This window comes from Anomaloglossus baeobatrachus, chromosome 6 (genome assembly GCF_048569485.1).
Source record: "Anomaloglossus baeobatrachus isolate aAnoBae1 chromosome 6, aAnoBae1.hap1, whole genome shotgun sequence".
Taxonomy (NCBI): domain Eukaryota; kingdom Metazoa; phylum Chordata; class Amphibia; order Anura; family Aromobatidae; genus Anomaloglossus; species Anomaloglossus baeobatrachus.
Window position 1 is genome coordinate 132,904,330 of NC_134358.1, and position 72,089 is coordinate 132,976,418.

The 72,089-nt window shown below is 47.4% G+C and overlaps 1 protein-coding gene and 1 long non-coding RNA gene across 2 annotated transcripts; one reads left to right on the top strand and one right to left on the bottom strand.

The window, feature by feature from the left end:
- Positions 1 to 7,205: 7,205 nt before the first annotated feature.
- On the bottom strand, positions 7,206 to 42,050 carry LOC142317186 (uncharacterized). The gene is made up of 3 exons (XR_012754677.1): positions 41,367 to 42,050; positions 20,038 to 20,299; positions 7,206 to 8,217 (listed from the first exon to the last, which is right to left on the bottom strand). It is a non-coding gene; the product is annotated as an uncharacterized LOC142317186 (long non-coding RNA).
- On the top strand, positions 41,530 to 59,552 carry BPNT2 (3'(2'), 5'-bisphosphate nucleotidase 2). The gene is given in 6 exon segments (XM_075353254.1): positions 41,530 to 42,062; positions 42,445 to 42,607; positions 49,743 to 49,790; positions 49,793 to 49,828; positions 53,315 to 53,485; positions 58,508 to 59,552. Coding segments are annotated over 6 exon segments (1,032 nt in total). The 5' UTR covers positions 41,530 to 41,714; the 3' UTR covers positions 58,774 to 59,552.
- The last annotated feature ends 12,537 nt before the right edge of the window (positions 59,553 to 72,089 follow it).

Consider the following 72,089-nt stretch of genomic DNA (forward strand, 5'->3'; position numbering starts at 1 on the left):
ACAGTTCTGCCAGCAAAAATAAAAAGCTATAGCTCTCAGAATACAGCAATGCAAAAACAATTTGTTTTCTATAAAATTGTTCTTATGGTGTAAAAGCAGCAAAACATGAAAAAAAAAAATCATGATTTTGTCTCACAAAAAGCAGAATAAAAAGCGATCAAAAAATATTGTGTGGCCCAAAATGGTACCAATAAAAATTCTAACTCATCCAGCAAAAAACAAGCCCTCACATAACTCTGTCGTCAGAAAAATAAAAACTATAGCTTTCAAAATTCGGTGATGCAAAAACTTTTATTTTGTAAAAAAAAACGTTTAGTGTGATACAGTCCCTGACAGAAGTTCTGTAGCTTATCCATGTTATGTAAATAAAAGCTTATAACCTGACTTTAAATTCATTCACTGGTTTCATAAATTACAGTCATATGTAAAAGTTTGGGGACCCCTATTAAATGTTAACCTTTTTTCTTGAGAACAATTTGGGTTTTTGCAACAGCTATTTCAGTTTCATATATCTAATAAATGATGGACTGAGTAATATTTCTGGATTGAAATGAGGTTTATTGTACGAACAGAAAGTGTACAATCTGCATTTAAACTAAATTTGACCGGTGCATAAGTATGGGCACCTCAATATAAAAGTGACATTAATATTTTGTAGATCCTCCTTTTGCAAAAATCACAGCCTCTAGGTCACTTCCTGTAGCTTTTAATGAGTTCCTGGATGAAGGTATATTTGACCATTCCTGATTACAAAACAATTCCAGTTCAGTTAAGTTTGATGGTCGCCGAGCATGGACAGCACACTTCAAATCATCCCACAGATGTTCAATGATATTCAGGTCTGGGGACTGGGATGGCCATTCCAGAACATTGTAATTGTTCCTCTGCATGAATGCCTGAGTAGATTTGGAGCAGTGTTTTGGATCATTGTCTTGCTGAAATATCCATCCCCTGCGTAACTTCAACTTCGTCACTGATTCTTGCACATTATTGTCAAGAATCTGCTGATACTGAGTTGAATCCATGCGACTCTGGACTTTAACAAGATTCCCGATGCCGGCATTGGCCACACAGCCCCAAAGCATGATGGAACCTCCACCAAATTTTACTGTGGGTAGCAAGTGCTTTTCTTGAAATGCCGTGTTTTTTTTCCTCCATGCTTAACGCCTTTTTGTATGACCAAACAACTCAATCTTTGTTTCATCAGTCCACAGGACCTTCGTCCAAAATGTAACTGGCTTGTCCAAATGTGCTTTTGCATACCTCAGGTGACTCTGTTTGTGGCTTGCTTGCAGAAACGGCTTCTTTCGCTTCACTCTCTCATACAGCTTCTCCTTGTGCAAAGTGCGCTGTATTGTTGACCGATGCACAGTGACACCATCTGCAGCAAGATGCTGCTGCAGGTCTTTGGAGGTGGTCTGTGGATTGTCCTTGACTGTTCTCACCATTCTTCTTCTCTGCCTTTCAGATATTTTTCTTGGCCTGCCACTTCTGGGCTTAACAAGAACTGTACCTGTGTTCTTCCATTTCCTTACCATGTTCCTCACAGTTGAAAGTTTAAATCTCTGAGCCAACTTTTTGTATCCTTCCCCTGAACAACTATGTTGAATAATCTTTGTTTTCAGATCATTTGAGAGTTGTTTTGAGGAGCCCATGATGCCACTCTTCATAGGAGATTCATATAGGAGAATTACTTGCAAGTGGCCACCTTAAATACCTTTTCTCATGATTGGATACACCTGCCTATGAAGTTCAAAGCTCAATGAGGAGTGTTTAAAAGAAGAAATTGATAAGGGTGCCTATACTTATGCACCTGTCCAATTTAGTCTAAATACAGATTGCACATTTTCTGTTAGTACAATAAACCTCATTTCAATCCAGAAATATTACTGAGTCCATCATTTATTAGATATATGAAACTGAAATAGCTGTTGCAAAAACCCAAATTGTTATAAAGAAAAAAGGTTAACATTAATAGCGGTGCCCAAACTTTTACATATGCCTGTACTCTTTTGAAAGCTGAAACCCTCCCAAATTTGGTTTAGGTTATGAAAATAAAGTTGCTGCAAAGCTGAAATATTGATCATTTAATGAATACAGAAAGGTCAGTGTATTGCTAAATTCTCCTTAAAAGAGGCTGAAAGCCCGTACTTACGAAGCGCTCACTGATATCCTAATCAGGCACGAATGCTAAGATTCTTTATAGCAAGATACTATTTATTTAATAGCACATAAATAATCAATGGTACATAGGCATTAGCACTACTTTATAGTCATAGAATCTTATACAATAACAGAAATATGCATCAACATTACCGTATGTTGTAGCACGTCCTTCCTCATCGGAGGGACTCGATTAGTGAGAAGGAAGACAACCCGGCCTCTGCATCACAGGCGCAGTGCGTCCACTTGAGTGTCCTGGAAATGTTCCTGTCTCACTGAGCGAGCCCTGTATTTTTATACCAAACTTTGTACATTGTGGTCATCGTGTGCACTCAGTATTGCAATTGGTGACCAGCATGTGATTGCTGAGTCATGGTCATGTAACCTGACCACACGCTGCTGTGGGCACCAGTAGCTTCCTACACATGTTGCTGGCTGACCACTGGCTTCCTGCATATGTTGCAATGAGCCGTTAATTTTACATTGTTAGTTTCCTACACGTTGCTAATTAACCACTGATTTCCTGCATATGTTGAACTGTAAGCGTGCCTTCCTCTTAATAGTGGTTTGTTCAAGACCTATTAACACGTACTCTTCATCATGGTGAAATCAGGTTAACCAGAGGACAACTCTCTGATACTGAGTTTGGATGGATCAATAAGACCTGTGATCACTATCTTTTGATTAGGATTCCTATCTAATCACACTCATTCTTCAGTCATATCACATTGGTATCACAGTCAGATTTTGGCAGGACAAAAGTTGTCGCCTTGTCATAAAATGCATCCAATCCTAGTTTACATCCTCACCTGTGCTCACTAAATGATCGGTTAATTAGTGGGTGTGTATAAAAAGAAACCCAGCACCCCAGACCTTTAGATGGACTGCAACTTGACCTCTGAGAACATGCCAAAAATCCACCCTACGACCAAAGCCTTGATTATCAAGAAGCTGAAGACCAGATCCACTGCAGAGGTGTCTGTCACCTTTTATGTGTCTCAGCGTCAAGTACAAAGAATTAAAAAAAGATGTGAAGAGACTGGAGATGTTTTTGACAAGCCCAGGTCTGGCAGACCCTGCAAGACAACTGCTCAGGAGGAATGTTTGTTGGTTAGAAGATCCAAAGCCAGGCCCTCTTCCACTGCAGAAGAGCTCCAACAGGCCTGGTCACCTCAAGTCCCTGTGTCAACTAGAACAGTTTGTAGGATTATGTATCGAAATGGCCTCCAAGGTTGAATCAGTGCCCAGAAGCCAGCACTAGACAAAAGGCAATTAAAAAAAGTGTGGCATTTGCCAAGTCCCACAGCCTGATAAACAGATGGACACTGGAAAAGTGGCAGAAGGTGGATTTCTCTGATGAATCGTCAGTTGAATTACACCACAGCCGCCGCAAATACTGCAGGAGACCTACTGGACCCCGTATGGATCCAGAATAGTTAAGTTTGGTGGTGGAAAGATCATGGTCTGGGGATACATTCAACATGGGGATGTGCGAAACATTTGCAAGGTGGAAGGCAATATCAATAGCCTAAGATATCAAGAAGTATTCGCTACCTCTCACATTCCCAGTCATAAAAGGGGTCAAATTCTGCAGCAGGATCGTGCTCCATCTCATACATCCATCTCTACAACAAAGTTCCTCCTGGCAAAGAAGATCAAAGTGCTCAAGGACTGGCCAGCCCAGTCACCAGACATGAACTTCATTGAGCATGTTTGGGGTAGGAAAGAGGAAGCTTGGAAGACAAACCAAATTATCTAGATGAACTCTGGGAGGCATGTAAGACTGCATGCTTTGCTACTCCTGATGACTTCATCAATAAATTGTATGAATCATTGTTGAACCGCATGGATGCAGTCCTTCAAGCTCATGGAAGTCACACAAAATATTAAATATGGCTCTAATAGCACCACAACTTCATTCACCAATGTTATGCAACATATCTTTGTATTAGAAGTTAATTATTTGTTTGAATTTCAAATTACGTACTGTGGGCGACAAAACGTTTGTCTTGCCAAAATATGACCTTTCTGTGTTCATTAAATGATCAATATTTCAGCTTTGCAGCAACTTTATTATCATAACCTAAACCAAATTTGGGAGGGTTTCAGCTTTCAAAAGAGTAATTTATAAAAACCAATGGATGAATTTAAAGTCAGATTATAAGCTTTTATTTATATAACATGGATAAGTGACAGAACTTTTGTCAGGGACTGTAGTAAGCCAAGCCTAAAAAAACTATATAAATCACTTATACTGCAAGGTTAACAGCAAAAAACTAAATAAAATCAATTCTTCAACTGGTGTTGATTTGTTTATTCTGCTTCCTAAAGATCACAGAATGGCGTGCCCCATATTTATCCTGCGCTATATGCTGAGCTCTTAAGGGCGCTTTACACGCTGCAACATCACTAGCGATGTCGCTAGCGATCGCAGCCGCCCTCGTCGTTTGTGTGTCACGGGCAAATCGCTGCCCGCGGCGGACAAAATCAGTAGTGCGCGTCACATGTACTTACCTGCTTAACAACGTCGCTGTGGCCGGTGAACAACCTCTTTTCTAAGGGGGCGGTTCGTAAGGCATCACAGCGACGTCACACAGCAGGCAACCAATAGAAGCGGAGAGCAGCCGCATGAAGGTCACTCCCACCTCGTTGCCGGAGGATGCAGGTACGCAGTTGTTAGTCGTTCCCGGGGGCCTCAGGAACGATGAACATCCTGCGTCCCACAAGATCAACGACATTTTGAAAATGAACGTCGTGTTAACGATCAACGACGTGGTATTTTCGATCGTTAGCGGTCACTCGTACATGTCACACACGACAACGTCGCTAACGAGGCCTGATGTGTGTCACGAATTCCGTGACCCCAGAGACATCTCGTTAGCGATGTCATTGCATGTAAAGCGGCCTTTACACTTGTGATTACATGTGAAAAATGTGATTCAGATAAAATTCCCACCAGAAAATTCGCAGTAATGAGGCAAAGGAAGTAATTTTGATCTCGCGTCTGGCCTGTGGTCCAGCGGCGTCCAATTTTTTAGTTTTTAGACGTGCACAAAAATGCGATCCTAAACAGTTTTGTTCACGTTTGAAAAGTCGGACACAGCTGAACAGAGGCCAAATGGAGTCCGGAGTAACGCTGCTGCCTCATTAGTGAATGGATCTGTTGGGGGTTTCACCTGAATTATGTATTTAGGAGATGTAGATGTAAACCCTGATGTAAGTGCTCAGCATAGAGCACAGGATAAATATGAAATGATCCAAAAAGGTCTGTACCCAAATCACCACCAAAAAGCATTCAACTCAACCCACAAAAAACAGAAGTCCCCATTCAGGTCCGTCACCTGCTAATGGAAATATAAAGTGCTTCCATATTAGCAGAAAGGCTCTGGAAAAACGTTATGGCCACTCTTAAAAAAGAAATCCAGGAAAATCTGTGCTCCCAAATCCAAATGCCTCCCTACCTTCTGAGCAACACATTGTGTCTAAACCACATGTTTGGTATTGTTCTAGTGAGGAGAGCCCGCTTAATTTATGGGGTAAAAAAAAGCACCTCTAGAAACTGAGCTGTAACAATTGTTCAGTAAACATGCAACATTACAAGCATGTGAACGGCAGCATCAAGACTGTTATTAAGCACTTGCAATTTATTCATTTATAGTCAGGGTATTTTTCATACAATTTTTCTCTTTGTTTTTTTTCTAGTCTTGAGGCTGCCATTTACATGCTTGTAATGTTGCATGTTTACTGAACAATTGTTACAGCTCAGTTTCTTTAGGCGTTTTTTGTTTGTTTTCCTGCCGCTTGCACCTCAAGAACATCTCTAGAATCCGCCCCTTTCTCACTATGGAAACGACAAAAACCCTCACTGTGGCCCTGATCCACTCTCGCCTTGACTACTGTAACTCTCTATTAATTGGTCTCCCCCTAACTAGACTCTCTCCTCTACAGTCCATCCTTAATGCAGCAGCCAGGGTCACATATCTGGCTAACAGCTACTCGGATGCCTCTGCTCTCTGCCAGTCATTGCACTGCCTGCCCATATATCACAGGATCCAATTCAAACTGCTTGTTCTCACCCACAAAGCTCTCCACAGTGCGGCACCCCCCTACATCTCCAACCTCCTCTCTGTCTATCACCCCACCCGTTCTCTACGCTCTGCAAGCGACTTTCGACTAACATCCACACTAATTCGAAACTCCCACTCCCGGATCCAAGACTTCTTCCAAGCTGCACCAACCCTCTGGAACGCTCTACCCCAAGAAGTTAGGACAAATCACAACTTACTCAGCTTCAGACGCACCCTAAAGACGCATCTTTTTAGGGCAGCCTATCACACTCCCTAATCAGATTCGATTCACATAGTCCCTCTACAACTTCTCACAACATAACTCCACATCAAACTCCATAGCACCCAAAGGCATCTCAAGGCTCGGGCCCACTGGTCGAGGAAACCACTATCTAGCCCCCATTTCCGTGAGATGGCTGGATTGTCATTGTAAATAAGCACTTGTACCTTGCCCCTCCCCCCATCTCAGTGTAGATTGTAAGCTCTCACGAGTAGGGTTGTGTTTTTTCTTTTTTTTTCCTCTAAATATTGTATTTCTATAACTGTTATTTGTTTGTATATGATCATCCTGAATTGTAAAGCGCTGCGGAATATGTTGGCGCTATAGAAATAAAGATTATTATATTATTATTTAGTGCAAGATGGGGGTGCATCCCTATTTATACTGAGACTGGGCAATCAATTTGCTTCCCACTTTGCTGTGTATTTAATCTGGGACCCAGCTGACCACTTGTTACCATTCACATTGGAGTTTTGACATGACACAAGTCAGGTATATAAAATGTTTTTAACTTTAGTTGGTTAGGGACTGTCCCAGATGGATACACCGTGACGAGGTGGGACAGCTTCTTACCTTTTTGCAAAAATGTATATACTAAGTACCCTGTTATTAAGCACTTGCAATTTATTTATTTATAGTCAGGGTATTTTTCATACAATTTTTCTCTTTGTTTTTTTTTTTTTAATTTATGGGGTGCAGATTTTCAGAAGCACAAGCTGGGCACAATGTACAGAATATACAATGTACTGGGCACAACAAAGGCTTATTTGCAGTTTTTAATTCTGCAACATGCCATCTGTTTGACTCCTTGGGTGTTTTCGAGAGACTAAATCGTCACTACATCCATAGGTGAATTTCCAGAGGGGTGTTATTTCCAAAATTTGGTCTCTTGAGGGGGTTTCTGTTGTTCTGGCACTTAGGGGCTCTGCAATTGGAGTCCGCAAACTATTGGAATATCTGTGCTTCAAAAATCAAAATGGCACTCGTTCCCTCCTGAGCATTGCAGTGCAGCCAAACAGTACTGTACAATCACATGTGGGGTATTGCCATGGACATGAGAAACTATAAAACACATTAAGGGGACATTTTTTTTTACATATTCCCCTTATGAAAATTGGAAATCTGGGGTTAAAACAACATTTTAGGGGTAAAACTGTAATTATTTTTTTTCACCGCCCAATATTATAAAATCTTGTGACACACCAGTAGTGTGAATATACTAATTGCCCCCCTGCATCAGTTCATTGTGAGGTGCAGTTTGTAAAATGGGGTCACTTGTAGGGAATTTCTGCTGTTCTGGCATCTCAGACCCGCTAATCATTCCAACAAAATCTGAACTCAAATGTGGCGCCTCTTCCCGTCTTCACTTTGCACTGTGCCTCAAAAGTAGTTTTCGACCAAATATGTGGTATTGGTGTACTCAGGAGAAAGTGCACAACAGATTTTATGGTCAATTATCTCCTGTTATCCTAGTGAAAATGAAAAATTTTGGGTTCACTCTATGACTAAGGGTATCTGCATACACCGGAATCGCATCAGATTATGTTTTTCTGACGATTTTATCATGTAATAAAGAAGATTTTATTTTATCCTATTATCCGGATTGGATGTGCTGTTTAGTCCTTCCATTTTTGTCTCTCCTGAAGGTTCCAGTGGACATTGTTGGGGGTCATAGTCCAGAAGTGGAGCACCACGACCAGGTGTTTCCTGCAAGATAAAAAAAATTATCAGTAGAATTATCCAAGGGCCAACGACCACCTGTGGAGTGCTAGAGAAAAAAGACCTGAAATCAGCAGGTACAATTGTTTCAAAGAAAACAATAAGTAATGCATTCAACCTCCATGGCCATATTGTATGTATGCTCAACACGCAAGACTCCTTTGATGAAAGAAAAAAAAAAAAGCATGTTTAAAGTTTGCTGAACAACATTTTAGACAAGCTTGTGAAATACTGGGAGAATAGTCAGGTCACATTAGACCAAAATTGAACTCTGCGAATGCCATAATAGACACTATTTTTGGCACTGCATATCACCCCCAAAACAGCATACCAACAGTAAAGTTTGGAAGTAGGAATATCATGGTGTTTTTCAGCATACTACACTGGCAAACTTCATATAATTGACGGAGGAAGAATGGACGAATGTATTTAGACATTCATGATAAAAACCTGCTGCCATCTACCAGCATAATGAAGATGAAACGAAGTAGAACATTTAAGCAAGAGAATTTTCACAACTCATAGGCTAGCTTTGAGGCTGAGTAGTCAAGAGGCCTAGGGTCAGATACCATGAGGGCTAGCAATAAGGAAAGGGGTGAGACAAAAGGCGTAGTCAGAACATGGTCCAAGGTCAAAATTTCAAAAAGATAGAGGATCAAGACAAAGGAGCAAGGCAAATGGATAGTCAGAAGCAAAGTCCAGGGTTAGCTAAGCAATAGACAGCTCACAGGAACAAGTGACACTCAGATACCACAAAGCTAAAACTATGACTGGCAGTAATTTAAGATATAGAAGCAGCTAAATAGCCGGGTAATTACTCCAATCGGCAGACACATGGAGGAAATCTCGAATGCTACAGCCCTGACTGGATGGCTGATCTGTCTATCACTATACTGACAGCTCACTATGCCCTGGCTTTGATTTGACAGCTAAACGGTCACTCACTGCATCCTGACACACCTGTAGGAGGAATTGTAACAGTACCCCCTATTCGAAGGGGGGCCCACCAGACCCCCAGGTTTTTCAGAAAACCTACAATGGAAGGAGCTGACCAGACGAACAGTCTTTATGGAACAAGTTGGCGCCCAGAATCCTCGGGTCAATAATCCTTTCTTTTCTTTTCAATATTCTTTTTATTATAGTGAAAAATAGCATATGAAACACAATGCACACCTTCCAAGTATTGTTCGGAGCAAAAAATTGATATATCGTAACATAAAACAATGAATAAATGTGAGAAAATATAAAGGCATTCGAATCCTGGAGGGAAGGATTTAGATCCAAAGTTCGGCCCACAGTTCTGGATAATTTTTCTTCCCTTGTCGGAAGTACCTCAGTTAGGTGTGTTTACCATTGCAGTCCATGTGAAATCAACAATAAACTTTTGTGAATAATTAACATTAGTGAAATGAACATATGTAAAACATGTCAATAGTAGGATGGGGGGTGTAAAGAAAGGTAAGGATGGTGGTAAGAAGATAGTGAGAGACAGGAGGTGTGAGTGGGGATTAATCTAGATGAGAAATATATCATGGCTGGCTCAGGGGAGGGGGGTGGGAGCAGGTCAAGACGCCACCAATTCAAAGTACTCGGAGGATTCTCGGAACTTCAACCAGGGGGCCCAGATGAGTCTAAATTTATCTTGAGAGTGATAAGCTAAAGCTGCCAGCTCTTCAATATGATATAACTGGTCGATTTTGAGCATCCAAGTTTGGATAGTAGGTATACTTGTCGAGCGCCAAAGGGGGGGGTGAGCAGTTTGGCCGCCGCTAGTAGAAATAGGAGGAGAGTTTTGTTCGGAGTGTTTTGTGGGTTACTGACAAAGTTCAGGAAGATTAGGCTGGGTTGGGGGTTAAAGGACAGTTTACAGATCCACTTGGTGTAGGTATTCACATTTTTCCAGAAGGGCTGCAACTGGTCGCACTGCCACCAAATGTGGAAGTATGTACCTCGCTCTCTATTGCACCTCCAACATGACTCTGAAGAGGAAGGGAACCATGTGCTAATTTGAGAAGGTGATACATACCATCTGGTAACTAATTTGTATGAGTTTTCCTGTACCTTCACGCAATATGATGGGCCTAAGTTATATATTTGGATCAAATCTCCTTCTGTAAAATTGCTGCCTAGATCTTTTTCCCATAATGATATGAATGCCCGTTTCTGCAGTAGCTTATTTAAGACCAGTATTTGATATAATTTAGACAGGACTTTCTGAGGGCATTTTGTTTGCGTAATCATAGATTCAAAAGTGGAAAGGTCCCTTCAGGGCAGCCCATTTGGTAAGTGATCCCGTACCGCTAACTTTAGTCTTTCATATTGAAGGAAGTTGAGTGAGTTTGGGGCTATGATCTTATTAAGCTGAGTCAGGAGTGTTAATGTTCCATCCTCTAACACTAGTTCCACTGGCGTAGTGAGTGTATGAAGCTGATCAGGAGTGCGTGATTGTGTGCTATCTGAGTACAGCCTCGGCAAATCCATTATTCGGATTATGGGGAAGGTGGGGGAATAAGATAATCTGCATGTTTTGTCCAAGTTTGAAGCGCGTTCTTAAAGATTAAATTACCCGTCGTCGGGTCTCGAAGAAAATGTTTTGCCGAGTGAAGGATGGGTCTGAAGTTCATCGGACTGAGGAGTCTGCGATCAAGGTCCAAAGTTTGTTTGGAGATTTGCGAGTCCAATCTATTATCATTGATAGTATTGCTGCTGTGTGATATTTTTGTGGGTCTGGTGCCCCCATTCCTCCTTTGGACCTAGGTAGTACTAGGGTATTATAATTCAACCTCGGGCACCTACCCTTCCAAATATAGTTGATAAAGAGGGTTCTAGCTTTATGGAAAAAGGTCTGTGGTACCTGAATTGGTAACATCTGTGATACATAAAAAGCTTTGTGTTACCAAAATTTAGTTAATAGATTTTTACGTCCCATCCATGAGACAAATGGGGCTGACCATGAGGCTATTACTTTTAAAGAAGATTTTAATAACGGGAAAAAGTTTAAAGAGACTAAAGAAGGCCAATGTGAGCATATCTTTATTCCCAGGTAGGTAATAAACTTGGAGGGCCACTTAAAGGGGTATTTATTTTTTAGGGTATCCATTGTTGCTTGAGGGAGCTGTATACCCAAAGCCTCCGATTTGTCCAAATTAATTTTGAAATTTGACAGTGAGCCAAAATGTTTGAAGATATCCAAGATAGCCGGAAATTCTTTGAGGGGTTCCGTCAACAGGAGAAGAAGGTCGTCGGCGAAGGCTGCCGCTTTATGTATAGTTCCAGCTATGGAAGCCCCTTTTATGTCCGGATGCTGTCTGATTCGTTGAATGAGGGTCTCCATCACTAAGATGAACAGAGATGGAGAAAGCAGGCAGCCCTGCCGAGTTCCATTGTTAATGTTGAATGGGCTAGAAAGATCCCCATTTATCCTAATACGCGCTGTCGGGTGTGTATACATCTGAAAAATTGCCTCTATGAATGGGGTAGGAAAGGCGAAGCGCCGTAGTGTTTCTCTCATGAATATCCAATCGATCCTGTCAAAAGCCTTTTCCGCATCAGTGCCTAATAGCACTAAGGGTCTGCGGTGAATAAGGGCATGCTGCATTAGATGGAGTATGTGTATGGAGTTATCTCGTCCCTCTCTTCCCTTCACAAAACCCACTTGTTCGGGCGAGATAAGTGTAGGTAGAATGGTACTTAAACGGTGTGCCACAAGGCTCACAAATAATTTCAAATCATTATTCAACAGTGAAATCGGTCTGTAGTTGCTACAGATTTCAGGGTCTTTTCCTTCCTTATGTATGAGGGTAATATGTGCTTCTAATGATTGTTTTGGAAAAGGGGAGCCCTGTAGCACAGCATTAAAGAGGTGAAGGAGATGAGGGAGTAGAGTTTCTTTAAAGGTCTTGTAATAAGAGATCGGGAGGCCATCTGGGCCAGGGCTTTTCCCTGTGGGGCACTTTGACAGGATCGACTGGAGCTCCTCAATAGAAAATGGCCTGTTCAGGTTTGTTATGTGGGTTGTGTTGAGCGTTGGAAGACGTAGTTCTGACAGAAAAGAGATTATGTCCCATTGTCTTTTATCTGCTTGTTCTGGTGTCTCATGCTCTCGAATGTGATACAAGGAGGAGAAATATTTGCTAAAGGCATCAGCAATAACTTCAGTGTCTGCAAGTTTTTTGTTATTTGAATCTTTTAAAGAATAAATGTACGTACGTGCTTTCCTTTTTTTGATCAGGGAAACCATAAGCTTAGATACTTTGTCTCCATGTACAAAGAGGCGATTCCTCCAGTTCATGTAGAACTTTGCAGACTGTTTGTTTAAGATATCTCTGAGCCTTTGTCTTAATTGTGTTAAGGGACTGAGGAAGTTTGGTGACTGAGAGGTTTTATGTTGCAGTTCCATTTTTTGTATCTCGGAATACAATGATGCCACCTCATCTTTTCTGGATTTATTTAAGAACGAGGATATGGAGATAAACTCTTCGCGTATTACTGCCTTGTGCGCTTCCCACACTGTAGGAAAAGGGACTGTATCTTGAGTGTTAATATCAAAGTAATTTTTCAGGGCTTTCGTAACACGTGTCTTATACTGAGATTGAGAAAAGAGAGATTCATTTAATCTCCATGTCCTGTTCCGGACCCTCTCCCCAAGTGTGATTCCCAGTGTTAAGATAGAATGGTCCGAGTGGACGCTAGTAATAAGTTTGGCATGTTGTATCATGGAAAGAGCTAAGAAAGGAACAAATATGTAGTCAATTCGGCCATATAAATTTTGTGCAGGTGCGTAATGAGAGTAATCTCTTTCTGTTGGGTGGAGGTGTCTCCAGGCATCGACCAGTTGGGCCGAATGCAAGGATTTATGTATACGCATCAGCGCCTTTTTAGGAATAGAGGATCTGCTTGTGGAGGAATCAAGTTCCTGATTAAGGGCCACATTTATATCACCTCCCAGAATGAACGTACCCTCAATAGAATGTTTAGCTTCCTTAAAAACCTTCGATATCCAGACATCCTGCTTAGTGTTCGGGGCGTAGATATTTCCTATTGTTACTAGTGTATGTGCTATTTTCCCTTTGATAAATACAAACTCGGCCCATATTATCTGAAAAGGTATCCAGCAATTGAAAGGGTGTGTGTTTTGAGAAGGCAATGGCTACTCCCCTGGCTTTTTTTGTAGTTGAGTATGAGTGGAACCATGTGTTGTAAAATGCTTTATCAAAGTTCGGTGACTTCTCTAGCATTAAGTGCGTTTCTTGTAGCAGAAGTATGTCTATCTTTTCTTTTTTAAGGTGGGCTAGAATTTGTGAGCGCTTGACGGGAGAGTTAAGGCCTCTTACATTGTAAGAGGCGAGTGTCAGCAGGTTGTGTTGTTTAGCCATAGTTAAACTGTGTGGATGCCCAGCTCAACCCACTCCCACCTTGGATCTCGAGCCAATGTAAAAGTGATACACAGAGAAAGGCAAAAGAGAGAGTATTAAGAGAAGGGGTATAGAGGGGGGAAGGTGTGACATAGAAGGAGAGGAGAATGGTGTGGATATCAGTCTTGTCCTTGTGAACCGTAACCATGGGGGATTTCTTGGGGTTCATTCAAATAGGCGGACGATTTTGGTCTGCCAGGGAGAACCCAATAATTAATTATAACAATATATGCAGAAGTTCAACCTAAATGAAAAACATTTTTAAATCTGTAGGATGATAAGAGGGAGAGAACAAGAGACAACAGGTCAAATATTCAAATGTGTCAGAGGTATACTCATCACATATGCAGTCCTTATTCTGATGGAACAGGCGTCTTCTATCAAACACCCTCGTGTCTGGTTTCGGATAGAGGTGGCCTGGTAGGTCTTCGTCTGGGGCGTTGACTTTTCGGATATTCCACGATTTCCCATGGCTGCTGCGTGGGGAGTGGTGGAAGATGTAGAGCAGGTTGGAGGAGATTCAGATCTGGAGTAGATCCTGGTGGGATGTCCAGTTCCGCACAAAGGTTGGAGAAGTCCTTGGGAGATCTTGCAGTGAACTTCTTCCCCTTGGCTGAGACCAAAATACCGAAGGGGAATAGCCAACGGAATTGTTGTTTCCTCAGTTCGTCCATGAGAGGTTTAAGGAGGCGCCTCTTGGCTAATGTAGAAGGGGCTATGTCTTGGAAGATTGCAATGTTAGATCCTTCATGTTGGATGTTAGGGTCTGATCTGGCTTTTTGGAAGATTTTGTCCTTAAGGCGGAAATCTAGAATTCGGCAGAAAACATCTCTGGGAGGGTCGTTGGGTTTGGGTTTTGGGCGTAGTGCTCTGTGTGCCCTCTCTATGATTAACTGGTGTTTTTCTTCAGCATCCAAATAGTTTGAGAAGAGGGCAGTTAGTGTTTTAGAGATGTCCTCCGCGATTACCATTTCCGGAAGACCCCTGTATCCGGAGATTGTTGCGTCTGTTCCAGTTTTCCAGGTCTTCCATTGCGGCATATATTTTATAAATGTGATCATCATGTACATGAAGGTTGGCTTCCAGCTCTTGGGCATGGGATATGATGTCCGTCTGAGACTGCTCCAGCTCCTCCACTCTGTGACCCAGTTGGTGAATGTCTCTTTTAATGTCAGATAGATCTTTTGCCAGAGGTGCTAAGGCTGTTTTGAGTATTCTGGTAATAAATGCCCTGGAGATTGGCTTGTCTGGGCTATCAAGCAGTTCTGCTTCTGTGTCAGAGACATCTGAATTGTGGTTAGGTGTATGTTATCCTCCTTTACTCTGCTCTGTTTGTTGTTTATTTTTCTGTTGCTTGTTAACGAATTTGTCCATCTCTTTCTTGTGGGGTTTGGATGCGTGATATACCTCTGTTGATGCAGATTTCTGGCCAAACTTAACCATGTTTTATCCTGTTCCTCTGTAGGTTGAGCTGGGGTTCTCCCAGGTAGCAGAGAGATTGATTTATTGCATTCCTCTAAGACCCAGTACCTGCTAGTCCGTTTAAGTTAGGTGCTTGGTTCTGGTGTATGTATGAACCTGGTGTCCCAGGGGGTATGTTCAGTGACCAGGCTTCCTGAGACAAGCAGTAAAGAGATCTATGTAAGGGGATATCTTCTTCTTATGATCTACTTGCTAGGATGTAGGTCGTTTCCCCTTCACAATATAATCAGGTGTGTCCCCTTTAAGGGGTACTTCACACACAGCGAGATCGCTGCTGAGTCATGTTTTTTGTGACCTCATTAGCGATCTCGCTGTGTGTGACACTGAGCAGCGATCTGGCCCCTGCTGTGAGATCGCTGCTCGTTACACACAGCCCTGGTTCGTTTTTTTGTTGCTCTCCCGCTGATAAGCACACATCGCTGTGTGTGACAGCGAGAGAGCAACAAACCTGAATGCGTAGGGAGCAGGAGCCGGCGTCTGACAGCCTGCGGTAAGCTGTAACTAAGGTAAACATCGGGTAACCAAGGTGGTTACCCGATATTTACCTTCGTTACCAGCCTCCGCAGCTCTCACGCTGCCAGTGCCGGCTCCTGCTCCCTGCACACGCTAAGTTAAGCGGTGTGAGCTGGTAACTAAGGTAAACATCGGGTAACCATACCCGATGTTTACCTTAGTTACCAGTGTCCGCAGCTTCCAGACGCCGGCTCCGTGCAAGCGCAGCGTCGCTTGCACGTCGCTGCTGGCTGGGGGCTGGTCACTGGTGAGATCTGCCTGTTTGACAGCTCACCAGCGACCATGTAGCGATGCAGCAGCGATCCTGACCAGGTCAGATCGCTGGTCGGATCGCTGCTGCATCGCTAAAGTGTGAAGGTACCCTAAAGGTCCAGTCACACTAAGCAACTTACCAGCGATCCCAACAACGATAGGGATCGCTGGTAAGTTGCTAGGAGGTTGCTGGTGAGATGTCACACTGCGACGCTCCAGCGATCCCACCAGCAACCTGACCTGGCAGGGATCGCTGGAGCGTGGCTACACGAGTTGCTGGTGAGCTCACCAGCAACCAGTGACCAGCCACATGTGCAGAGAGCAGGGAGCAGCGCACACTGTGCGCTGCTCCCTGCTCTCCTAGTACAGCACACATTGGGTTAATTACCTGATGTGTGCTGCAGCTACATGTGCACAGAGCAGGGAGCAGCGCACAATGCTTAGCGCTGGCTCCCTGCTCTCCTGGCTACAGCACACATCGGGTTAATTAACCCGATGTGTCCTGCAGCTACACGTGCACAGAGCAGGAGCCGGCACTGACAGTGAGAGCGGCTGAGGCTGGTATCAAAGGTAAATATCGGGTAACCAAGGACAGGGCTTCTTGGTTACCCGATGTTTACATTGGTTACCAGCCTCCGCAGAAGCCGGCTCCTGCTGCCTGCAATTAGTTGTTGCTGTCTCGCTGTCACACACAGCGATCTGTGCTTCACAGCAGGACAGCAACAACTAAAAAATGGCCCAGGACATTCAGCAACAACCAACGACCTCACAGCAGGGGCCAGGTTGTTGCTGGATGTCACACACAGCAACATCGCTAGCAACGTCACAAAAGTTGTTCGTTACCAGCGATGTTGCTAGCGATGTTGCTTAGTGTGACGGGGCCTTTAGAGTCACTGAGTACTGGACCTTATCTGGTTAATATTTGTTTAAGCTGCTGCCAGGAGGAGAAGGGGGGGAGGTGTATTCCTGTATATCTGCTCCTCAGTGTCCCAAACAAGCTGTTCAGGACAGCGTTTCCCTGCCTCTAGTCACCAGGTGATAAGGCCCTGTGTGCTATGGCCTCAGCAGCCGCTCTCATTAGCAGAAATCCCTGAGACAATGACTCCTGGGCAGTTCAGGGAGATGAGAGGGGTCAGGAGAGTGCTCTGTTTACCTCTGAGGGAGGGAGGAGGTTTGCTGGGAGCTATTCTGTGTCTGGGCAAAGCTTTCCTCCAGGCCGAGGCTTCCTCATGTGGACTAGGCCACAACTTCTCCTCCCCACAGATAACCCCAGGGCTTGCTGCACAGAGGGTCCCTCAATGCTGGGGTCACCAGACGACAGGTCCCACCGCTGGGTAAGCTTTAAAAGACTCGATGCCTTCGGATTTTTTCACTTTTTAGCAGAGCTCTCCAGCCTCACGTCTGCTCCTTGCTCCAGTCAGGCCACGCCCCCCTCAATAATCCTTTCAATGAATGAGATATTGGAAAGAATTCTGGACCCTATGAGAATTCACGATCCTCGTACTCAAACCTCCATCGACAGAAAGGGGAGGCAGAAAAGAGATAGCCAACACTGATGGGATAAACGTTTTCAACAGGTATTTATGGAATACATTTGGGATGCAAAGAGTTCGAGGCAATCTTAATCTAAAGGCTATACAACCTCCAGAATTTCATATGGACCAAATACATTTAGGACCCAACTTCGCTGATGGAATTTTTAGCTTAATATTTTTGGATGATAAACATACCATATTACCTACATTGAAGATAGAACCCGCCGAACATTTCCTATTGGCCTTCCATTTTTGGTGGCACTGAGCTATTCCAATATTCTTCTGGACCTCCCACCAGACATCCAAGTTTCTGTATGGCAACCTCTACTCAAGGACACCTAGAACTCATCCTTGAGAAGTCACCAAAATGAGAATGAAAACCATAATTGCAAAAAAAGGTTCCAGTGGACTGATTGACCTGTTTACTGCAAACTCCACAACACCTAAATATGAGAATCAGTAATCCTGCAGTCACACAGTGATTACCGGGGTACCGGTAGCGCCACAACACACAGGGTATACCCAGAACACGATACAATTTTGGGCCCTGGTGCTAGGGAAAGGGGAGTCGGGTCACCTCCTCAATGAGGCTGATCCCTGCATTCCTTAATGACTCTATACATTTAATTCCATCTTATCCCCTACATATTTTACAGACAGTTCATCTAACCAAACTAAACTAAGACTTGGCTAAAAGTGAAGGGCTTTTATAAATGCGGAGCTGCAGGTTGCAAATCGTGTCATTTTTCCCAAGTAAATAGCACTTTCAGTTCAACACATAATAGACGGGAATTTACTATCAATAATTCCATTAATTGTAACTGCATTATACCTGATAGAATACACTCTTTGTCACATCCAATATGTAGGCTGCACAAGTAGAACACTGAAAACTCGCATAAGGAGACATCTTTTTGATTCGGTAAATCCTCAATCCACCTCTCCATCGGCAGTTTGAAAACACTTTGCCAAGGAACATAAAGGTAATCTGACCGGCTTTAAATTTATTGGCATTGAGAAAGTGTCCCAGCCAGTCCGTGGAAGAACTCATAGATGAAAACTGCTTAACAGGGAATCCAATTGGATTTTCACCTTGGAAAGCAGTTTCCCTAGTGGCTTAAATATCAGACAAGATTTGATTCTGCAATATTAAATTATATGTCCACTTATATGTATTACATTGTTGTATTTGAATAACTACTTATATAACATTTATTGAGACGGAATATTTTAGTTTCTATATAATTACATTTAATTAAGAAATCAGGGCACTTAGTATGGATGGGTTACTCCCTGTTTTAACAATTAGATCAATGATGATGTCATGTCCTGTGCTACATATGTGGCATCATACAAACTGGATATTCAGACCATGCTGAAGGCTTTTTAGCTGAAACGAGTAGTCTGCTAACCAATTGACAATATGTTTTGCCCGACACTGCTTGTCCTTACATATTCTGGATAATCAACAAACGTTATATTTTAATTTTGGAATCTTGTTTAATTCATGGAAATTGAGGCAAGGACAGAAGCCACCATCTTGCTTTTTAATAAAGAAAAACCCATTAGCTACAGGTGAAGAGGAAGGTCGAATATGATCCTTCTATAAGCTTTAACAGATTATTTTATGGCAGTACATTCAAGACCTGATAAATTATACAGGCAAGCTTTAGATAATTTGGCATTAGAGATAAGACTAATAGCGTAGTTATAAGAACGAAAGAAAGGTAATATTCTCTGCCTCTTTCTCAAAGAACACATCTCCAAAGTCTTTCAGGTACCCGCCAGATCCTACAGAGTAGCGGAGAAAACCTGTACAGAACTAAGACATCTCTTAAGACAGCTTGGTCACCACTTAAAGGGAATTTGTGAGCAGGTTTTTGCTATGTAATCTGAGGACAGCATGCTGTAGGGTTTAAAAACAAAAGTCAACTATGGCTCTCTTATCAGACTTCGTGCTGTTGTTTAAACTAAAGCATTTATCAGTTGGTGATTATTATTGCTATGACTAGTTGGCTTGTGCCATGTTGTCTGACACCCCCCCTCCTATGATTAACACCTCACTGTCAATGTGCAATCTGTATAGAAAGCCTGTTGTAGGCGGGAACAGCCCCTGGGCTCAGCTACATGACTAAACCTAAAAATGCACATTATGTGAGAACAGCTGCACTCAGTAATCCAAGTGATAGATCGTTGGATTGAGAATTTCCTTGCTTACATCATGCTGCTCTGAGATGAGGTAGCAAAAACCTGCTGACAGATTCCGTTTAACAATATCCTTCAGACACCAATCAATGACAGGATTGTGAATATGCAACCATTGAATTCCCAATACCAATCCCATGTGTAAGTTATCAAAAACATAGGAAGAGATGTACTCAAAGTAAAGTGTTCCCATTTTAAGAGTGAATTCTACCGTTAACAGCTAGACAAGATTCTAGTGCAATGGCATCCTGTCAATGGCAACCATTTGTATGGGTCCTTCCAATCTAACTGTCCCTTATCCTAATCTCAGAACCAGTCTTGAATCAATGAAAGTGAATGCTGATATTTGCTGATCTTGTAAAAATAGCTCCAGTCACCAGTACTTAATCTTAAGAGTAAAATATTACCTGGAAGTTTGTGTAACCTTGACAATCACACAGATGTAGGAATTTCCCGACTGCTTGCTTGATTGAGGGGTGTATCAGATGGTCCTTGAGAACATGCCCAGAGCAACCACAGTTAAGGCACAGTCCGAGATCACATTGACGTCGCCTTTCAACAGTTCGAATGGTGGCAGCTGGAACTTCCATTGGTTGTGCCTCAGGTAAGTAGACCAATTTGGGAAAAAAAGCTGAAATTCCCTGACGATCATCGTGCCTTTCCCGAATCCTGCAATCCAACCAAATGGCTTCAGTCATGGCCTCCTCCAAGGAACAGAGTGGAGTATGCAAAGCCAGAGGTCATCTTTGCCTCGGCAATTTAGATTGTCAGTTTAGTCAGAGATTAAAGGTGGCTTTACATGCTACGACATCGCTAAAGCAATCTCGTTGGGGGTCACGGAATTTGTGGCGCACATCCGGCCGCTTTAGCGATGTCGTTGCGTGTGACACCTATTAGCGATTTTGAATTGTTGCAAAAACGTTCAAAATCGCTAATCGGTGACATGCCCCCCTCTTCCCAAATATCGTTGTAGCTGCAGTAACGATGTTGTTCCTCGTTTCTGCGGCAGCACACATCGCTACGTGTGGCACCGCAGGAATGAGGAACCTCACCTTACCTGCATCCCGCCAGCAATGAGGAAGGAAGGAGGTGGGCGGGATGTTCGTCCCGCTCATCTCCGCCCCTCCACTTTCATTGGGCGGCCGCTTAGTGACGTCGCTGTGACGCTGAACGAACCGCCCCCTTAGAAAGGAAGCGGTTCGCCGGTCACTGCGACGTCGCAGAGCAGGTATGTGCGTATGACGCTGCCGTAGCGATAATGTTCGCTACGGCAGCGATTACCCCATATCGGCAGTACGATGGGGGCGGGAGCTATCATGCTCGACATCGCTAGCATCGTCTGGCAATGTCGCAGCATGTAAATCGGCCTTAACTCTAAAGCGTCAAAAAAGCGTCAGCAGATAGTCGTTCTGGGGCTTGTGGGGGCAAAGAAAATCCCTAAGGGGTACTTTACACGCTGCGACATCACTACCGAAATATCGTGGGGTCACGTCGTTAGTGACGCACATCCGGCGCCGGTAGCGACATCGCAGCATGTAACACTAATGAGCGACGATCAACGATCGCAAAATCGTTCCAAAACGGTAATTGTTGACACGTCGTTCATTTCCTTTATATCGCTGCAGCCACCGGTACGATGTTGTTAGTTGTTCCTGCGGCAACACACATCGCTATGTGTGACACCGCAGGAACAACGAACATATCATTACCTGCGTCCACCGGCAATGCGGAAGGAAGGAGGTGGGCGGGATGTTACGTCCCGCTCATCTCTGCCCCTCCGCTTCTATTGGCCGGCTGCTTAGTGTCGTCGCAGTGACGTCGCTATGATGCCGAACGCACCTCCCCCTTGAGGGAGGGATTGTTCGGCGGTCACAGCGACGTCGCTGACCAGGTATGTGCGTGTCACGCTGCCGTAGCAATAATGTTAAGGCAGCGAGCACCAGATGTCGCACGAGCGACGGGGCGGGAGCTATCTCGCTCGACATCGCTAGCAATCGCTAGCGATGTCGCAGCATGTAAAGTACCCCTTAGTCTGAGGACCCCCTCGCAGTAGGGACATGATTATTTCCACTCGCTTATGCTATGTGTTAGAACAGCGACTAAATGAGACACACCTAATGAATATGTATTATACACAACACAAGTCTTCTGTTATTATTTTACTCACTACAAAAACACAGTAACAATACAATACTCGCATAATTACAGCCCACCTAATAGTCACTATCCCTATAAGGACTTAGGGGAGGTTAAGGTTTGCTTCATATGGGTTAATAACTTAGTTCAGTATGCAGTGTTCTCATAGGTAATGAAAGGATCTCAGTATAAAGGAGGTTAGGATTAATAAAGAGGTCTAGGGTTTGGTATAGCAGGAGGATGCAGGGGGAAAGAGTGAATACACTTAGCCCATTGTGCTCATTGCCCTCACCTGGTGGCTCGCTGATAAAAAAAAAAAAGTGTGTATGTGGGCTCTTGGCTTATAGGTCCACAGAAACGGGGGCATGTGTTAAGATTCATTCCCCCTATCCCTGCTGAGGGCTATGATGTATCTTTGTATTTTTCCCCACTCACTGACCAAGATTATATGAATAGGATCTATACTGGTGGAAGGGAAAAAATGTTGGGCTAATCAAAATGTAATGCTAGTCACTACTCATGGCCTAACTGGATAACCATGAGGTTGGATAGTCAACAGTACTGTGGTCAGATACCGTGAGGGTTAGCAATGAACAAAGGAATGACACAAAGAAGTAATCAGGTCACGATCCAAGATCAAAATTCCAGGAACGTAGCGAATCAAGATAAAGGGGCTAGGCAAATGGATTGCCAGAAGCAATGTCCGAAGTCTGGTAAACAAAAGATGAGACTGAGCACAGGAACACAGACACCAGTGAGCTAACGCTATGACTGGCAGTAATGGAAGGCAAAGAGGCAAATAAATAGCAATATAATTACTCTAAACAGGAGACACATGGAGGAAACCTCATATGCCATGGCTCAAGGTTGGTCAGCTGAACTGTGCATTGAGATACATTGGTAAGAGGAATCATGACAACAATGATCCCAAACACACAGCCAGGGAAAATCCCAATTGGTTTCAGAGAAAGAAAATAAAGTTGTTAGCATGGTCCAGTGTAACTCCCGGCGATGTTGAGGTGAGCAATAGTATGAGTGGACCCACTGAACCACAGGGGAATCCAGGCTTACCCTAAAGTGGGAGAGGCTTAACTAAGCTCTCACCGAGGCAGATGTCTAGGACTGTGGTAGCTGACCCCAGGGCAGGGAACGCAGAGATAGACACAGGTGCATGCGGGTGCAGACTCTAGTGCCGGTGGGTGCATCTGGGATGGCTGAGGCAGACAGGACGGCAGGAGCAGACTGGTACAGTGGGCATGATAGGATCAGACAGGTATGGGAAGGTGGACACAGGTATAGGTAACGGGACAAGAGCACGGGACCTGCCAACTAGCTGGCAGACTGGTGAACTGACTAACTATAGACTCAGAAAAACGTCAGGGAAATGGTGTGCTGACCCTTTAAGAGCAGGGCAGGTGCATGCCCTGAGCACATTCCCGGGGGACCTGTGTTGCTTGCACAGGTCCCGGGTGGAGGAGTCAGCATAGGTGCAGATGGATAGTCGTGGGAGTGCGGGTGAGGAGGGAGCCAGCTGTGATGGTGAGTCTGCGTCCCTGCTGTGAAGATGCAGGGCGCTACAGGGATACCGGCTCTACACCCAGCTAATTACCTAACCTAACTCCAATAGAAATAGAAGGAGCCAACAGAACCTTCAGGATTTGAAGTGTTTGTGTGGAAGATTCGGACAAAATCACACCTGAGCAATGTCTGTGACTAGTTTCTCAATACAGAAGGCGTCCTGAAGCTATCATGACTAACAAAGAAGTATTAAATAAATTGCACTAATTGTGTTCAATACTTTTTCCTGTTTCATTTCTCATTAATACACATCACTAAATTTATTTATAGCTATGGTTTGATATCTTTGCCTGTGTGGATTGTATGAGTTGTTACTGACATCTGGTGAGAAATTCATATTAATAGCACCTTTTGAAACATATTTACTTAGAAAATAGTGACGTGTTCAATACATATTTTATCTGTTAAAAAGGAGCCAGCACGATCTGAAATTGGCATGCATCATATAAAAAGTGAAAATTCACAGATTTATTCCAACTGTACTATAATAAAAAAAAATGATATTTTTAGCAAATAATTGATCAATTTTTTGAGCCACCCCTGCCAACGTCACGGCAAATCTCAATAGGGGGGTCCTACTCTATATTCTTTATTTCATGTGCCATGGGGCCTCCTAGATAAAGTTAAAAGCAGAACCATAATGGAGCACACATACCTGTAACCTGTATATAGCCGCTTCCATGTTGCAAAAAAGGCAATTGTGGATAGAGACCAGCCCAGGTCCCAGCATGTGGAGCAAGCTCTACACATACCAGGACTATATCAGAACTGACCCTCCCAGTGCCAGACAGCAACCATTGATAAAGGCGGACCAGATCCAAGAATGGTGCTTAATTAGCATTGCCTGTGGAAAGGGGTGAGGTAACTGAATCTGAACAGCTACCAACAGGAGGAATACATTGCAAACCAAAATCAGGCGTGCATGGTATGGTGATGGTCAGTCACCAGAATTGTAGCATAACTACAGTCATAACAGAGAAAAAAAGGAGCCAGCACGATCTGAAATTGGCATGCATCATATAAAAAGTGAAAATTCACAGATTTATTCCAACTGTACTATTATAAAAAAAAGAGATTTTTTAGCAAATAATTGATCAATTTTTTGAGCCACCCCTGCCAACGTCAGTGGTTGCTGTCTGGCACTGGGAGGGTCAGTTCTGATATAGTCCTGGTATGTGTAGAGCTTGCTCCACATGCTGGGACCTGGGCTGGCCTCTATCCACAATTGCCTCTTTTGCAACATAGAAGCGGTTATATATACAGGTTACAGGTATGTGTGCTCCATTATGGTTCTGCTTGAAACTTTATCTAGGAGGCCGCATGGCACATGAAATACAGAATATAGAGTAGGACCCCCCCTATTGAGATTTGCCGTGACGTTGGCAGGGGTGGCTCAAAGAATTGATCAATTATTTGCTAAAAATCTCATTTATATTACAGTACAGTTGGAATAAATCTGTGAATTTGCACTTTTTATATGATGCATGCCATTTTCAGATCATGCTGGCTCCCCTCTCTCTCTGTTTGGTTGTAGTTATGCTACAAATGTCTGGTGGCTGGTCACCACCATGCTATGCACGCCTGATCTTGGTTTGCAATATATTCCTCCTGTTGGTAGCTGTACACATTCAGTTGCCTCGCCCTTTCCACAGGCATTGCTAATTAAGCACCATACTTGGATCTGGTCCGCCTTTATCAGTGGTTGCTGTCTGGCACTGGGTGGGTCAGTTCTGATATAGTCCTGGTATGTGTAGAGCTTGCTCCACATGCTGGGACCTGGGCTGGCCTCTATCCACAATTGCCTCTTTTGCAACATAGAAGCGGTTATATATACAGGTTACAGGTATGTGTGCTCCATTATGGTTCTGCTTGAAACTTTATCTAGGAGGCCGCATGGCACATGAAATACAGAATATAGAGTAGGACCCCCCTATTGAGATTTGCCGTGACGTTGGCAGGGGTGGCTCAAAGAATTGATCAATTATTTGCTAAAAATCTCATTTATATTACAGTACAGTTGGAATAAATCTGTGAATTTGCACTTTTTATATGATGCATGCCATTTTCAGATCATGCTGGCTCCCCTCTCTCTATATTTTATCCGTTGTATCGGATACATAATATAGCACACACATGGCTCACTTATCAAACACATCTCCACAAGATTTTCAAGCCCCACCCCCAATGTCATTCATTTGAACCCCCTTATAGAAGGTGAGGAGGGGGCAAATATAACGATCAAATATGATGAAAAGCACACTATAGAAGTAGGGGAGGAACATCCATCCTTCTCTACACTGATCCATCCTGACTCTACACTGGGCACTCCTTCCCTGCAGAAGCTCCCATTACAGTGCAACTGTGTGACAGGAGCCTCTCAGTAACCAATCAGCACTTTGTGTTACTACCAGGGAGAGTGTTCATTGATTAATGCAGACTCCTGTCACTGGTAGGAGCTTCTAATAACCAAGGTAGTGATGGGCAGTACTGATAGGTTACCGAGTAGCTCAGTAATTTTCGGACCCGGTGTTTTTCAGGCAATCACTAAGGTAGCAGGTCAGAAACGCGATGCCATTTTTTATCCACTAGTATGCTCTGTACCTTGTGCTGAAGTGCCTTGTATTTTAATTTGGAACAGAATAAAAATTTATTTTAATCTTTATGGATGGTCTGTGCTGGTCTCATCGATTTTGGTCTCTCCCAATCCACGATAATCATACAATCTAAATAAGCAGTCAGGTCATCACTCATTCATCGGGTGAAATGTTCTTTAGGTTTGTATAAAAGATCATCGTTCTCAGCAGTGCATTGTCCTGTGTAAGCAATATCTGAGAATGATGGCCACCTACAAAACGATTTATTACTGATTTTTTAGTGCATATCTGTAGCCGAATCAGCCTGTATAAAAAGGCTAATGAGTGACCACTGATCAGCAAACATTGTCAGACATGGACTGGTGCTGAGTCACAGAGACGTGTTATGTGGTAGTTCATTAAGGCCCCGTCACACACAACGAGATCGCTAACGATCTCGTTATGTATGACACCTACCAGCGATCAGGCCCCTGCTGTGTGATCGCTAGTCATTGCTGAAGGGTAGGGACCATTTTCTTCAAAGGTGATGTCCGGCTGGGCAGGACGCATCGCTATGTTTGACACTGTGTGACAGGGTCCCAATGACAGCCGAGATCGTTATACAGGTCGCTAATGCGTTGTTGGTAAGGCCTGACTGTGTGACATCTCACCAGCAACCTCCCAGCGACTTACCAGCAATCCTTATCAGGTCGCATTGTTTTCGGGATCGCTGGTAAGTCGCTAAATGTGACGGGGGCTTTAGATGCCAAAGAGAAAGCATTTTTATAAACCGGTTTTATAATAAGGCGGAAACATATTCCACATTTAGATCTGCTTATCTGTAGATTAAGCCCTGTGCAAGCCTTGTGTACTTACATATGGTATTGTGTACCTTTTGTAAGTGCAAACATGAATATGGTATTAAAGGGTGGAGCAGATTTATTCTGTCTTCATAGCAGATCGCACTCACAACAACATGGCATTTCTAAGCCAGTCCATTCTATGGGTGTTTATTGGATGTGTGGTCCCATCTGCAGTAAAGGGGGCTTTACAAGCTACGATATTGTTAATGTTTTATAGCCGGGGTCATGTTGCTAGTGACGCACATCCGGCGTCATTAACGATATCGCAGCGTGTGACACTGACCAGCGACCTTAAGCGACCTCAAAAATGGTGAAAATCGTTCACCATGGAGAGGTCGTTCCAAAACCAAAAATCGGTAATGGTTGATTATCGATGTTGTTCGTCGCTCCTGCGGCAGCACACATCGCTGTGTGTGACACCGCAGGAGCGTCTCCTTACCTGCCGCAATGCGGAAGAAAGGATGTTATTTCTCGCTCATCTCCGCCCCTCCGCTTTGATTGGCCTGCATCATCCGAGTTGTAGAGCCACTTTACTGCAGCAAAGACCCATATAGGAGATCAATTCTAGCAGTGGAGATCAAGGCTCAACAAATGCTCTCAGATACTGTATATCTAGTGCAAATAGCACATTGGGATTTTCTATAAATGACTGCCCATCTATATTGTCAGACGTAAAGGGAAGTCGTGTCCATAGTATGTCCAACAGCTTCAGCAATGAATGGAGAAGATGGCTCGAACCCAAGAAGGAGATTCCGAATGCTAGGATGGGGGAACAGTCAGGGACGTGTTGGGACAGAAATCACGTCTCTTTGGGGTGATTACTGCAGATGCTTCACGCTCGTAATACACATATGCCATGTGGCAATATTAAATTCTGCTTTTGTCAAACCTGTTGGGACACTTATGTACTAAGGGCATGATGGGATGCCTAAATAAAATCATACAGTGGTGAAATAGTGCAGCATTTCAAATCCATGCAGTACACAAAGTTATTGAACTCACAAAACGTTGCAGCCCGGAACCTGCCTGAAAAAAAGTGGTAAAAAAAGCACCAGAGACATGAGGGGAGCAACTGTAGGCATGCTGGTACGATAAATCCTGACCACAGTGAGAGATCCAGTATATGACCCTCAATACACTGTGCGCAGAATGATTAGGCAAATGAGTATTTTGATCACATGATACTTTTTATACATGGTGTCCTACTCTAAGCTGTATAAGCTTGAGAGCCAACTACCAATTAAGTAAATCAGGTGATGTGCATCTGTAATGAGGAGGGGTGTGGTGTAATGACATCAACACCGTACATAAGGTGTGCTTAATTATTAGGCAACTTCCTTTCCTTTGGCAAAATGGGTCAGAAGAGAGATTTGACGGGCTCTGAAAAGTCCAAAATTGTGAGATGTCTTGCAGAGGGATGCAGCAGTCTTGAAATTGCCAAACTTTTGAAGCGTAATCACCGAACAATCAAGCGTTTCATGGCAAATAGCAAATAGGGTTGCAAGAAGCGTGTTGGGCAAAAAAGGCGCGAAATAAAGTCATATGAAAAAGTTTGGGCACCCCTATTAATGTTAACCTTTTTTCTTTATAACAATTTGGGTTTTTGCAACAGCTATTTCAGTTTCATATATCTAATAACTGATGGACTGAGTAATATTTCTGGATTGAAATGAGGTTTATTGTACTAACAGAAAATGTGCAATCCGCATTTAAACAAAATTTGACTGGTGCAAAAGTATGGGCACCTCAACATAAAAGTGACATTAATATTTTGTAGATCCTCCTTTTGCAAAAATATCAGCCTCTACTCGCTTCCTGTAGCTTTTAATGAATTCCTGGATCCTGGATGAAGGTATATTTGACCATTCCTGTTTTTAACATAAATTCCAGTTCAGTTAAGTTTAATCGTCGCCGAGCATGGACAGCACGCTTCAAATCATCCCACAGATTTTCAATGATATTCAGGTCTGGGGAATTGGATGGCAATTCCAGAACATTGTAATTGTTCCTCTGCATGAATGCCTGAGTAGATTTGGAGCGGTGTTTTGGATCATTGTCTTGCTGAAATGTCCATCCCCTGCGTAACTTCAACTTCGTCACTGATTCTTGCACATTATTGTCAAGAATCTGCTGATACTGAGTTGAATCCATGCGACCCTCAACTTTAACAAGATTCCCGGTGCCGGCATTGGCCACAAAGCCCCAAAGCATGATGGAACCTCCACCAAATATTACTGTGGGTAGCAAGTGCTTTTCTTGAAATGCCGTGTTTTTTTGCCTCCATGCATAACGCCTTTTTGTATGACCAAACAACTCAATCTTTGTTTCATCAGTCCACAGGACCTTCTTCCAAAATGTAACTGGCTTCTCCAAATGTGCTTTTGCATACCTCAGGCGACTTTGTTTGTGGCTTGCTTGCAGAAATGGCTTCTTTCGCATCACTCTCCCATACAGCTTCTCCTTGTGCAACGTGCGCTGTATTGTTGACCGATGCACATTGACACCATCTGCAGCAAGATGAAGCTGCAGGTCTTTGGAGGTGGTCTGTGGATTGTCCTTGACTGTTCTCACCATTTGTTACGGTTGCTGCGAGCACTGGAGACTATGTCCAGATTTCTTGCTACTGCACATGTGCGAGCGCTGGAGACTAAGTCCAGATTTCTTGCTACTGCACATGTGCGAGCGCTGGAGACTAAGTCCAGATTTCTTGCTACTGCACATGTGCGAGCGCTGGAGACTAAGTCCAGATTTCTTGCTACTGCACATGTGCGAGCGCCGGAGACTAAATCCAATCTTGGAGCCATTGCACATGTGCGGGTGACATCATCGCTGACACGAGGTCACATGTCTCTGACACCTTCTATGCCGATTGGTCGCTGGTCATGTGCTTGTGACGTCTTGCTCGGTGATAGGCCAGCATGACGTCACTCCTGTCGTTCTGGCAGCGGATTGGCTCTGGTGTCCTCCATCTTGGATGAGGCACAGAGTCTATATAAGACCCTGACACACGCCGCATGGTGCTCAGTCCTCTTGGTTCATGCATATGAGTAGACGCTCTGTGCGCGTTCCTCTAGGCATTCCTCTGTCTATGCTAGGTGAGCGCTACCGGCAGGGTAGCGTTCTTATACCTTACAGCTTCGGCTGCTGTCCGTATCCTTTTCTCTTAGGGGAGCGGACATAGGCAGGTGCCTGAGGCACATAGTCTGGCTGGGCCTTGTGATTCTACTCGTAGGTGGACGTTGCCGCTAGGGTAACGTTCCTTATACTGCGTCTGGCAGTTGTTCGTATCCTCGCACACTAGGGGAGCGAACAGAGGTAGGAGCTTTGTGCGGCTTACGCTGCTGTTCGTCTCTTTTGCACCACTAGAAGAGCGGACCTAGGCAGGTGCCATATCTAGTGGTTCGTGTCCTCGCACACTAGTGGAGCGAACGCTGGTAGGAGCTTTGTGCGGCTTACGCTGCTGTTCGTCTCTTTTGCACCACTAGAAGAGCGGACCTAGGTAGGTGCCATTTCGCACACATTGCCTTTGTCTCTGTGATTATTAACAGAGATCATTCCACACACCCTCCAAGTAAGGGAGGAATTGCTTTACTTACTTATTATATCCTGTGAGTTAACAGAGGTATTGCACTCTGCCATAGTCTGCAGCAAAGTCTTTGCACGGTGGACCCTGACTGTCTGATACTCCTTTCAGTTATTATCAGACAGCCCCCCGTAACACCATTCTTCTTCTCTGCCTTTCTGATATTTTTCTTGGCCTGCCACTTCTGGGCTTAACAAGAACTGTACCTGTGCTCTTCCATTTCCTTACTATGTTCCTCACAGTGGAAACTGACAGTTTAAATATCTGAGACAATTTTTTGTATCCTTCCCCTGAACAACTATGTTGAATAATCTTTGTTTTCAGATCATTTGAGAGTTGTTTTGAGGAGCCCATGATGCCACTCTTCATAGGAGATTTAAATAGGAGAACAACTTGCAAGTGGCCACCTTAAATACCTTTTCTCATGATTGGATACACCTGTCTATGAAGTTCAAAGCTCAATGATGTTACAAAACTAATTTAGTGCTTTAGTCAGTCAGTAAAAAGTAGTTAGGATTGTTCAAATCAAGAAATTGATAAGGGTGCCCATACTTTTGCATCAGTCAAATTTTGTTTAAATGCGGATTGCACATTTTCTGTTCAATAAACCTCATTTCAATCCAGAAATATTACTCAGTCCATCAGTTATTAGATATATGAAACTGAAATAGCTGTTGCAAAAACCCAAATTGTTATAAAGAAAAAAGGTTAACATTAATAGGGGTGCCCAAACTTTTTCATATGACTGTAACTGCCCATGAATTGAGGAAAATCAAGCTTCAAGCTTCCAAGATGCCATTTGCCACCAGTTTGGCCAATTTTCAGAGATGCAATGTTACTGGGGTATCAAAAAGCATAAGGTGTGCCATACTCAAGGACATGGCCAAGGTAAGGAAGGCTGAAAAACGACCACCTTTGAACAAGAAACATAAGATAAAACGTCAAGCCTGGGCCAAGAAATATCTTAAGACTGATTTTTCAAAGGTTTTATAGACTGATGAAATGAGAGTGACTCTTGATGGGCCAGATGGATGGGCCAGAGGCTGGATCAGTAAAGGGCAGAGAGCTCCACTCCGACTCATACGCCAGCAAGGTGGAGGTGGGATACTGGTATGGGCTCGTATCATCAAAGATGAACTTATGGGACCTTTTCCGGTTGAGGATGGAGTGAAGCTTTAGGCTATGTGTCCACACTGCGGAAAATGCGCGGATTTTGCCGCGGATTTCTCGCGGAAAAGCCGCGGATTTTCCGAAAATCTGCAGCAGCGGCACTTTCTATGGCATTTTGGAAAGGCTGTGCCCATGCTGCGGATTTTTCCGCGGCGGATTTGCCGCGGATTTTGATCCGAAAAATCTGCAACATGTCAATTATTGTTGCGGATTTTGATCCGGATTTTGGCTATAGAATTGGGGAAAAAAAAAAAATCCGCACCAAAATCCGCGGCAATTCCGCACCTTTGAAAAGGTGCGGATTTGCAGGGAAAGTCGTGGATTTTCATGCAGAAAAATCCGCAGCAACATTCTACCGTGGACACATAGCCTAACTCACCGACCTACTGCCAGTTTCTGGAAGACAACTTCTTCAAGCAGTGGTACAGGAAGAAGTCGGTATCGTTCAAGAAAAACATGATTTTCATACAGGACAATGCTCCATCACATGCATCCAACTACTACACAGCGTGGCTGGCCAGGAAAGGTCTAAAAGATGAAAAAACAATTACATGGCACCCTTGTTCACCTGATCTGAACCCTATAGAGAACCTGTAGTCCCTCATAAAATGTAAGATCTACAGGGAGGGAAAACAGTACACCTCTCGGAGCAGTGTCTGGAGGCTGTGGTGGCTGCTGCATGCAATGTTGATCGTAAACAGATCAAGCAATGACAGAATCTATGAATGGTAGGCTGTTGAGTGTCATCAGAAAGAAAGGTGGCTATATTTGTCACTAATTTTTTGAGGTTTTGTTTTTGCATGTCAGAAATGTTTATTTCTAAATTGTGTGCAGTTATATTGGTTTACCTGGTGAAAATAAACAAGTGAGATGGGAATATATTTGGTTTTCATTAAGTTGTCTAATAATTCTGCACAGTAATAGTTATCTGCACAAACAGATATCCTCCTAAGATAGCCAAATCTAAAAAAAAAAAAACACTCCAACTTCCAAAAATATTAAGCTTTGATATTTACAAGTCTTTTAGGTTGATTGAGAACATAGTTGTTGATCAATAATAAAGAAATCCACTAAAATACAACTTGCCTAATAATTCTGCACATGGTGTAAAGTGATTTAAAGATCCCAGTATAGGACCCCAATCAAGTAATCTGCAGGGAACACCATATAGGTTCTCCCACAGGAGAAATTCCACAGTTTTGGGAAATCTCCTTAACAGTGAATGTCTGCTGAAATCTCAAATTGAAGGTCACTGAACATCGGCAGAGAAATTCAGACCACACAAATACTGCTGGTATAAATTCCTTTCTCAGTGAAAGGCAGGTGCACATGTGACATGCTTTATTATTACAAGACTTTTTATAGAACAATAGTTGGTTAGTCTTTTAGCAAAATTCCTAAGTATGCCATTGGTAATATTAAAAGCATATGTAGAAAGCCTGTAATATTTGTCCATATTTGGAATTTCCTCTCCAGCCATAGGTCACAAAGTCCTTATCAGGTAGTCCACTATGGACAGATCCAAACTTAAGGCGCCGTCACACAAGCCGATATGTCGTGCGATCGCACCCGCCCCCGTCGTTTGTGCGTCACGGGCAATTTGTTGTCCGTGGCGCACAAAGTCGTTTACCCCCGTCACACATACCTCCTTAACGACGTCGCTGTGGGCGGCGAACATTTTCTTCCGGAATGGGGAGGGACGTTCGAAGTCACAGTGACGTCACACAGCGGCCGCCCAATAGAAGCCGAAGGGCAGAGATGAGTGGGACGTAACATCCCGCCCAACTCCTTCCTTCCACATTGCCGGCGGCCGCAGGTAAGCTGCAGTTCGTCGTTCCTGTGGTGTCACACGTAGCGACGTGTGCTGCCGCGGGAACGATGAACAACCGACGCACAGAAGGAGGAACGACATTTTGAAAATGAACGATGTGTCAACGAGCAACGATAAGGTGAGTATTTTTGCTCGTTCACAATCGTTCAGAGATGTCACACGCTATGACATCTCTAACAATGCCGGATGTGCGTCACAAATTCCGTGACCCCGCCGACATATTGTTAGATATATCGTAGCGTGTGACGGGGCCTTTACTCAGATGCAGGCAGTCATCATTAGCAACATTTTCATTCTGTTCACTTGTATTAGACATCATCCGCAGAATCCATCTTGTTACTCATATACAAAAGAAAGCTTGCTTATAAAAAGCATATAAAAAATATATTGTATTCTCACAGTAGAAAAGCATATAGAAAAATATATCCTCTCGTATCACAAGCTATACGCAAGTGGAACCGTACCCTAAGGCTAAGGACACACGGCGAGTAAAACAGAGTGTGTGGCAAGCGATTTAAAAAAAAAAAATAAAAAATAATAATAATCTTATTCCACCCTAAACCATGTTACTCTATGGGGTCACTCCCATGAGCAATTTTTTCCCCAGTCATAATAGGACTGAGAAAACAATTACAGCATGCTGTGGGTGGAATCCGATTTGATTTCACTCGCACCCATACAAGTCTGTGGGTGTTAAAGAAACATTGCCCTGTACTCGCATGACACCGGAGTGCAGTGCGATATACGGATCAACTGACAATGGAGGAGATAGATGAACCCCTCCCTCTCCTCTGCAGCGCCCGCCCTGTCCTCAGCGGCTGTGCTGCAATCGCATCACAGTAGCATGACACATGGCTTACACTCCAGCAGAGTGGGAGCCAAGGGTCATGTGATGCACTCGCAGTAGTGCATGTACGGTTTCACTTACGATTTTAACGGACAAGTGCAATCCAATAAATCATCGGATTGCACTCACACCAGTATTAATCAATCAGGCAGTATTAGTCTGCTACTTTTTTTTCAGCTCAAATTGTGCTGACGATCGAATCGCAGCATGTTACGTAGATTGCACCAGACTTGCTAATGCATGTCTATGGGTGCGGGAAAAATATTGCACAGCATTACATATGCATATCATACAGATGCTAGGTGAGAAAAACCTACACACTCGCACAGTACTTGCATGTACAGATGCTAGGCGAGAAAAAAAATGCGCACTCACATTACATACGAAAGATCATAGGCATGATACTCATCCCACTTTACAGGACGTGTATCAGGGTTCGGTTCCACTTGCTTTTTGCATGGACGAGTGCAATCCGATAAAACATTGGACTGCACTCGCACCAGTGCAAAACTATGGGGCAGTGTCCATCTGCGATTGATTTCTCATGTCACAGAGGCATGAATCGCAGCATGCTGTGTTTGGCAGCGAATCTCGGCCCCAGCACTCCAATACAAGTCTACGGGAGCGTGTGAAATATCGCACTGCACTCGCATGTAATCTGAGTACAGTGCGATACACACAGAGACAGGCAGCGGAGGAGATGGGGAGAAAGTTCTCCTTCCCTCTTCTCCACAGCTGTGATACAATTGCAAGATCGCATCACAGTCGCATGACCCTCGGCTGGCGCCCGCAGCAGAGGGTCATTGGCATATCGCTTCCGATGCTCTCGCATCAGAAGCTCTTCGCAAATGGAACCGTACCCTAAGGCTGAGGCCACACGGGGATTACTGCGAGTGACACTCGGATCATGCTCGCAGCACAGCGGGAGCAGAGCGTCATGCGACTGTGGTCCGATCCTGCGATCAGACCACAGTTGCGGAGGGGAGGGTCTGCGCTGCAGAGGAGAGAGATCTATCTCCCTAGCTCCTCCATTGCCGGCTATTGCGATTCTCGCACTGCACTCGCGTTACACCGGTGTAACGTGAGTGTAGTGAGATGTTTCTCTTTCCCCATAGACTTGTATGGGTGCGAGTGGAACAGGATCACGTTTCACTTGCAGCATGCTGCAACTGTTTTCTCGGTCCGATTAGGGTTGAGAAAATAATCGCTGATGGGAGCGGCCCCAGAGTAATATTGGTACTCGCTCCGTATTACTCTCCGTGTGTGCTAATGTGGCGCCCCTGACCTGGTCAGGCACCACTGAGTACTGCACCCATGCTGGGGACAGTACAATACAGGTAATCCAGAAGGCTGACCGAGGTGTGACTACACAGGCGCATAGTGATCAGGTCTCACACATGTACCTTTGAGAGGACCCCTGGGGATCCCAGGAGGGGGAAAAGCCTTCACCTCCACTGGAATAGTGGAGGGGGCCAAAAGCCTCCATCTCCTCTCAAGGGGTGTGGTAAGAGAGTCTGGTTGCTAGGTGGCGTAGGCAGGCACAAAAGGGAAAAGAGAAGGAGGAGTAAACAGTCTGCAGCAGAGTGTGGAGGAGTGAGGAGCAGGAAAGTGGAGCTCAGACAGGAGCAGCAGTGAAGGTCCCAGATGTGAGCCGGTTCAGAGCAGAGTCCAGGGAGCTCCGAGGAGAGCTGACCCCTTCCCCTGGGCTGCTGTAGTCTGACAGCGTCCGCGCAGTGGCTACCGACGGGGGAGAACGGTCAACTAGGAGTGCTACCCGAAACCCATCTCAGCTAGAGAGAGAGCACGGAGTGGGAAGTAAGGAGACTGCTAGGGAGTACCAGGCCCAAACGGGCGGCAGATCCCGAAGCGGAGATAGATCCAGCTTTCTTTTGCTAAACCTGCCGGTGTGGGGCTCTCAAAGCCCACACCACAACAACCAAAAGCCGCAGCCACGTAGCCACAGTTAGGGCCCATAGTTCACAGGAGGCAAGCAGCTGGAGTGATCTGGCCCAGGCAACAAGCAAACGGCAAACGAAGGGGAGAGAGGCTTCAGCAACTTCCCTGGGTGACCCCCATAGGGACTAAAAGTCGGGGTTACCCCAAACCACCAAGGGCTAAGGAAGGCGAGTTGGTAGTCACCATCAGAAGTCAGCCTGAAGGATACCTGGTTCCAGCCTGGTTCATCCCAGCTACGCCCGGGTTACTCACCCTGCCATCTGAAGTGAGTAAAACCCCTGAAAGACATTCTGCGTGTGTGGAGTTATTCTGCGCCTTGTGGTACTACGCACCTACACAGGGCCCTGGGGCTTGCCTCACTCTCAGGAGGCTATTCCAACTAACTGCACTCACCATCAGCCCCAGGCGTCCCTCAACCTGCAGTGGCGGTCCCCACTGACCGCAATACTGAGAGTGGCGTCACGACAAATAGAAGATTCTCCTACCGGTGACAAGATCCAGCCGAGTGGAGTCCCTGAAGGTAATGCACCGACACAACACCTGTGGGGCTTCACATCTGGCGTCACGAACAGGATAAGGACTAGACCTGTCCAGACAGGTGACCATGTGCCTGGGCGGTCCGCTTGAAAAATTGGAAGCGCCGCCATATTGCCACCATGAAAAGCGCGCTGAAAAACAACAGCAGCCCGCGCTGGAAGAAGTTACCGCCCACGAAGAGGTGTGGCTACCCAGAGATCCCCTGCAGAGTTCTGACCTCGCTAGTGAAGAGAGCGGAAGCGTCCAGAGACGTCGGGACAGAAAGGGGGCCAGAAGCCTGCTGCTGGGAGAGGAGCTGCTGAAAGAGGCAGAGCGGAAACTGAACAGCTTGCTACTAGAGGCAACGACGAGTCCACTGCTGGGAAATCGTGCAGAAGAGGGCGCAGAAGAAATGGCGTCTGACCGCAGAAACCCAGAACCGGGCTCCGCTGCCTGGTGGTATCGGGAGCTGGCCCAGTTCTGCGACCGACTGGAGACCCGGGTCGTGGAGCAGATCAGAGAAGAACGCATGGAACTTCTGGAGATGGCTGCCGCGGTTCAGGCCTATGAGGGGAGAGCCGCGCGCCGAGTGCCAGACCGGGCGGTGACGACTCAGACCCCGATGCTGCCACCGATGGGTGAGTCCAGTGATACCCCTGCCAGCGCGAGTGCCCCGACCCCTGCTGTCACGTCCGCGGTCCCTGAAGAGGCGTCCGGCGCGGCGACGCTGAGCCAGGCCGCAGCCACGCCAGGTGCGGCCCGCCAAGCCCCGGCCGCCGCAGCGATGCCCTGCTCGGCCCACCAAGACCCGGTCCCTGCAGCGACGCCCAGTCCAGCCCGCAAAGAACCGGCTGCCACCGCGACCCTCATCCACGCCGCAGGTGTGACGCTGACCCAGGCCGCCGCCATGCTAGGCCCGGCCCGCCGAGACCCCACCGCAGCAGCAACGCTCGTCCGCGCCGCAAGTGAGGTGCTGAACCAGGCCGCAGCCCCGCCAGGTGCGGCCCGCCAAGCTCCGATCGCTGCAGCGACGCCCAGCCCAGCCTGCAAAGATCCCATCGCAGCTGCGACGCCGATCCAAGCCACGACAGCGACGCCAATCCAGGCCGCCGCAGCGATGCCCTGCCCGGCCCGCCAAGACCAGGCCGCCGCCATGACAGGCGCGGCCCGCCAAGAGATTGCATCACCATTTACCCCGGCCTGCAAGGCCAGAGCAGACACCGCTCCCCAGTCCAAAGAGGTCCCTGCTGGAAAGCCCACGCTGGGGGAGGACCCCGCATACTGGCAGCTGAAGGCTGACATGGAGGCCAAGTTTCCACAATGGTTGGTGGACCAGTACATACTCCCTCCGCATACCCCCAAGACGACTCCTGCAGCAATCATGCCAAAGAGATCCCTGCCTGGGCCTGCTGAAGAAAGTCCATCCCCAGCACTGCCACCAAAGGAGTGCTCAGAAGAACTAAGGGGGAGAGGAGGCCAGGAGGCTGAGGAGCTGACCCCGGAGATACCAGCAGTGGATCCATGCCCAGAGCCGGAGATGTTGCCATATTCTCGCTGGGATGAAGAGGAAGATTTATCCAGCAACCTCACCTGGGAGCCTGCCAGCAGTGAAGCAGCCACCCAGCAGAATCAAGCCCGCAAGACACGGCGCCGTAGCAGAAACCAGTTGTCACCTGCTCCGCCATCCCCAGAGCAGAGAGAAGTCACGGCCAGAGACCTACAAGAAAAACGGTTCCTGAGAAGAGCCAAAGCACAGGTCAGAGGACCCCTTTGTAGAGGAATTGTGGAAGACTTTAGCCTGAAGTCAGGATACGGATTCATCGTTGCACCTGGTATAAAGGAAGGTATCTTCGTCAATAGAAGAGACGTGAGAGCTCATTTGCCCAGAGGACATCCTGGAAGAAACTTAAAGATGGGAGACTCCGTACAATTTACCATGCATCAAGGAGAAAGAGGGTGGTACGCGCTAGATGTAGCACCATGTCCTAAAGAAGAAAGGAAAGACAGCGATAAAGAAAGAAAAGACAAAGGACCTACTGACGAGACTACCACAGATGAAGAAAAAGGTCAAGGAAGCAACAGGTGCCGCAGCCCTACAGGCCCAAGCCCTGGTGAGGAGGAATCCATGTAAATAACATAAGAAGTAAAGCAAGTTACCAGTTTTGAAGTTTTTGCAACGTTTTAAAGTTTAAGTATGTGCCCACATAAACTAATGTGAGAAATGAACCTTAAGGCTATGAACTGGCTATAGCCACAAACTCTCGCAGTGTAAATAGTTACACCAGAGGGCACCACCACCACCAGAGTCAGCCTGTTTAGGGGCTTGGCTCGTCTGCAACCAGGGAGCACGTCCGTATATAGGGCCTTGGCTTACCTGCAACCAGAGAGCATGCCTGTTTATGGGGCCTGGCTCTCCACCACAAAGAGGGTACCTGGTCAGCACCAACTGTGGAGGCCGCCTCTACATCCTGCCAGAAGAGGCTGAAGGCGCGGATCCACCAGGCCAGGTATACCCTGAAAACCACCAGCCCATGTAAGCCGCCTCTACATCCTGCCAGAAGTGACTGAAGGCGCGGCCAACGTGAGAGGGTTTTGGGTGGGTTAACGGACTTGTGGGTGGAGGGTGGTGATGTATGGTACCTGGTGCTTTCAAATGTTTTACATGTTTTAATGTTTTATGCATTTTAAAATGTTGTCTTGCAGCCCGAGGACGTGCTGGTGATAACTAAGGGGGAATGTGGCGCCCCTGACCTGGTCAGGCACCACTGAGTACTGCACCCATGCTGGGGACAGTACAATACAGGTAATCCAGAAGGCTGACCGAGGTGTGACTACACAGGCGCATAGTGATCAGGTCTCACACATGTACCTTTGAGAGGACCCCTGGGGATCCCAGGAGGGGGAAAAGCCTTCACCTCCACTGGAATAGTGGAGGGGGCCAAAAGCCTCCATCTCCTCTCAAGGGGTGTGGTAAGAGAGTCTGGTTGCTAGGTGGCGTAGGCAGGCACAAAAGGGAAAAGAGAAGGAGGAGTAAACAGTCTGCAGCAGAGTGTGGAGGAGTGAGGAGCAGGAAAGTGGAGCTCAGACAGGAGCAGCAGTGAAGGTCCCAGATGTGAGCCGGTTCAGAGCAGAGTCCAGGGAGCTCCGAGGAGAGCTGACCCCTTCCCCTGGGCTGCTGTAGTCTGACAGCGTCCGCGCAGTGGCTACCGACGGGGGAGAACGGTCAACTAGGAGTGCTACCCGAAACCCATCTCAGCTAGAGAGAGAGCACGGAGTGGGAAGTAAGGAGACTGCTAGGGAGTACCAGGCCCAAACGGGCGGCAGATCCCGAAGCGGAGATAGATCCAGCTTTCTTTTGCTAAACCTGCCGGTGTGGGGCTCTCAAAGCCCACACCACAACAACCAAAAGCCGCAGCCACGTAGCCACAGTTAGGGCCCATAGTTCACAGGAGGCAAGCAGCTGGAGTGATCTGGCCCAGGCAACAAGCAAACGGCAAACGAAGGGGAGAGAGGCTTCAGTAACTTCCCTGGGTGACCCCCATAGGGACTAAAAGTCGGGGTTACCCCAAACCACCAAGGGCTAAGGAAGGCGAGTTGGTAGTCACCATCAGAAGTCAGCCTGAAGGATACCTGGTTCCAGCCTGGTTCATCCCAGCTACGCCCGGGTTACTCACCCTGCCATCTGAAGTGAGTAAAAACCCTGAAAGACATTCTGCCTGTGTGGAGTTATTCTGCGCCTTGTGGTTCTACGCACCTACACAGGGCCCTGGGGCTTGCCTCACTCTCAGGAGGCTATTCCAACTAACTGCACTCACCATCAGCCCCAGGCGTCCCTCAACCTGCAGTGGCGGTCCCCACTGACCGCAATACTGAGAGTGGCGTCACGACAAATAGAAGATTCTCCTACCGGTGACAAGATCCAGCCGAGTGGAGTCCCTGAAGGTAATGCACCGACACAACACCTGTGGGGCTTCACACTGACCCTAAGGCTGGGGATAATTACTGCGATCCTCGCATGACACTTGGCTCACGCTGGCAGCACAGCTGAGCCGAGTGTCATGCGAGTATCCCTGCGACTGAGGTCCATTTTTGCAAGCAGACCTCAGCTGCGGGGGGGGTGGGGGCGCAACACTGAGGAGGGGCGGGAGGGATTTATCTCCCTCTCTCCTCTGTAGCCGGCTATTGCCATTCTCGCTCTGTACTCGCAGTACACCGGTGTACCGCGAGTGCAGTGCGATCTTTCTGTCGCCCCATAGACTTGAATGGGTGCGAGAGAAACAGGATCGCATTACACCCACAGCACGCTGTGATTGTTTTCTCGGTCCGATAAGGGCTGAGAAAATAATCGCTCATGTGCGCTGACACAGACTCATATTGGTCCGAGTGGAATGTGTCTTTTTTATCGCACTCCACTCGCACTGTTTTTCTCGCCGTGTGATTTAGGCCTAAAATTGTCAATTTCATTGTACTCTTAGAGTATTACTCAATGAGGCAGTGTCCATCTGTGAGGTTTCCTCATTTGTATTCGGGCTGAGGAAAATAAAATGTCAGCCTGCTGGTTATCGTATATCGGCAGAGACTCGCCAATTCAAGATTACAGATGTTTACAGATGTGAGAAAAAAAAGCGGACGTCACACGGACCATCCGTATGCTATGCATTTTTAACATTAGCTGTTACATACTATATGTACAATAAACACGCATTGTATACGGGTCCTAGGAGAGAACAACTCGCCAGCCCTTCATTCTTCCCTATGCGCAGATGTGAGCGCGCCCCGTACAGCGGTTGCTATGGTAACTGCCGGCTGTCGCCACGTGTCCTCCCGTCACTGCCGGCGCCTCCTGCTGACCCGGATGTAGTGCGCGCTGCGGGCACCAGGCGGCGCTGTGCACACCTTCCCTATCACACAGGCCGTAACCGGCTCGGAGGCTGCGGGGCCGCCCGTAGAATGAGCGGCTGAGCTCGTGACGTCATACTCCAACTGCCACCTGCACCCCCGGCCGCGACCCTTCCGCTCCTCCGCACAGTCATGGCGCCGATGGGCATCCGCCTGTCCCCCCTGGGCATCGGGGTGTTCTGCCTGCTCGGCCTGGGGGTGCTGTACCACGTGTACTCGGGCTTCCTCACCTGGCGCTTCTCCTTCCTAATGGGGGAGCGGGCGGGGGAGACGGTGGACCTGCGGGAGCTGCTGGCGGTGGCGGTGCAGGCAGCGGAGTTGGGCGGGGTGGAGGTGAAGGCTGTGCGGGAGAGCAATAAGCTGAACGAGAACCTGAAGGGCAAAACCCGGGAGGGCGCGGACGAGAAGATGACGCGCGGGGACCTGCTGTCCAACAAGAAGATGGCCAACCTCATGAAGAACTCCTTCCCGGGGCTGCAGGTGAGTGTCACCGGCGTGACGTCACGGCCTCCAGTGACGTGTCACTTCACCGCCAATCACATCACCGGTTTTATTTCTAAGCGGAGCTCGATCTCTGTGAGCAGTGATCTGATTGGATGGCAGTGCTGTGAGCTGGCAGCAGGGTCCTGCAGCGCTGGTCTGTGCCTAGCCAGGAGGGGGAAGTATATTGTGCCCCCATAGAACACGTAGCCCCCCTGAGTCTTCCTCTAAAAAGTAACATCTCTCTGCACCCGCTCAAGAGATATAGTTTATATCCGTCTATACCGGTGTCTAAAATGGCTGCCACACTGCAGATGATCCGCTCTCACACCCGGCACGGCCGCTCTTACCATCTGGTGACCTCCATGTTGTTATTCCTCAGGTGAATACCGAAGAGCATCTCGGTGAAGATGACAAGGAGGCGATCTCCTGGGATCACATCATCCCCAGTGAGATAAAAGACATTGTGAAGAATCCAAAACTGGTCCCTTCAGAAAGTATCACCATATGGATAGACCCTCTGGACGCGACACATGAGTACACAGGTATGGAGGGGAGGGGGAGTACACTGGTATGGAGGGGAGGGGGAGTACACTGGTATGGACTGGGGGGAGTACACTGGCATGGACTGGGGGAGTACACTGGCATGGACTGGGGGGAGTACACTGGCATGGACTGGGGGGAGTACACAGGTATGGACTGGGGGGAGTACACAGGTATGGACTGGGGGGAGTACACAGGTATGGACTGGGGGGAGTACACAGGTATGGACTGGGGGGAGTACACAGGTATGGACTGGGGGGAGTACACGGGTATGGACTGGGGGGAGTACACGGGTATGGACTGGGGGGAGTACACAGGTATGGACTGGGGGGAGTACACGGGTATGGACTGGGGGGAGTACACGGGTATGGACTGGGGGGAGTACACGGGTATGGACTGGGGGGAGTACACGGGTATGGACTGGGGGGAGTACACGGGTATGGACTGGGGGGAGTACACGGGTATGGACTGGGGGGAGTACACGGGTATGGACTGGGGGGAGTACACGGGTATGGACTGGGGGGAGTACACGGGTATGGACTGGGGGGAGTACACGGGTATGGACTGGGGGGAGTACACGGGTATGGACTGGGGGGGAGTACACGGGTATGGACTGGGGGGAGTACACGGGTATGGACTGGGGGGAGTACACGGGTATGGACTGGGGGGAGTACACGGGTATGGACTGGGGGGAGTACACGGGTATGGACTGGGGGGAGTACACGGGTATGGACTGGGGGGAGTACACGGGTATGGACTGGGGGGAGTACACGGGTATGGACTGGGGGGAGTACACGGGTATGGACTGGGGGGAGTACACGGGTATGGACTGGGGGGAGTACACGGGTATGGACTGGGGGGAGTACACGGGTATGGACTGGGGGGAGTACACGGGTATGGACTGGGGGGAGTACACGGGTATGGACTGGGGGGAGTACACGGGTATGGACTGGGGGGAGTACACGGGTATGGACTGGGGGGAGTACACGGGTATGGACTGGGGGAGTACACGGGTATGGACTGGGGGGAGTACACGGGTATGGACTGGGGGGAGTACACGGGTATGGACTGGGGGGAGTACACGGGTATGGACTGGGGGGAGTACACGGGTATGGACTGGGGGGAGTACACGGGTATGGACTGGGGGGAGTACACGGGTATGGACTGGGGGGAGTACACGGGTATGGACTGGGGGGAGTACACGGGTATGGACTGGGGGGAGTACACGGGTATGGACTGGGGGGAGTACACGGGTATGGACTGGGGGGAGTACACGGGTATGGACTGGGGGGAGTACACGGGTATGGACTGGGGGGAGTACACGGGTATGGACTGGGGGGAGTACACGGGTATGGACTGGGGGGAGTACACGGGTATGGACTGGGGGGAGTACACGGGTATGGACTGGGGGGAGTACACGGGTATGGACTGGGGGGAGTACACGGGTATGGACTGGGGGGAGTACACGGGTATGGACTGGGGGAGTACACGGGTATGGACTGGGGGGAGTACACGGGTATGGACTGGGGGGAGTACACGGGTATGGACTGGGGGGAGTACACGGGTATGGACTGGGGGGAGTACACGGGTATGGACTGGGGGAGTACACGGGTATGGACTGGACTGGGGGAGTACACGGGTATGGACTGGGGGGAGTACACGGGTATGGACTGGGGGGAGTACACGGGTATGGACTGGGGGGAGTACACGGGTATGGACTGGGGGGAGTACACGGGTATGGACTGGGGGGAGTACACGGGTATGGACTGGGGGGAGTACACGGGTATGGACTGGGGGGAGTACACGGGTATGGACTGGGGGGAGTACACGGGTATGGACTGGGGGGAGTACACGGGTATGGACTGGGGGGAGTACACGGGTATGGACTGGGGGGAGTACACGGGTATGGACTGGGGGGAGTACACGGGTATGGACTGGGGGGAGTACACGGGTATGGACTGGGGGGAGTACACGGGTATGGACTGGGGGGAGTACACGGGTATGGACTGGGGGGAGTACACGGGTATGGACTGGGGGGAGTACACGGGTATGGACTGGGGGGAGTACACGGGTATGGACTGGGGGGAGTACACGGGTATGGACTGGGGGGAGTACACGGGTATGGACTGGGGGGAGTACACGGGTATGGACTGGGGGGAGTACACGGGTATGGACTGGGGGGAGTACACGGGTATGGACTGGGGGGAGTACACGGGTATGGACTGGGGGGAGTACACGGGTATGGACTGGGGGGAGTACACGGGTATGGACTGGGGGGAGTACACGGGTATGGACTGGGGGGAGTACACGGGTATGGACTGGGGGGAGTACACGGGTATGGACTGGGGGGAGTACACGGGTATGGACGGGAGGGGGAGTACACGGGTATGGACGGGAGGGGGAGTACACGGGTATGGAGGGTGAGGGGGAGTACACGGGTATGGAGGGGAGGGGGAGTACACGGGTATGGGACGGTGGAGGGGGGGAGTACACGGGTATGGAGGGGAGGGGGAGTACACGGGTATGGAGGGGAGGGGGAGTACACGGGTATGGAGGGGAGGGGAGTACACGGGTATGGACGGGGAGGGTGGAGTACACGGGTATGGAGGGGAGGGGGAGTACACGGGTATGGAGGGGAGGGGGAGTACACGGGTATGGAGGGAGGGGAGTACACGGGTATGGAGGGGAGGGGGAGTACACGGGTATGGAGGGGAGGGGGGGAGTACACGGGTATGGAGGGGAGGGGGAGTACACGGGTATGGAGGGGAGGGGGAGTACACGGGTATGGAGGGGAGGGGAGTACACGGGTATGGAGGGGAGGGGGAGTACACGGGTATGGAGGGGAGGGGGAGTACACGGGTATGGAGGGAGGGGGAGTACACGGGTATGGAGGGGAGGGGGAGTACACGGGTATGGAGGGGAGGGGGAGTACACGGGTATGGAGGGGAGGGGGAGTACACGGGGTATGGAGGGGGAGGGGGAGTACACGGGTATGGAGGGGAGGGGGAGTACACGGGTATGGACTGGAGGGGGAGTACACGGGTATGGACTGGAGGGGAGGGGGAGTACACTGGTATGGACTGGGGGAGGGGGAGTACACTGGTATGGACTGGGGGGGGGGGGGGGGGAGTACACTGGTATGGACTGGGGGGGGGGGGGGGGAGTACACTGGTATGGACTGGGGGGGGGGGGGGGAGTACACTGGTATGGACTGGGGGGGGGAGTACACGGGTATGGACTGGGGGGGGGAGTACACGGGTATGGACTGGGGGGAGTACACGGGTATGGACTGGGGGGAGTACACGGGTATGGAGGGGAGGGGGAGTACACGGGTATGGAGGGGAGGGGGAGTACACGGGTATGGAGGGGAGGGGGAGTACACGGGTATGGAGGGGAGGGGGAGTACACGGGTATGGAGGGGAGGGGAGTACACGGGTATGGAGGGGAGGGGGAGTACACGGGTATGGAGGGGAGGGGGGAGTACACTGGTATGGAGGGGAGGGGGAGTACACTGGTATGGACTGGGGGGGGGGGGGGGGGAGTACACTGGTATGGACTGGGGGGGGAGTACACGGGTATGGACTGGGGGGGGGAGTACACGGGTATGGACTGGGGGGAGTACACGGGTATGGAGGGGAGGGGGAGTACACTGGTATGGAGGGGAGGGGGAGTACACTGGTATGGAGGGGAGGGGGAGTACACTGGTATGGAGGGGAGGGGGAGTACACTGGTATGGAGGGGGAGGGGGAGTACACGGGTATGGAGGGGAGGGGGAGTACACGGGTATGGAGGGGAGGGGGAGTACACGGGTATGGAGGGGAGGGGGAGTACACGGGTATGGAGGGGAGGGGGGAGTACACTGGTATGGAGGGGAGGGGGAGTACACTGGTATGGACTGGGGGGGGGGGGGGGAGTACACTGGTATGGACTGGGGGGGGGGGGGGGGGGGGGGAGTACACTGGTATGGACTGGGGGGGGGGGGAGTACACTGGTATGGACTGGGGGGGGGAGTACACTGTATGGACTGGGGGGGGGAGTACACGGGTATGGACTGGGGGGGGGGAGTACACGGGTATGGACTGGGGGGGGGGAGTACACGGGTATGGACTGGGGGGGGGAGTACACGGGTATGGAGGGGAGGGGAGTACACGGGTATGGAGGGGAGGGGGAGTACACTGGTATGGAGGGGAGGGGGAGTACACTGGTATGGAGGGGAGGGGGAGTACACTGGTATGGAGGGAGGGGAGTACACTGGTATGGAGGGGAGGGGGAGTACACCGGTATGGAGGGGAGGGGGAGTACACCGGTATGGACGGGGGGGGGGGAATGCACCGGTATGGACGGGGGGGGGGGGGGGGAGTACACCGGTATGGACGGGGGGGGAGTACACCGGTATGGACGGGGGGGGGGGGAGTACACAGGTATGGACGGGGGGGGGGGAGTACACAGGTATGGACGGGGGGGGGGGGGGGGAGTACACAGGTATGGACGGGGGGGGGGGAGGAGTACACAGGTATGGACGGGGGGGGGGAGGAGTACACAGGTATGGACGGGGGGGGGGAGTACACAGGTATGGACGGGGGGGGGGGGGAGTACACAGGTATGGACGGGGGGGGGGGGGGAGTACACAGGTATGGACGGGGGGGGGGGGAGTACACAGGTATGGACGGGGGGGGAGGAGTACACAGGTATGGACGGGGGGGGGGGGGAGTACACAGGTATGGACAGGGGGGGGGGGGAGTACACAGGTATGGACAGGGGGGGGGGGGAGTACACAGGTATGGACAGGGGGGGGGGGGAGTACACAGGTATGGACGGGGGGGGGGGGAGTACACAGGTATGGACGGGGGGGGGAGCGCCCAGGTATGAGGCTCACACCTCGCTGACGGACTGTGGCTTCTCTGTAGGCCTGATTAATAATTAACTATTACATTGGCCTGAGGGAGTAAAACACATAGAATGCAGCTTATTAAGAACCATAGAAAAATAGTGTCCCCAAACACCACCAGCCATAACCTAAAGCTATGTGAGATGAGACAAGTTGTAGAAATCATTTCATAACAGGGTAAGTAATGCAAAGATAATGTCACAGAATTAAAGCAGCCATGCTCACCAGTACTGGTCACAGTAGACCTGTGTGACTGGCGCCCTACACGAGCAGTATCCCTGTGCCTATAGAAGCCTCTGCACCCCCCTCCTATCTCCACCCTATATCACTTGGGCTGATATGCATCCTATAACATCTTATTTTTGGGGGAAGTTGAGGAGGGGGATTTGATATCCTATTTAGTGAATTGCTTGAATATTGGTACATTTTTTTTCTTTACTCTACGTTTCATTTAATAAAACTGATGCATTTTGTTTCCTTAATTGTAAAGGGATCTAGCCTTGTCACCTAGGCCCCACACTGCCCCCAGTATCTGCTGTATTCTGCATAACCAAGAGTTTGGGGTTTGGAGACTCTCCCTATATGCTGATTAGCCAGGTCAAGTCTGGCACAAGCATCTGTGACCAGGAAAGGTTCAGCGTCAGGTGCCATAATCGGGGGAGGGGGTGATGATGTCTCTTTCGGTGCCGGATGTCGAGATCTCTTGTACTGAAGATATAACGGGACAGTGGAGGAGACATCAATCAGTGGGTGTGATTACAGCACCTGAGCAGGACTAGTCCAGGGAAAGGGGGGTGGAGATGAGGGGGGGGCTATTGCTGATTAGCATATCTTGAGCAGCAAGATAAGTGCTCATATCTGCAGAGTTTGGGAACAACAAACATTTGATTAAAATGCAGGAATACGGCTCTGACTGATATGGTGGAAGTTTGCCGCCTTGGAGCACCTGATAGATTTCATTTGAAAACATTTTGTTTTTGTTTCAGATCATTCTATTAGATGATAATTTGTAATTGTAATAGAATTGTCCAAAACTTCCATTGTGCTTTTCTCTCAATGGCCTCAGAGCCCTGATATTACATTATCCCAGGACAGCCCTGGAGGCCTTTGAGACGCCTCGAGCTGTCAGTGTAAAACAGTCAGCACCGACACTCACAGCGCTGATCAACAAGTAAATAATCAGTGCAGCCCAACTGGCCCCTGTACATACTGGAGCCCCGTACAGTCACATATATTGTGTGTGGGAAGGCGGCCTCACAAGGATGCCAGGAATAGTGAGACCTGCCGGAAATGTTAGGGGGCATCTACTGTGACTGCTCATGACATGATGTTGGGGGCTGCTGTGACTGCTCATGACGTGATGTCGGGGGCTGCTGTGACTGCTCATGACGTGATGTCGGGGGCTGCTGTGACTGCTCATGACATGATGTCGGGGGCTGCTGTGACTGCTCATGACGTGATGTCGGGGGCTGCTGTGACTTCTCGTGACGTGATGTCGGGGGCTGCTGTGACTTCTCGTGACGTGATGTCGGGGGCTGCTGTGACTTCTCGTGACGTGATGTCGGGGGCTGCTGTGACTTCTCGTGACGTGATGTCGGGGGCTGCTGTGACTTCTCGTGACGTGATGTCGGGGGCTGCTGTGACTGCTCATGACATGATGTCGGGGGCTGCTGTGACTTCTCGTGACGTGATGTCGGGGGCTGCTGTGACTTCTCGTGACGTGATGTCGGGGGCTGCTGTGACTTCTCGTGACGTGAAGTCGGGAGCAGCTGTGACTTCTCGTGACGTGAAGTCGGGGGCAGCTGTGACATCTCGTGATGTTGGGGCCTGCTGTGACTGCTTGTGATGTGACGCCGGGGCCTGCTGTGGCTGCTCGTGATGTGACGCCGGGGCCTGCTGTGGCTGCTCGTGACGCCGGGTGCTGCTGTGACTAATCGTGGCGTCAGCGGTGGCTGCTTTGAGTGCTCGTGTCATAGTGTGTGTGTGTGTGTGTGTGTGTGTGTGTGTGTGTGTGTGTGTGTGTGTGTGTGTGTGTGTGTGTGTGGGCACATCCTGTGACTGCTCATGTCTTGATATGGGGGGGCATCTTCCGTGACTACTTGTGATGTGGGGGGGCTGCTGTGGCTGCTCGTATGATTACATTTCAGTAGGCAGGATAATCGTTACTACTGAATATGGTGTAAAGTAATAAGACTAGTTCTTATTAATGCTGAAAAGTGTTTTTTGTTTTTTGTTTTTTTTTTCCCCAGAGAATCTAGTTAACTATGTAACTACCATGGTGTGTGTTGCTGTAAATGGAAGCCAATTATAGGTGTAATACATAAACCTTTCACAAAGTTATACCGGTGAGTGAGGTTTTTTTTTTCTTTCATTGTGTTCTGTAGGATAAAAGTATTTCTACAATGCTTATTTACACCTTATAATGCTTTATATAGGGTACTTTACATACAGCGATATCGGTAACGATATATCGTCGGGGTCACGGTGTTCGTGACGCATATCCTTCGCTGTTAGCGATATTGTTGTGTGTGACGATCAACAATTGCAAAACGTCAAAGATCGTTGACACGTCGCTCCTTTTCATAATATCGTTGGTGGTGCATGCCGCTGGTTGTTCGTCATTCCTGCGGCAGCACACATCGCTACATGTGACACTGCAGGAATGACGAACATCTCCTTACCTGCGTCCACCGGCAATGAGGAAGGAAGGAGGTGGGCGGCATGTTCCGGCCGCTCATCTCCGCCCCTCCTCTGCTATTGGGTGGTCGCTTAGTGACGCCGAACGAACCGCCCCCTTAAAGGAGAGATTGTTCGGTGTCTCCAGCAATGTCGCTAAGCAGTTATGTGCGTGTGACGCTGCCGTAGTGATATTGTTCGCTACGGCAGCGATCACCCCCATGATGAAACGGCAAAGTTGGGCGGGTGCTATCGCATGGGCTGTAGGTGTGTAAGAGTAGGATTAATTGTGATTTTTCCTTTTAAGGATAATACCACCATTTGAGAGTCCTCAGTGGTTGATACCTTTTTAATATCTAACTGGTACAGCGATATATTTTTCCTTTTAGTTCATGGGGTTATGATCAGTTTTTCAAGGCACTGCACTGATGTGACACTTTCTTGTCACATGAGTACAATGCCTTAAGGTGTTCATACCCCATGAGCGTTTCCATATTTTTTCCAAATTCACAAACTTAAATGTATTTTATTGGGATTTTATGTATTTTACCAGCACAAATTAAGTATTTGTAAAGTGTAAAGGAAATGACCAGTTTTTCTAAATGTATTAAAACTATAAATTGAAAATTGGGATGTTCGTTTGTATTCAGCTTCCTTTAGTTAATACTTTGTTGGACCACCTTTCACTAAAATCTTTTGGGGATGTCTCTACCAGTTTTGCACATCTAGAGGGTGAAATGTTTGCCCATTCTTCTTTGCAAACCGCTCTAGCTCAGTGTGAATGGATGGAGACGTCTGTCAACAGCAATTTTCAAGTCTTGTCACAGATTCTCAATGAGATTTAGGTCTGGACTGTGACTGGGCCATTCACACATGAATATGCTTTGATCTAACCCTTTACGTTGTAGCTCTGGCAGTCTGCTTAGGGTCATTGTCCTGTTGGAAGTTGAACCTACACCACAGTTGCAAGTTCTTTGCAGCCTCTTAATAGGTTTTCCTTCAGGATTGTCCTGGATTAAACTGCATCCATCTTACCATAAATACTGACCAACTTACCTGTCCCTGCTGAAGAAAAGCATCTTCACAGTATGATGCTGCCACCACCATCTTTGACGGTGGGTAGAGTGTTTTTAAGAGTGATGTTTGTGTTAGTTTTCTGTTACAGAGCGTTTTGCGTTTAGCCAAAAAAAGTTATATTTTGATCCCATCTGAAAAGGTCACCTTCTTTCACATGCTGTGTTTCCTAAAATTCTCACCGCCAAACATGGTGGTGATAGCATCATGCTGTGGAGATGCTTTTCTTCAGCAGCGACAAGGAAGCTTATGAGTTAATGGGAAGATGAATGCAGCTAAATACAGGGCAATCCTGGAAGAAAAGCAGTTAGTGGCTGTAATAGGTTTGACACTGGGGTGTAGATTCACCTTCCAGGGGGACAACAACCCTAAACATTACTGCCAGAGCTATAATAGATGGTTTAGAGCAGAGGTCTCAAACACGCGGGCCGCATGCGGCCCTCAGGTTGCTTCGTGCGGCCCACAGGCCCGTGCCCCTGGTGACTATCGCGCCCGGTGCAGGGGCCGCAGCCCCTGTCAGCGATTTATGTCAGATGAATGTTTTGCTGGCGCTGCGCTCTGAGTCCAGCGCTCTGTGCACAACTATTCCTCCAAAGCTGCATTGTAAACGTTGTGCACAGAGAGCTTGACTCTGCGCGCGCAGCGCCGGCAAAACATTCATCTGACATTAATTGCTCTACCCAGTACGTCATGGCGATATCGTGGCCCCGGAGACTGCGATCGCTTTGCAAATACCTTAGATTCGGGGAGGAGGGGACCTCAGGAGGGGTGGTGTCTCCTCCCCGGACCTACGGAGGCTGTGATTGGCTGACGAACATCACTCAGCCAATCACAGCCACTGTAATGTTTCAGTCATTGAAAATGGCTGAAACATTGAAACCCAGCCATGATCAGTGCAGCTATAGCCCTGATCATTGGCTGGAGCTAGGTGACCTCTGTTTCACCCGCCCCCAGCTCTGATTGGAGAGACCGGCCTTGTGACCGATCTCTCCAATCACTGTGGATCTGGGGCCAGAGACCGCCCCCTCAGCTTCACTCCGGCGTCTGTGGAAGCTGAGGAGAGCGATCGGTAAGTTATAGCCACTTTTTTCCTCTGTGTGGCCCATACACCCAGCCGAGTTTGAGACCCCTGGTTTAGAGCAAAGCATATTCATTTGTAAATGCCCCAGTCACAGTCCAGACCTAAATCCCATTGAGAATCTGTGACAACACTTGAAAATTGCAGTTCACAGACGCCTCTATCCAATCTCACTGAGCTAGAGCGATTTTGCAGAAACTAATGGGCAAAACGTAGATGTGCAAAACTGGTAGAGACATCTCCTCCAAAAGACTTTTAGCAGTGAAAGGTGGTCCCACAAAGTATTGAGTCATGGGGGCTGAATATAAATGCACATCAGAATTATATTTTTTAAATATTTAGAAAATAATTTCCTTTACACTTCCCATATACTTGCTACTGAGGGTTGGTATAGCACCAAAAATCCCAATAAAATACATTTGTGGGTGGGACGTGAAAACGTTCACAGGTCATGAATAATTGAAGGCGTTTTACATGACATTGTGTTCCCAGTTTTCTAATGAGACATGAGGCAAAATGTTATCAAAACATGCAACATCCAGCACGCTGCCTGCAGCAATTCACGGCATACCCTCATCTAAGCATTGGGTTTGGCTGAGGTCTGTCCGTCTGTCTGTGTCTCTGTCACACTTTCATTTCTGAAGCGATTTAGCCAGGCATGTGAGTAGATCACACTGTGAAAGCTTCTTTTACTTCTGTTAAAAGGACCTGTACAGGGTTAAATTTGGCTGCTGTGTCATAGAGCCGTATGTATTGCTGCTCACATTGTTCCTGTGAATGAGACTGAACTGCAATACCGGACATGGCCCATGCACAGCTGGGGCGCTGTATAAAGAAAGGCATTTAGTCTCTGACATAACCTAAGACCGACCTGAAGCTCTTCATTTTGTGTTTTCTAATCAAAGGTGCACTCCAATCTGCTTCCATTTCTGATTATTCCTCTGTGCATGCGATGGATTTTGTATTTCTAAAATCTGATTTTCTTCTCATTTTGTTTTTTAGCTTGGGCTATGGTGGAAGGTGGCTCCAATACAAAGAAACGTACCTCCTATAATGAGAAAACACCAACTGTCATTGTTTCCCGAAGCCATTCAGGGGCAGTGAAAGATATGACCCTTAAGACATTTGGCAACCAGACTAAAATGATATCTGCTGGAGGGTCAGGTATGTATCGTAACAAGATCAGTCGCAAACAGGCCGAATCCTTGGTAAATGGCCCATTTTTCCCAAAAGTAACATGTTCCCTTTAGGGAGTTGTGCCCCCAAATAACTGATGAGAGAATTCTGAATATTTCCAAGCTAAATTAGTAGAGACCCCTAAAAGAGAAATCATGCAAGATTGTACGTGGACCAGCATTTGGGAGGAAAATGAGGGGTGCGTCTTATAATCTGAATGCACTTTACTGGGAGGTGGTGGAAAGGAGTAGCTGGTGTCCTTCGGGGCGTTGGGCTGGTGTCCTTCGGGGCGTTGGGCTGGTGTCCTTCGGGGCGTTGGGCTGGTGTCCTTCGGGGCGTTGGGCTGGTGTCCTTCGGGGCGTTGGGCTGGTGTCCTTCGGGGCGTTGGGCTGGTGTCCTTCGGGGCGTTGGGCTGGTGTCCTTCGGGGCGTTGGGCTGGTGTCCTTCGGGGCGTTGGGCTGGTGTCCTTCGGGGCGTTGGGCTGGTGTCCTTCGGGGCGTTGGGCTGGTGTGTTTCCTTCTGGGCGTTGGGCTCGTTTCCTTCGGGGCGCTGTGCTGCAAGCAGTGAGGCAGGGGCATCCTGAAGATGTTGGTAGTGCAGGCTTCAAATAATGGTGCCCGGAGTCGGCGTATACGCAGATAGAGCTCTCAGCCCAAGATCTCATCTGCGCATGCGCCGCCTCCGGCCCGTTGAACTTCTGGTAGCGGACTTAAGGAAAATGGCGCCTGGAGGTGGCAGGTACGCAGATGAAATCTCGGCTTCTCATTGAGCTGATAGCTCACCCTGCGCACACGCTGACTCCAGGCGCCATTTTTTTTTAAGCCCGCACCGACAACATCTTCAGGATGTCACCGCTTCAGCACAGCAGGCTGCAGATCCCAGCACAGTGCTCCCCGTAGTTTCTGGAAGTTGCCTACCTCCCGTTATAAGACAGACCCTATTTTTTATTTTCACCTTTTTTCTCTAAATTTGGGGTGTGTATTATAAACGAAAAATACGGTATATAATCTTCCTTAAAAGTCCGTTATGACACGATTTGCATGGATGAAGTCAAACACTGCTAGTCCTATACTTCTCTTCATAGAAGACTTTTCAGATGTCTCATTTTCATCATAGACAGGATTACAATGACATTTAATACTTCTATATACAGTAGCAAACACTGGATCTGTCATTCACAATAGGTGATGTCAAGGATCACTCCCTGCAGCCAGCACAGTGCGCTTTACACTGATGAGGGCATGCTTCGAAAACACCGAAATACAGTTCAGTGGGGTCTGAGTCAGTCTATTGCTGCTAATATTCACAGGCCCAACCACGATGTAGGAGGCTAATATTAGGCCTTGTGAACAACTTTAACAGTTTTTACTTTATACGAGTATAGAAGGGATATAAAAAAATGTAAAAAAAAAATAATATATGTTCTACATTTTTTATTTTTTTTTATTCACATAAAATCTAACTTAAATTGGTCATTTTCGGATGGCTCATTCCCTTTAATGTAACTTGCATTTTTGACATTCCACATTACAGCTTGTCATTCTATCAGATTCCTAGAATTCTCGCAGATCACTGTCATTAAATTACATGACACGCTGGCTTTTCACAAATTTAGTTTTTTTTTTCTTTTGTCAGAAATATACTTTGAGATCTTTGCTGTCCTGACAGTTTGGGCTAGTGGCATGTTGGGTGCTGACGATCGGAACTGTTCTGCAAGCAAAGGCAGCATCGGAGAAGTGGCGGGGCAGTGTCAGAGCAGCGCTTGCCAGCTGTAAAGCATATAGCTCTGCCTCTGAAACCAACCTCTGCTGATAGACTGCAGCGGTGGTTGGTAGCGCAGGCAATGAACTGTACACAATAGAATTGAAAATCCCTCTGTTCTTAAGACTTTTAATAAAAGGTGAATGGCAAAGTGGCTTGTTTTTAAAAGCACTTTGCCATTTCTTCCTTTTTAACCAGGTGAGCCACCTCCATCTGATACCTACAGTTAACCCTTCACGACATTTTTTCCATATGTCGTGTCACTTATATTGATGCAGGCTTGCATGCCGAGCCCTGCATCCTTACCAGCAGATGGAGGCTGACTAATTCAGCCATCATCTGCCGCTGTTAACCTGTTAAATGCTGCTGTCAATCTCTGACCGGCATTTAAAGGGAACCTGTCAGGTGCAATATGCACTCAGAAGCACGAGCAGTCCTGGATGCATATTGCTAATCCCTGCCTAACTGTCCCTGTATCTGGTAGCATACATAAAGAGATCTTTCTAAAAGTATTTATAAAGATCTTTTATCGTATACTAATGAGGCCAGGGATTAGTCGTAAGGGTGTGATTTCCCCTGGCTAGTTGGCCCCATTAGCATGTTAGTATGCCCCTGTGGGTGTGTTAACATACTAATGATTGTGCAGCATCAGATGACGGTCGCTCTCACCTCTCCACTGCCATCGTGTCCAAGTCCTGGATTTCGGCTCAGTGCGCATGATCCCAGACTTTCGGTCATGCGCACTACATGGATTTGAAGCCATGACTCGTGCACCCTGCTTCATACTGCGCATGACCGCTGGGTACACGACAAAAAAAAAAACAACAACTTTAAATCGCCCCCTTTTGCCCCCATTAATGTATTAAGCAATTTAAAAAAATACACATATTTGGTATCACATCAGAACAAAATAAATGTGATCAGCAAACGGTGTAGCAAGAAGAAAAAATTCAAAACACCAGAATTATGGGTTGTTTTTTTTTTTTTTTTTTTTTTTTTAAATTCTTTATTTAACATTTTAGAATATAACATAGATGGGTAGGGAACCATCATGACACTTTCTTACAAATTATGACAATGTGGATTCAGAAAAAACTTTAAGTATATTAACAACTTATAACACTGTCAGGTGGTTTCATGAATAAAGAAAAGGGGATGTAAGAACAAGAGGGTGGAAGGGGATGGGGGGGGGGAAATTATGAGGAAGAATATAAGGGGTATAATACGTGAGAAAGTAAGGTAAGAAAGGGGCAGCAACAGGAGCAAAGACAAAGAAAAATAAAACCTGCTAAGTTTTTAAGTTTTCTGTTTTTTTTTTTTTTTTGTTTTTTTTTTTATCGAAATGAGACTTCTCATTGCATGTTGATCAGACACAACTTTTCAACGAACTTCTTAGTATGATAACGATGCATTTAGCCAAACCTCCCAGTCATTTAAATCTTTTCCATGTTTGATTTTTGACAGTCTGATTTTTTTCAAGTGTACCTGTGTGGACTGTCTCTCTGATCCATTCTTTAAATGAAGGTGGCTCTTCACTCTTCCAATGTCTTGTTATGACTATTTTAGCAGCATTAACTATTTGTGGTAACAGAGAATTTTTCCTAAGGAGTGACTTTGAGGGATCTAAGTTGAGGAGAATGAATTCGGAAGATAAGGGTATTTCCGTATTGGTCACCTTTTTAATGTGGTCTCTAAATTTTTTCCCAGTAATTTTGGATTTTTGAGCATTTTTATTTTGGCCGAAAAAACATTGCAATAAAATGCAATAAAATAAGTTATGATGATTGCCTCTTATTATAGCTACCCCAATAAAGTGTCATTAAAAAATCCGCTCGGGGTGCAAAACAACAAGCCCTCGCACTGCCCCATATCCCAAAAGTTGAAACTGTTATGGGTCTTAAAAAATGGCAACAGAACCAAAAAAAAATTATTTTTTTGTGCAAATTTCTGGGGAGGTTTCTACCACTTAAATAGCAAAAAAACCCTATAAATGTGTGGTATCTGCGTAATCGTACTGACCTGTAGTATAATACTGCAAAGTCAGTTTTACCGTATACAAAACATACCAGGCACTCCAATGGCATGAAAAATTAAATTTATATTATAATTACAACTTCATATTCAGTTCCACTTAAATTCTGTTTCTCATATTTTTTCATATACAGTATATATTTTTGTTTTTAATTTTATTTTATTTTTTCTTACATTATAAATCCTTGTTATAAAGAAACTGTAATGAATATATACAATGGGACATTATACCTGTTTTTCTAAAAATTATATCTATGTTCTCACTTTGACAGTTCTGGAAGAAGGTCTAGTTTTTGACAAACGTCAACTGTGAACTGAATATTAAGTTGTAATTATAATAAAAATTTAATTTTTCACACCATTGAAGTGCCTGGTGTTATGTTTTGTATAACGGACTTGGACCCTAACCTCACAGAAGTGCCGTGACATTTTGTTGTTGTAGTTTTACCGTATAGTGAACATGCTAAATAAAAACAGTGTATTTACACTTTATGCAATTTCAACACACTGGATTTTTTTTCCAGTGCATCACACGATAAAATAAATGGTATCATTTAAGTACAACTTGTCCCGCAAATAACAAGTCCTCATACAGCTAGGTGGGCAGAAAAATAAAAAAATGTTATGGTTTTTAGGAGAGGAAAAATATGGAAATGGAAAATAGCCCGGTCATGAAGGGGTTATTTTACTGAACGCTGTCCAAAAAGCACCAGAAAGGGATAGGTGAGGGTGGAGATGGTTGTGCGGTGCTATGGGAGGCCTGAGGGTTACTGTAGGTTGTAGTTGGAAGAGGTGGGAGTCTTTCAGGTTCCTTTTTGAAGGTTTCACTGTAGGCGAGAGTCTGATATGTTGAGACCGAGTTCAAGAGTATGGGGGATGCATGGCAAAAATCTAAGATGCGATTGTGGGAAGAAACGATGAGTGGAGTAGAGGAGGAGATCTTGTGAGGATCGGAGGTTACGTACCAGGAGACTGACTAGGTCACAGATGAATGGGGGAGACAGGTTGTGGATGGCTTTGTGTGTCACACTTGGCCATGTGCATGGTTATAAGCGGTAAAAACTGCACCAATATCAACCAGGAACAAATTTTCAGCTGATAACCTCCATTGTGTCAGTACATGGCCCAAGGGACCTACTGCCATTCTAGTTCATGTACCATGTTGAGGATATATTATATATAATGCACTTAGGTTATTTCGTGTCTTATGTTTTCCAGGATACAAGGTACTTTCTTTACTTGACATAACGGGCAACGACCAAGAGATTGCTGACGTTTACATTCACAACACTTACATCAAGAAGTGGGACATTTGTGCGGGCAATGCTATCCTGAGCGCACTCGGTGGCCAAATGACCACTCTTAAAGGAGAAGAAATCATCTATACTGGGTCAGATGGAAACGAAGGGGGGCTGCTGGCAAGCATCGGGATGGACCACGACGCTCTCGTTGAAAAATTGTCTTCAAAGATCGCATCTAAATAACACTTTGTCCGTCTATCATCACTCCAAGCGACACAGCACATGTATGTTTACGGAACTGAAACGACGGCTGTCACGGCACAGTCTCAATGCATTTTCATGCACACGATTCTAGAGACTTGATATTAAAGTATTTTTCTGCTGTATAAGTCAGAGCTGGGGGTGAAGCTCGGAGGCCAAAATAAGCCACCTTGATGGGATCAGCCGTTCTGGCTTTAGTATGGACGATGATTGGGATGAAGCAGAGACTATTTCTGGATTATATAGGGTGACATTGAAATCTTATTTTAAATACAAGGACATTGCATAGTTTCCACTCCTGAATATTGGTATTAATAAGCATTGTGCCTTTTTGCTTTACTCCTCACAGCAAAATTATTTTGCTATTTAATTTATGCAATTTTTTTTTTTTATTTTTTGGAGGGGGGCGGTGGATTACTGGATTATCATCTCTGCGGTTTCGCTGACTTAAAGAATTATTAAGATATGGGAAAGGTACTACTTTCCTTCAGCTGGGAGCGTTCTGACGTCAAAGAATCACATTACAGATGTTTTAATCCTTATGGTTTGTGTTCGCTAATTATAAAGACACAATCTATGATACTGCTAATACGTGATAACTTACTGTTCTCATCCATCTTCCATTACGTCCCCTGTCCATGTTTGGCTGACGTTTTAGGTTTTTATTTATGCTTTCATTTTCCGATACGTATTATGTTTCATTGTATTCCTGCTACCATGGATAGTGGAGATAAAATAAAAATGACATTTTGTGGGATGAATTGCCGTGTAAATATCATTCTCAACCACCATTCTCCTGAATCAGCTGAAAAGTGTGCATGTGATTGTAACAAGCCGTGGCAAGTAATCTGTAAGGAAACACTAGATTAATGTAGTTTAATGCTGCCCCATTACACCAATGCGTCCGTACCCAGTAATACCAGATTATGCCTCAGTCAGACGTTTTTCATGTCCGTGTTCTGGTTTCTTCGCAGAGTGAACACATACCCATCACATCTGTGGGACGGGTCTGAAAATCCTAGGTCATATGGAAAGGCTTGTTAAAGAGCCACTTTTGACTTTTAGGATTGCTACTTCCTATAGGTGGCGCTTGAGTTTCTTCATCCTCCCTGAAGAGACAATTTGAATATTTCCCAGAGGAGCATTGCAGCTATGAGACTCCTCACCACTGACAGCCAGATTAGTATGTCAGACTTTGCAAGGAGAAAAGTTCTCCCCTTAGATCCCACTTTAGCTTCTCACTAGTAAGGCGGGAGGATCGGTTTAGACAACCAATGCACTCCCCATGCCATCTTGGTATCAGGAGGAAAGGAACAATGATGAACAGAAGAGGCAGCTGGAGACAAACCAAGGGCGCCATCATGGGTAAATATGCATGAGAAAAATGCATAGTTTTACTTCTCAGTGTCAGGAGGGGTTTTTGATGGGAATCTGTCAGCAGGTATTTGCTATACAGTGTGTCCACCCATATCCTGTCCACCGCCATTAACTTGAGAACGGCGGCAGCTATAGGCAAAGAAGTGGTGTCTAGGTTATAGTAAAGTAGCCATGCACTATGCAATGAAACCGCCTATAGCGCCACCTGGTGGAAAACAACGGAGTTAGCATTTTTATCTCAAAAACGGAACGAGATAGAGAAAAAAAGTGAATTAAAAAATTGTAGGGCATCATCAATTCAATATGAATCGACACCTTGCATACTGAAATGCTATGATATCAAACCCATGACCCCCCCCCCCCCACCCCAAAAAAAAACCATTGAATGCTGGTCACGCATATGGCGCTCATTTAACTTTGATGCTCAAAGTGGCCACCATCAGCTGCAATGCACATCTGGACTCTGGACAGCATACTGTATCTTGCTGCACGTTCTGCAATATGGTAGGGGACACGTTTGCACAAGCATCTGTGATACGTCGTCGTAGGTCCTGCAATGTTGGTGGAAGGGTCGCATACAGCTGCTGTTTGATGTGACCACAGAAAGAAGTCCAATGGGGTCAGGTCAGGCGAGCGTGGAGGCCACTCCATGCAGCCACCATACCCAATGACTTGTAGGAAGGTCTCCATGAGGTATCGCTTCACGTCCACAGACTTGTGAGTTTTACATATTATCAGCATTTCTGTATGCAAGGTGTCGATATTGAATTGATGATGCCCTACAACTTTGTAATTCACTTTTTTTCTCTAACCCCTTCCGGTTTCGAGATAAAATTGCTAACTCCGTTGTTTTCCACCAGGTGGCGATACAGGTGGTTTCATTGCCAAGCGCATGGCTACTTCACTATACTTAGACACTACTTCTATTCCTATAGCTGCCGCCGTTCTCAAGTTAATGGCGGTGGACAGGATATGGGTGGACCCAGTGTATAGTTTGAGAGCAGCACAATATAGGTCAAGAAAGCCCAATTTCAAGGATGTTACCTGGTGTAGTTTTGTTAATATTCCTTGTTTTTTTTTATGTAGATGTAGCAGAGCGAAGTCTTCTGATCTGTCTATAGCCTGACTGGTCTGAATGTGAGCTGCAGTCCTGTAGTTTTAATCTCCTGCTGATAAAAATACTGATTGTATTGAAATTACAACACACTGCATAGTAAGTGACGCATCCCCGGAATCAGGCTCTAGTGCCCTATATTATGTGCCACCCTGAACCCCCGCCAATCGGCTGTTCTCAGTGCTGCTGCCGGAAATTATTAGTTCTGTTGCTGCCCTGTCTTCTAGTAGCGGTGGCAGCCAAATACGTCACATTCGCCTCCTATTGATGTGAATGGTAGGCGGATGTGCAGTATCCGGCCACAGCTGCTATCATTTGACAGAGCAGCTCCAGAACCGAGCATTTCCAGCTGCCGCTGGCAACACCAAGAACAGCTAATCGGTGGGGGTGCGAGGTGTCGGACCCCGTACGATCAGATATTGGTGACCCATCAATGTAAAAGTAGTATACATACTCTTTAAATAACAAAAACCTGTTAGCAGAGTCCCTTTAAGAGACCACTTACAATGCCGCCCCCTTATCCTAATTAGTATCCCTTTAACTAATAAACTCAATGATTTTCTATCGGAGAGTTTTGCGTCCGCATTGACCCGACACCTCACCCACATCACGTGTACATATCGGGAAGGTTTATTTTAAACAGTCTGTGGGCACAGATACAAAATGTGCGGTTGGCTTTCTCTCGGCATACCTTTATTACATGCAATACAAATATCACGTTTTCTAGTGACAGCGTGAGATATTTCTTAATCATTACTTATTGTATTTGGGCTTTTTTTTCCAGTCTCTGCTTTCATAGTCCCTATAGTTATAAATACATAGAAGTATTAATGTGAAGCCAGAAGGTGAACAATGCAGACAGCAATAAATAGGAGCCGTTCTGGGGTCTCCTGCCGCGCAACTGCCTTTGGCTCAAACAATTTCGCTCCCGACAGCCTTGACGGGTAACATTGTTGCCTTCAGTCTCCCACAGCAGTTTTCACGCTATACGGCAATCACATGGGTTCTACCAACAGAGCATCATTTTCAGCTATTGTAGCTGCCGTTTGCAACATTTTCTCTTTACATGTCGCGGTTGATAAAGAAAATGTGACTTTACCTACGTCTCCCCATGTTCTAAGCAGAGCTGTAGATTCAGGGTACGAGCACATGCCACATGTCCGCTGCGTGTCTCCTACATCAGAAATGGCGCAGTATTTACTTCTGTAGATATGGTGCAATAAGCCGCACATTTCACCATTTGTATTAGGCCTCTTTCACATGCCTGTGAAAATCACGCACGTGTTTCACGGACGTGTCAGAGGTGCGTTTTCCCCTCCGTGTGCCGTGTGTATGGCTCACGTGTGTTCTCCGCATGTTATCCGTGATAACACATGGAGAACGGGAACTTTCAACTCACCTGTCCCTGGCGTCGCTGTCCGTGGTGCTGATCTTCGGTCTCCGGTCTTGCCGACTCCCCGCTGCTGCAACTTCCGGCCGCAGTGAAGTGAATATTAAATGAGCATAATGAGCAGCGGTCGACAGCAAGTGACAGCAGCAGCAGAGACAGCAGGGCTGGAGAAGGTGAGTAATGTTTTTTCTCTGACGCCTCATTGGGGGACACAGGACCATGGGTGTTATGCTGCCTATCCATAGGAGGACACTAAGTAGATGCAAAAGCATAGCTCCTCCTCTGCAGTATACACCCCCTGGCCGGGCCAGGCAAGCTCAGTTTTAGCTTAGTGTCTGTAGGAGGCACTTCCTTTCAAGGTTTGTTATTTTTTGAGGGCGACGGTTTCCTTTTGGGACCGATCTCCCACTACCATCAACAGGCGGGAACGTGGAGTGTCGCCTCCACGTACCCCCTCCTGTGACGCTGGATCCTGGGCTGGACGACGGGTTCCACAGACACCGATTTTCCAAAGCCCAGGGTAGAGGCCTGTGCCCCTATAGCCCAATTCCTCCGCCCCTCTTTGCAGGCTCTGAGTTGAATATGGCACCAATTCCTCAGCCCCTCTTTGCAGGCTCTGAGTTGAATATGGCACCGGTGTGACCGGACACAGCAAGCTGACTGCTATTTTCACTGCCTGGACTAAAGCAGTGTTTTAAGGTGAGATCCCCCCTGACTGGTTTCCCAGACAAAGAGAGAAAAGACGCTGCAGGACATATACAGTATTTATTATGAGAAAGTCCCTTGCTGAGTGCAAGGAGGAGAGCCCCAAGGATCCTGCACACACAGTGTTAACTTTTCTCTAGCTTGCTAGCTGGAGGAGGGGGGAAGTCCCTCCTGTTTGCAGAAAGTCCTGCAGTTAATTTCCCGTTGGCAGGGGGAGGACCCAGGGCTCGGGGACTCACGCTGTTTATTTGCTCTGTTTATTTGCTCTAGCAGAAAAGCCGGCTGATAACCACCAGTGACAAGCTGTGTGCTGACTGGAGGGAGAGGGAGGAAAACTATCAGAAGCTCCCTTCCCGCTGTTTTTTTCTACCCACAGCAGGGGGAGGCACACTGACTTCATCTTCGCGCTCTTTTAGCGCTAAGCCCCGCAGCTGCGATAAGCCCCGCCCCCCCAGGAAAGCGTTCGAAGATCTCCATAGAGCTTAATCCTTCCTGAGGACAGGCCCATCGGCTGATTCTGGTGAGGTACTTGCTTCACTTGTAGCTCTGCTGAGCATTGCTCCCCCTCCTGGCATACTCCTATTAGGAGCATGCAGAATTCTAACAGCACTACGAGTGCTAAGGCCCACATAGTCTATTATTCAGCCTGCACTGCCTGCCACGCTGAGCTACCACGTAAACACACCTCTTCTCTCTGTGAGTCTTGTGCCCCTATAGCCCCCCAAGAACCCCCTGCCACCACCGCCGCAACCGTCAGCCCAGAGCCTAGGGCTCCCAGCCTACCGGAATGGGCACAGTTTCTGTCCCAATCCATGGAAAAACTGTCACAGAACCTGGTACTGGCTATGCAATGTCGTCCTCCACACCCTTCTGGGTCCCTGGACGGAACGCAGACTGAGGATACCCCTATGGAGGATCCTTCTGAGGTAATCCGGGCACATGCTTCACCGGTTGTCGGGATCAGGAAAAGAGCACACGGCCGGTGTCTCCAGCGGGCTCTCCCTCGGGAGCACACAGGGAAGGCTCTCTCACACGCTCCACGGCTTCTGAAGAGCTGGAGGAGGGAGAATGCTGTTTATACCAAGAGGATTCCTTGGTTTCAGCCTCCCCAGATGATCAAACTGCAATAGACTCCCTTATAGCAGCAATCAACCAAACTCTGCATGTGGAGGATCCCCCATCCACTACCACTGACCATGCGGTCTCCTTTAAGAGGGTAAGGAAACCCCAAATGGTTTTCGCTGATCACCCAGAGTTTCAGGATATCCTCACAAAGCAAAGGGAGAAGCCTGACAAGCGCTTCGGTAACCGAAAACTCATGGAGTCCCGGTACCCTTTTGCCTCGCCTACCCCTAAGGGCTGGGACGATCCGCCCTCGGTCGACCCCCCGGTCTCCCGCCTTACCACAAAGACGCTCCTGTCTTTACCCGATGGTTCCTCCATCAAGGACCCGACAGACAGGTGGAGCACCTCACCCGCTCTGCTTTTGAGGCTGCGGGTTCCTCCCTCTCGCCCTCCTTTGCCGCTGTGTGGGTCGCAAAGGCGATCTCGGTCTGGGCAGAATCCCTTAACACTCTGCTTGAGGAAGCCCAGTTCACTCATACCTTCACAGAGGTAACAGCTCAAATTGCCGCTGCGGCGGAGTACCTCATGCAGGCCTCCATGGACGCTGCTACCTGCGCAGTGTTTGCCGCCTCAAATACCATAGCCATCCATAGAGCTCTCTGGCTCCGACAATGGCGAGCGGACTCTGCCTCCAAGAAGTCTCTCACGGGCCTTCCCTTTTTTCCAGACCGATTGTTTGTGAACGTCTGGACAAGCTCATTTCTGACGCCACGGGAGGAAAGAGTACCTCCCTCCCCCAGCTGAAGTCCAGGACGTCCTTCACCAGACGTCCACAGTCCTCGTTCCGCTCCTTTCGGAACTCATTTGGTTGGTCGACATCCCATGCTGTCCCCGCCACCAGCCGCGGACTACGCAGGGACCGACCTTCTCAGCTCTCCCCGAAATCCACTTCGACATGGCAGCCTAGATCAAAACAGTCCAGGACTAGGGAGACTCGGCCACGACGTTTTCCCCCCTCATGACTCCTTCGGCGCCCCGGAAGACACACTCATTGTAGGAGGTCGACTGCGGCTCTTTCATCACATCTGGGCTGCCGCCTCAGACGACAAATGGGTGCGAGACCTTGTGTCTTCCGGTTACTACATAGAATTTCCGGCCCGACCCCCGAGTCGGTTCTTTCTCTCAAACCCCCCAAAGACTCGAAAATGACGCAAAGCTTTTTTTCTCAGCAATCCACTCGCTCCAAACAGCAGGAGTGATAATACCTGTCCCAGATGACGAGAAGTTCGGGGGTTTTTATTCCAACCTCTTTGTGGTCCCCAAAAAGGATGGGTCAGTTTGACCCATCCTGGACCTCAAACACCTAAACAAACGTGCACGTACGGAGATTCAGAATGGAGTCCCTAAGGTCCATTATTGCATCCATGGTCGAAGGGGAATTCCTCGCCTCCATAGACATCAAAGACGCGTACCTGCACATACCCATCGCCCCAGATCACCAAAAGTTCCTCCGCTTCGCAATTCAAGACTCCCACTTTCAATTCGTAGCTCTACCCTTCGGCCTTGCCACCGCACCAAGGGTCTTCACCAAAGTCATTGCGGCCGCCATGAGCGTCCTTCACGCCGGGGGAGTAGTCGTTCTCCCTTACTTGGACAACCTCATCAAGGCCCCCTCCGTCCGCGACTGCTCAACCAGCGTACAGATCACTGTGGACAGCCTATCCCGCTTAGGGTGGCTAGTGAATCTGGACAAATCATCCCCGATCCCATCACGATTCATCACCTTCCTGGGCATGTCCCTGGACACCCATCGGGGCTTAATCCTTCTCCCTCAGGACAAGGCGATCGCTCTTCCACGAGCGGTACGCTGCCTTCTACGTCCTCCGTCTCGCGCCAGTCGATTCAGCATGAAAGTGCTCGGCAGGATGGTGGCAGCTATGGAAGCAGTACCCTTTACTCAACTGCACCTCCGCCCACTGCAGCTAGCCCTTCTAGCGGCCTGGGACAAGAGCCCCTTCTCCCTGGACAGACATCTTCACCTGACGCCTTCAGTCAGGTACGCACTCCGCTGGTGGCTTCGGTCCTCATCCCTATCGAAGGGGAGATCTTTTCTCACAGTGAACTGGCTGGTCCTGACCACGGATGCCAGCCTCCTAGGCTGGGGAGCAGTGTACCGGCACCACACTGCTCAAGGACGTTGGATGCCCCAGGAGTCTTTCCTACCCATAAACATCCTGGAACTCCGCGCAATCTTCCTCGCGCTCAGGGCATCCTGCCCTCTGCTAGCAGGTCATCAGATTCGAGTCCAATCGGACAATGCGACAGCTGTAACCTACATCAATCGCCAAGGGGTATACCTGCAGCAAGGCAGCTTATCTCGAGGCCCACAGGATCCTCAGCTGGGCCGAATCGACAGGGTCAGTGATATCAGCGGTACACATACCGGGAGTAGATAACTGGGCAGCAGACTTCTAAGTCGCCAAGGCCTGGCTGCCGGAGAGTGCTCTCTCCACCCAGAAGTGTTCCTACACATCTGCACTCGCTGGGGTACACCAGACGTGGATCTAATGGCCTCAAGGTTGAACGCAAGGGTACCCGCGTTCATAGCCAGGTCACGCGTTCTGCAGTCCATCGGCGCGGATGCTTCCACCCCTACCTCTGCTGCCGCGGGTAATCAGGAAAATCAAAGCAGAGGGAGTCCCGGTGATACTGATAGCACCAGACTGGCCTAGGCACGTCTGATACGCCGAATTAGTACAAATGCTCGTAGACGTACCGTGGCACCTTCCAGACATCCCAGACTTACTGACACAAGGGCCCATTTCCCATCAGAACTCCAGAGCCCTGAAGCTGACGGCATGGCCATTGAGACCTGGGTATTAACAAGAGCAGGATTCTCCCCCGCGGTTATCTCCACCATGATCAGCGTCCGAAAGCCTGCTTCATCCCGCATTTACCACCGTACGTGAAAAATCTTCCTTTCATGGTGCAGGGAAACTAACGTCCAGCCTCTGCCTCTGGCCATTCCCAGAATTCTCGATTTTCTGCAGGTTGGCTCTCAGTTCCCTTAAAGGGCAGGTCTCAGCGCTGTCAATCTTCTACCAATGCTGCCTGGCTCAAAAAACGCAGGTCAAGACCTTCCTCCAGGGCGTTTCCCATCTAGTTCCCCCGTACAAATGGCCGCTGGAACCATGGGACCTCAATCTCGTTCTGGACGGTCTCCAGAGGTCCCCCTTTGAACCTCTCAAGGAATCCTCCCTTGCTTTTCTGTCCTGGAAGGTAATGTTCCTGGTGGCAATTACGTCCATCAGACGGGTTTCGGAGCTAGCAGCACTCTTTTGCCACGAGCCTTTTCTGTTTTTTTCACCAGGACAAGGTGGTTCTGCGCCCCCTTCCGGATTTTCTTCCAAAGGTTCCTACCCCGTTTCATTTGAACGAGGACATGGTTCTGCCTTCCTTTTGTCCACATCCAGTTCATAGGGTGGAAAGGTCTCTGCATTCGTTAGACCTCTCAGATATTACATATCCAGGACAGTCCCTTTTAGGAAAACGGACTCTTTGTTCGTCATTCCTGAGGGGCCTAAGAAGGGACAGGCAACTTCAAAGGTGACTTTGGCTCACTGGATTCGCTCTGCGATCCAGGAAGTCTACCGCTTGCAACTCAAGCCCATTCCTAGTGGGCTACGGGCTCATTCCACGCGAGCAGTTGGCGCTTCGTGGCCCATTCGGCATCAGGCTTCAGTGGAACAGGTGTGTAATGCTGCGACCTGGTCTAGCCTACATACGTTTTCAAAGCATTACAGAGTCCATGCCCAGGTTTCAGCTGAGGCAAATCTGGGTAGGACAATTCTGCAAACGGCAGTAGAGCACCTCTCTCAGTAGGTGCTCCAGGCTGTTTGGGACTGGTTCCTAGTCCTTGGGTTGCGTTGTCTTGTTTTTATTTTTCCCACCCATGGACTGCTTTAGGACGTCCCATGGTCCTGTGTCCCCCAATGAGGCGTCAGAGAAAAACGGATTTTTGTGTACTCGCCGTAAAATCGTTTTCTCTTAGCCATCATTGGGGGACACAGCACCCACCCTGTTGCCCTGTTGGGCCTTGGTTCTCTCAGTACCTTATTTGGTTATGACTCTTTTTTTTTTCTCGTGTTCCTCTGTTGAGGTAAGTTTTTACTGGCTTTTTCTCCTACTGCTTGTGTACTAAAACTGAGCTTGCCTGGCCTAACCAGGGGGTGTATACTGCAGAGGAGGAGCTATGCTTTTGCATCTACTTAGTGTCCTCCTATGGATAGGCAGCATAACACCCATGGTCCTGTGTCCCCCAATGATGGCTAAGAGAAAACGATTTTACGGTGAGTACACAAAAATCCATTTGTTTTTTTTTAATAGACACATGTCTTTTCTCTGGTGCGTGTCACACGGAACACATGGTCCGTGTGTGTTATGTGTGACCCGTTTGCATTCCATGTGACACCCGTGATGCCGGAGAAAAACGAACACACGTAAGTACGGAACGGACACACGTTCCATGCAATAATGCTTACGTGTGCCTGAAACCATAGGAAAACATATGTCAACGTGTGTAAGTGTCTCCAGTACGTGAGAAAACTGTCAAATACGTACCGGAGACACGTATGTGTGAAAGAGGCCTAACAAAGCGTCGTGTGTTTGATTATCCACAGGATAAATTGACAAGCTGCTCGAATTACAATGCTGATATTCTGTATACTGCCGCCTACCGAGATTCACCACTACTGTGCGGCCCCCACACCAGAGAATCCTGACAGTGTACGGTGCACACACTAAGAATTCAGACGTCCTCAGTCACATAGTGACTAGACTTTCATCACATGACTGGATGACCCCCTTAGGAAAAAAAATTGTTCCCACAGGTGGCCAACCTTTCTATCTGGGACATTTATTAGATATCCACAGGGTATAACATTGCTTATATTAAAGATTATTTTTGGTTCACACTTCTATTTTTTCTGGAGAAATAATTAACACCACTAGAGGGCAGAAGAGCTTTAGTTATATCACAGCTTCTGCTAAACGATACGTCCTATGTACAATACCATTCCAAGTGTACATACTGTATGTGGTCTATAGCTAAAGTCTTGTATCTTTACTAATTTATAAGGATTTTCAATTTCAGCATTGAGAACACATTAGAATAATAGGAGAAATCAGACAAATAATAGTATATATCAGATGATTGCTTACATTTTTTTTTACACACAGTCTTTGGTATCAGTATATATTCATGGTGAGATTTATCATGTACAGTTCTGAAAGCATTGCGTGAATTACACCTTTCTATAGGTGTTTACTATGATGAAGCAGGGTAAGGAATGTCATGGCGGAGTCTTCACAAGCCCATGTATTATAGCATAACTGTATGTGAGAAATACCATGTTCTGTTCTTATTAATATGTATTACAATGTAATTTCTTAAATGGTGTTCTTAAATTTGAAAGTTGTCTCTGATCCATCCAAAGGGTAAGGAGTAACTGATCTCAGAGGTTTGACCCACTGATCCCAAGACCTGGGGTTCTGTAGAATCCTAGTTAATTGAAGCGGATGTCAATCATGCACACCGCCACTCCATTCATTCTAATAGGAGTGCTAACAATCAGTCGGATGCAGCGCTCTGCAATTTCCGGCACTCACATTGAGATCGCCCTCAGCTCCATTCACTCTGGTCTCTTCAGAGCCCCAGTTCTCAGGATTGGTGGCCCCGACTGTGTGGGCCATGATGGTCAGACCCACAGCAATTCCCCATCCTGTGTACATAGAAAAATGATTCCGGTCTTTGTGAGCGCTAGTAATAGATCTTTGGTCTTTGATCTTTTAAGAAATTTGGCTTTATTATTAATAACATAAAGCTCTTGTACTAACACAACGCGTTTCAGCAAGATACACTTGCCGTCCTCAGGTGTCATCCTGTGTACAGGCACTCGTGCATCATGGCAGGGCTAATCATTTAAATATACCTTTCCACCAGCTTGTTTTTATGAGTAAGGACCACCTGTTTACCCACTTAAAATTTGGAGCAAGGGCCGCCGGATGACCCTATAAAAATTTTGAGCGAGGTCTGCATGATGACCCTGTTGATATGGTGAAGGAGGACTATAAAAATAAGGAACCATGCTTTTTTTTGGGTGGGATGGAATGCATGTGAATATACCAGATAAAAGGAACTTTTGAATTGGTTTTAGGTTCCACTGCTGTCTTCTGGTGGAGTTGAGAAGTGTGGGCCCATCCAGGCCTTGTTCATTTTGATAGGAGTCAGCCTGTTAGGAGCATCCCCTTGTCAAGTGAAAATGCTATCAGTTATTATGCCCCTGGCAGCACTAAAAACCCTCTATGACAAAACACTAGCAGCAGGGCAGGCCAGCACCTCCAAGGCGAAGAAGGACAGTTCATACCCTGTCCAGCTTTGATACTTAATAGTTGTATCGCACAGAGGAATCAAGGAGGATGCTGGTATGGTCAGATAGGTACTCCACCATCTTCCAAAACTTTTCCCTCCTTTTTAGCCTACACTGTGCATCAGGCCCTGTGTGCTGGGAACGTCTAATAAAACTGTCCCAGACCTTTGATAGTGTTCCCCTGCCTCTGTTGGATCAGTTGTGTGTCTCCCTTGTCTCTCCTCCTTGGTTGTCCTAGGAACTATGACCTCTGCCACCAGCATTGTCAGATAGGAATATTTGTACTAATTAATTGTTCAACTGGGGCCTTCTGGAATTGCACCGTGGTGTTAACCCTCTCCGCTGCAAGAAGGAGAGATGGAAAGTTCTCCTTGTAGCGTGGGTCGAGAAGGGTGAACAACCAGTAATCAGTGATGGACAAAATGCATATAACACTAGGGTCATGGGAAAGGGAGCAGGACAAAAAGCACTTTGGGAAAAATAGTGGCGGCTGGGGACTGAGTACCAAGGGACGGCTGCTGCCATGAGTTTGTATTAAGCCTCAATGTCCTCAAACTTAAATGGGAAAAGTTGCAGTGCAAGCTGTTACACCAACATTTTTACAAACTTCGTCCGACTGTCATAGCAGGGTCGGGATCTGTTCAGATTAATGATTCTGACACTCCGCCCAATAACTTCTTTGGTGTCTGTAATCAATGAACACAGACTTGGGCGTCAACCTGCAGAGTGTTAGTTCATAGGCAGGCTAGCAAGAAATAATCTCTGCTAGCCTGCTTGTTAGTCTTCTTTGATCACATGCGGTGAAGGAGTCAATTACATCTGCTCCCCTTCTATATATACTGGCTAGATCCTTACTTTTATGCTAGTTTATATTAGCTGGTCTGGTGAGGTGTTGTGATCCAGACTATCTGGTGATTGTGGTACTTGTTGCTGAGTGCAGTTGTGGCATTAACCCTTGTTGCTACCTTACTGCTCTTGCTTTTCTCTCATTGTTTATTCCTGTGTGTGTGTAGTGTGTCAGACTTTTGGTTTTCCCTTGTTTGTGTTTATCTGTGTTTCCATCTCACTTCTGTGCTTTCCTTCCCTTGTGGGAGGGGGGATTCAGATTACTTCTGGTCAGGAACATAGCCAGGCACGCGACTCAGACATCTCCACCATCAGAAGTAACCCTGAGGTTAGGGATAGCCTAGGGTCCCCTAGCATGAGGGACAGCATAGGA